The sequence below is a fragment of the Hevea brasiliensis genome, chromosome 1, assembly GCF_030052815.1.
Source record: "Hevea brasiliensis isolate MT/VB/25A 57/8 chromosome 1, ASM3005281v1, whole genome shotgun sequence".
Classification (NCBI taxonomy): domain Eukaryota; kingdom Viridiplantae; phylum Streptophyta; class Magnoliopsida; order Malpighiales; family Euphorbiaceae; genus Hevea; species Hevea brasiliensis.
In genome coordinates, this window is record NC_079493.1 from 109,525,091 (window position 1) to 109,585,584 (window position 60,494).

At 31.4% G+C, this 60,494-nt stretch overlaps 2 protein-coding genes, 1 long non-coding RNA gene and 1 pseudogene across 3 annotated transcripts; 3 read left to right on the forward strand and 1 right to left on the reverse strand.

The window, feature by feature from the left end:
• Nucleotides 1–14,993: 14,993 nt before the first annotated feature.
• LOC131179580 (uncharacterized) lies at nucleotides 14,994–16,343 on the forward strand. Its single transcript, XR_009148520.1, has 2 exons — nucleotides 14,994–15,218; nucleotides 16,026–16,343. It is a non-coding gene; the product is annotated as an uncharacterized LOC131179580 (long non-coding RNA).
• Nucleotides 16,344–18,996: 2,653 nt separating this feature from the next.
• Nucleotides 18,997–23,811, forward strand: LOC110649341 (polyprenol reductase 2-like; annotated as a pseudogene).
• A 548-nt stretch (nucleotides 23,812–24,359) lies between these two features.
• LOC110649340 (NADP-dependent D-sorbitol-6-phosphate dehydrogenase) lies at nucleotides 24,360–27,581 on the reverse strand. The gene is made up of 6 exons (XM_021803871.2): nucleotides 27,337–27,581; nucleotides 26,504–26,598; nucleotides 26,281–26,398; nucleotides 25,749–25,881; nucleotides 24,903–25,122; nucleotides 24,360–24,790 (listed from the first exon to the last, which is right to left on the reverse strand). Exons 1-6 carry the CDS (start codon nucleotides 27,467–27,469, stop codon nucleotides 24,560–24,562), a joined length of 930 nt encoding a protein of 309 aa, XP_021659563.2. The 5' UTR covers nucleotides 27,470–27,581; the 3' UTR covers nucleotides 24,360–24,559.
• A 5,973-nt stretch (nucleotides 27,582–33,554) lies between these two features.
• Nucleotides 33,555–39,143, forward strand: LOC110649180 (V-type proton ATPase 16 kDa proteolipid subunit). Its single transcript, XM_021803640.2, has 3 exons — nucleotides 33,555–33,761; nucleotides 34,326–34,611; nucleotides 38,676–39,143. The coding sequence occupies exons 1-3, from the start codon at nucleotides 33,683–33,685 to the stop codon at nucleotides 38,806–38,808; spliced, it is 498 nt and encodes a 165-aa protein (XP_021659332.1). The 5' UTR covers nucleotides 33,555–33,682; the 3' UTR covers nucleotides 38,809–39,143.
• The last annotated feature ends 21,351 nt before the right edge of the window (nucleotides 39,144–60,494 follow it).

Genomic DNA, 60,494 nt, shown 5'->3' on the forward strand with positions numbered 1-60,494 from the left:
AATGTAGGACTTCGACGATCCGATGCACTTTAAGTCGATCTCTCGATCACCCGGATTTTCTCTTCACCGTTGAACAATTTCGGTCCAATCATCTTTCTTTCACCCACGCCATCCCAACACAACGGGTTCTACATTTTCTGCCATACAAAGCTTCATATGGAGGCATCCCAATGCTTGATTGGTAGCCGTTGTTGTAAGCAAACTCAATCAAAGGCAAGTGTGTATCCCAACCGCTTCAAACTCAATCACACAAGCCCGTAGCATATCCTCCAAGATCCGACTACCCTCTCGATTGGCCATCCGTCTGGGTGGAATGCCGCATCAAGTTCAATCTAGTTCCTAGGGCTCTCTCAAGACTACCCTAATCTAGAAGTGAACCTAGGATCTCTGTCGACACGATGGATACCGCACTCCATGTAGTCTCACAATCTCATCAATGTACAACCTAGCCAATCTTTCTAAATCAGTAGTCCATCCGAATCGCGTAAAATGAGCAGATTTAGTCGACCACAACAATGACCCAAATCGCATCATGACTCTTCTGTGTCCTCAAGTCCCATCACAAAATCCATCGTTATTCTCTCCCATTTCCACTGCATCGTAGTGGATGTAACAACCCGATGGGTACTTGATGCTCGCTTTACTTGTCGACAAGTTAGGCATTCTGACACAAACTCGCCACATCTCTCTTCATACCCATCCACCAAGAATGCTCCTTTAGCCCCCTATACATTTTTGTGCCACTGTGGTGCATGGAAAGGAGACTCATGTGCTTCCTTCAAAATGATCGCCTCAAATCAACATCATTAGGAACACACATTCTCGCTCGGTGTAGCAAGAGACCATCATCTCTAATTGAGAATTACGTTTCTTGCCCGCCGACTTCTTCCATCGCCTTCGATACTTCGATCATTCTGAGCACCATTCTAACTGATCAACCAACACCGGCCAGACATGCCATGCAATTGCTGTTTGCCCATCATCATTAATCTCTAAACCGGCATGTAATGATCTCAACTCATGTACCAAAGACAAAGGAGTAACTTGTAGATTTGCCATAGTCTTACGACTTAAGGCGCCACCACAACATTAGCTTTCCTCGCCGATAGTCTATCGCATAATCATAGTCTTTATCAACTCTAACCATCTCCTCTGCCTCAAATTCAACTCTTCGGGTGCCCAAATACTTCAAACTCTTATGATCCGTGTAGATGTAGCACTTCTCCCCATACAAATAATGTCTCCATCTTAAGAGCAAACACAATGGTCGTAAGCTCCAAATCATGTGTCTGATAATTCCTCTCATGTGGTTTTAGTGGCGTGATGCATAGGCAATAACATTTCGATCTTGCATCAACACACAACTTAACCCATTGTGAGAAGCATCGCTATAAATCAGGTACTCTTTACCCGAGTAGGTAAAGTTAGGACTGAGCTTCACCAAACATCTCTTCAATTCATCAAAACTCACTGGCATTTATCCGTCCACCGAAATTTTACATCTTTTCTAAGCGGCTTGGTCAATGGAGATGCCAACATGGAAAATCCTTCACAAATCTACTAGAGTATCCAAATAAACCTAAAACTACGAATCTCTCGTGACATTTCGGTGGCCTCCAATTAAGGACACTTCAATCTTACTTGGATCTACCTTAATGCCCTCTTCGATACTACATGCCCCAAAAAGATATTTCTTTCACCAAAATTCACACTTCGACAATTTGGCATATAGTCGCTTTCTCTCAAAGTCCGCAGATAATCCGCAGATGTCTATCATGCTCTTCTCGCATTCCTCGAATAGACCAATATATCATCTATGAATACCACAACAAATCGTCGAGGTATGGTCTCAAAATAGTGTTCATCGATCCATAAAAGCAAATGAGCATTAGTTAACCCGAATGGCATGACCAAGAACTCATAATGGCCATAGCGGGTTCTCAAGGCGCTTTAGAAATACTTTGCTCTTGTACTTTCATTGATAATAACTCGATCTCGTGTCAATTTTGAGAACATACCGCACTTCAACCGATCAAACAAGTCATCAATGCGGGTAATGGATATCTATTTTTATTGTCACCTTATTCAATCGCCGATAATCAATGCATAACCGAGAGTGCCATCCTTCTTCTTTACAAACAATACGGGCGCTCCTAAGGTGACACACTAGGCGGATAAAGCCCTTGTCAAGCAACTCTTGCAATCGCACTTTCAACTCTTTCAATTCGCAGTGCCATTCTATATGGCGTTATGGAGATTGGGTCCACACTGCATAACATCAATTTCAAATCGCACCTCTCTTTCTCGAGGTAATCCCGCAATTCATCAGAAATACATCCGAAAGTCACATACCGTAGGGATGTCCCTTAGTGCCGACTCCCACCGGGTGTCTATCACATGTGCCAAGTATGCTTCACACTTTTTAATCATCCTTCCGGCTAGTGCAGCGAAATGATGTTTGATGGCGAAATGCCTCTCCCGTGTATTACCACATCACCGCATAAAGGGAGACCAAAAGTGACGTTCTTCGCCTACAAATAATCATAGCATGATGCTCGCTAACCAATCCATGCCCAAGATGATATCATACTCTCTAAAGGGCATTTCAATCAAGTCGACAGAAAACATGTCCTTGGATCACCAAAGGACGCTTCTATAGATTCTGTTGACTCGACCTCTTGTCCTAACTGACTAGTTACTAGCACTTCAAAACCCATTTGCACACATGGAACAAAGAAGTGAACAAACTATGCTAGCACTAACATATGAATGGGTTGAACCGGATCAAACAATACAAATACTTCTTGATCGAGATAGAGAATGTACCAATACCACATCGTAAGTCTCACCTCTTCTCAGTTTCATTGCGTAGATTCTCGTTGAAGCACTTCCTTGTCCCGATCGACCAATTGTGCCCTCGATCGCTCAAGCAAAGGCTCTCTACCGCCTCTTCCTCTCGCCAACCGATCAGGAACCTCGGGAGCAGGACTCAATAGATCCTCGGCAGAGTAGGAGCCGACCATATCTCTGAGCACTAGTACGCCTCTTGCTAAATGACCCTTTCCTCCGCAGTTAAAGCAGGCTCCAGTGGCGCATTAACACTCCCCCCCATGAATCTTGCCACAAGTCTCACAGGGTAGACTGTGAACCCTCGCTGATCACGGCACCTAGGGGTCTCTGTCCTAAAATCTGCCTCTACTAAATCTTTCCACCCCGACCCTGGGTCCACTAAACTTCTTTCTCTTCCAGAGGTAGCACCGTAACTCTGCTCAACCGATTTTTCCCCTTGTCTTTTTCTCGATTTCTCTTGTGAACCCTTCCTCACCGCCTTCGATTCTATCCTTTCTAATTCCAAGGCTTGTGAGATCAATTCAAAAATTCTGATGTCCAAACCCACAACTTGCATTCTCGCACTGCCTTAGCCCTGACTCAAACCTCTTGCATCTGTCTGGGTGGAGACTAAACTTCCAAAGATAGTGGCTTAGCCTTGAGAAATCTCTTTCATACTGCTACGCCTGGTTCCCTTGTTTCAAACTCAAAAATTCTTGCGCTTCGATCAACATATGCATCCGATGTATTTGTCTCAACTCTCTGATGAAGTCATCCTGTGTCAAGATCGTGGTTCAAATAAGCCGTGGGGATGGTCTTCCACCAATCAAACGCATCCCTTGCGAGCTGGCGACACGTAATATTCCAACTTCAGCTCATCTTGACAAGACAGCTTTCTTAAACACTGGCCCATTCTTTCAAGCCATTGCTTCGCCTCTAAAGGGTCCATCACTTTAAATTTCGCAGCTCCATACTTTAGCAATTTATCAAACTGTTCGCCGAGGCGTGGTTGTGCCACAGTGGTTGGGGTGGAGCTTGAGCAGCATACCTCAGCCATTTGTTGAAACATTGCCGCTTATTCACAGGCGAATCGTGGCAGAATTTGCGGCATTTGTGGGGCCGTGTCACGACCCATCGACATTCGTAAAGCCGGGCTTCCCTTGTGCCTCGCCTTCAACAGATCGCTCAATCGAGCGATCCCCTTCTTCCATTTCACTGAAGTTAGGTATCTCCGAACAAGTAACACAAGGAGATTTCTCCGTTAGTTCATATTCATGATGTAATGCAATCGTATGTAACAAATATGGACATTGAGCAAATTGTACTTAACAAAGAAAAGACACAAATTCACAATTGAAAACATAATTCAAAAACTTGCTCGATACCACTAAAACATGTCACACCTTACCCTCCAGAAGGCATAACATGATCCCGTAGAATACCTAATGAACTACCGAACTTCACCTACCGATAACTCATTAAGTACCCTACAAGGGATTTTAAAACAATTTTCTTATCTTTGACAAGTGGTGAGCATTTCAAATAAGTATTTAAAACATTTAGTTGAAATTAAAACTAATTAATATTTTTGGCCATTTTAGTTTTCCGCAAATTTTATAAAAATTTTGACAGAGTTTCCTCAGATTTTGAGAAAACAGCTTCTTCAATACCAGAAAAGCACTTCTAAAAGTTTTTCTCAACCACTACTTCAATTTCAAACTCAATCTCAATCAATTTCTCAAATTCACAAGTTCAATAATTTCTTCAAAATACTGTCCATCAATATCATTTATTCGTATTCCATTCAAGATAAACAATTTATATATTCATCATACTAAAATTTACATTCAGAAGTCCAAACTAAAATTTATTACAACTTTTATACAAACTTTGTACAAGCTCAAGACCCATGTACATGTCCATACATTTATGTGCAATATATACATCAAAAGAAATATTTACAGCTAGGGTATAAATTATATCCAAGACTTCAAGTCGATGACTTCACACACCTCAAAGAAATTTCACCACGCTTCCTCTAATCTCTATATCTCATGACAAAGAATAAAGCTATCACGAGTACTAAGACTCAGTGGTGCACAATATACTAAAATAATCTTTATGCAAAACTTAAAGCACATTCATTCAAAATTTGACTAAACATGAAAATTAAATACAATCATGCATTGTAAGATTTTACATGTAAACCAAGTTTATTTCAAAGTATCAAAACACATTTCACAAAACCCACGCTTAAATCATGCCATTCGAAACAAATAGAATCTCAATAGCCAGAGGCTAAGAGAAATCATGTCACAAGGCTAGCTAGCTCAAATATATGGATATCCATTCACATCCTCTTCTATTGGCACACCTCAACACTTCTCCAGAGAAGGAATCAAAATTCGAAACTAATTACCCCCACTAGTCGTGCTAGTGAGGTGTTCAAACATATGGTCATGATACTGTGGTTTTAAAACTTATCTTAACAATTTGCTAAATATTGTCATTTCAAATATACACAATAAATTTCACAATTTGAATCAAAACATCATAAATAAGGTCACAATACTTTCAACAATTCAAAGCAACAATAATATGCATATTTCATTCATTTAATAAATGAATTTTTTTAAAGCATAGTAATATTGTGCACAAACCTCAAACGAGTCGTCCTTTAGCCTCGACTCGGTTCCTCGGGTTCCTTCCCGATATTCTTTTCAACTGAAACACACAATTTTACAATGTTTCAGTACTAGAACTTAAAATAAATTCAAAATAAACTTAGCTTCACATTTACCTAACTCTAACGTGTTAAATTCGACGTTCTCGAAATTTTGTGTTTCGGGTTACTATTCACTGCACTATTCAAGTCAAATTATTGACTTTCTAAGGCTTAATAGGTATGGGAACTCCAACTTCACCCACATACCACATTTTGGTCACCAAACTTGTTGGTTTTCGTCATTTGTTTAAAGCTTAGGTCATTTTGGCAAAATTGCCAATTTTCGGTTTTGGTTTCCGAAGTTGCACTATTCCATTGATTGATCTACTGTTGGAATTTGATAAAACTTCCTTCATAGAAAATGTTCCTTATTGTCTTAAGTGTATTCTCATTTTTGGATCACCTCAATCGGAGTTTTGTAGCTCAAGTTATGGCCAAAATAAGTTTACTGTTCACGTGCAATCGCTCATACTGCAATTTAGGTGCTGTCAGATTTTTGGTTCAACTTTGGTCAATTGTTTGATCAAGTTAAGTTCATAATTTGGTCTCACTTTCTTCATATGAAATGTTGTACTATGTCTTAGGTTTCCATCGGTTCAAGAATCGCCTAAATCCGAGTTTTCTAGAGAGAGTTATAGCTATCCAAACATTGCTGCTCAACTAAAAATCTGCAGAATTTCAGTACAGAAATTTTAACTTTGCTCAATGATTTGAATGAGTTAATGGCATAATTTGGGTTGGTGTTCTTCATGAAAGTTTTAGGTCTATATCATATCTAATTGCTGGTAAAATTTCAGGTCAATTTGACCTACCTAGCTCAAGTTATGACCACACTGTTCATTTGGTCAGTTTAGTGCAGTGGCAGCCTGCTATCAACTCACTTTGGTCAATTGTTTCACCAAGTTTTGGTCAGTTTTTGGCAATGGTTCCTTAATGAAAATTGTGCTCTTTTATGTCTATTTTCATCTCCAATTGGTGGCATATCAATTGGACTTGTAAAATTTGAGTTTTGGTCCTTCAGTGGTTTGGTCATGCTGCCAGCAGATGACCATTGACCTACGAATTTGGTTTAATTTCCTACCATTCCCACACAATTCATTTGGTCATAATTGACCACTATTTCACTTCACAATAGGTCAAACATGCCATTTATGTATTTCTCCAAAATTTGCCTCAAACCCTAGGCCTCCAAACCCTAATTCATCTAATTATTGTAATTAATCACACTTAATTGTTTTAATGCTAATCATTCAACACCAATAAGCTCACATACACCTTTAAATTCACCAAGTTCATGCATACACATCCTCAAACCCTAGTTGACTAAAATTTAGGTTTGGTCCTTCAACAATTTATTTCATTGTATTTTTCCACAATTTCTAGTGTAATTCAACTACTTAATTATGAATTTAATCATACTATTAAAAAACTAACCACTAACCTCTTTTGTTGAATTTCTCCTTTTCAAATCTTCTTTCTTTCCTCCTCTTTTGTTGTCAAGATGCTTGTCAAAGTCCAAGAACAAGACTTACTTAAAGGAGTTAGGAGTTTATAAAATAAAATCAAGCTTTTGAAAGCTTGAAATGGGTGTTAATGGTGGAAAGGGAAATGAGAGAAATGAGGAGAAAGAGTGACGGAATGAAGTAATCAAAAAATTTTTTTCTTTTCTTTTATCTTTTTGGATGATGGATGACCCTTAAATGCTAATTAATTTTTTCTTTTTTTTAATTGTTTTATGTCATCACCTTTGACTTTTCTAACTTCTTTCCTTTTCTTTTTTTTTTCTATTTATTTTTCTATTAGTTCTTTAATTCTATTGTCGATTCCGAAATTTTCTTTTCTCCAATTTTATTTGACAGTTGTGTCAGGAGTCAGCTCTCGGGGTCAATTGACCAAATTGACCTCACGGCTCATCCCGTTTGCAAATAATCCAATATTTCTTCCGCCTCGACCTAATTATTTGACCGACTTAACAGCTTCTTTTTCGTGATTTTCTTTTCCACTGTGTTCATAAGGGTCCTAAGGACCGCACTTTTTACTGCTCAAATTTGAGTTTAAAATGACTTCGCGATGCTCTCGAGGAGGTCACTCATCACCGTGACTCTACTGCTTAACCTCTTATGTTATGTTTTTCTTATTTATAGTTAACTAATTAAACATTACTAATTATTTGTGTTTATGGCTTCTCAAATTGTCTTAAGTGTGGCCCTAATCCCATTAATTGTCCAGACCGACACCGGTCACCGGAACAGTGAAATATACCAGGCTATACCAATAGGGGTGTTACAGAATCGGATGAAAGGACTGGAGTAGGAGAGATCGGAAAAGAAGAGTCCGGTATATGAGATCGGAAAAACAGCATGTTAAAATGACCAGAAAGGAAGAGAGAGCGGAAAACAAAGAGAATAAGACGCCTACCGCTGTCATCATAATCAGAGCCGAGGTAGTTAAAGCGTTGCAAGTGAAATCTCAACCGCACGCCCCAGAATCGCCCGCATTACTGACAGGTGCCAGAATATATCATGACAGCGCTGTACCTTCCAATATCCACCATTGATCCGACTTGTAAGGACGAGCCCGAGGCCCTTGGATCGAAGAAGAAGACGACAAGACCAGCGCCTTTCACTCCTAGCCCTCGGATCACCCAGGACAAGAGAATTTGGGACCGTCAGATTAGAAGAGGAAAAGGACAAATATTCTGAAGGGGATCTCGGCCGTCTGTTCTGATTCTCTTTAATTCATGAGCCTCAGATCATGTTCTTTGAAATCCTGACCCTCCATCTCCCTCAAAATAGATCCTGACCGTTCAGGGGAAGCACCCGGTTCCTATAAATACCTGCATGAAAAACTGTTCAGGGGACGAAAAAAAGATGGCGGTGACTATAGTGGAAGAACTCTGAAACTTAATTCAGTTCGTTACTCTGCTATTTTTTTTAGCTTTCATAAGGAAAAACTTTTGGAACCAGTTTCCTAGAGTGTTTTCTTGAAAAAGGGATTCTTGAATACTGAAACTCTCTATTTTCAGTTCGTTCATTATCCTTTGGTGTTCTCATTTTCAGCTCTTTGTTTTCTTTATTTCCACTCCCATTGTTCAGGCTCACCCTCATTTAAACTCGGTTATTATTTCGACCCGATGGCATTTTAGCAAAGCATCTTTCGTTTCAAGGCGAACCTTAACCTTTCGGTTATCAATCTGCAGTCCTATTACGTTTTGGTCATTCCATACTTAGTTTAGTAGATTCGGCTCCCTATAGGTGAGTGCTCATATTGCCATTTCATTAATTGCTCGTTCTCATTTTACGTATTTCCTTTGTTCTTTTATGTACATAGTTTTCTCTAAGTTTATATTGCGTTAAAAAAAATACGAAGAAGGTTACTCTCGGGTTTACTTCTTTGTTGATCGGTCCATCCTTTTCGTTAATCTTTGCTATTTCCGAATATAAGTCTTCTAGTCTCGAGTAATGTATAAAAGGTCGGGTAAAATGTAGGTAACGGTATCTTAAGAGTCTCTTTAAAAATAATGAAAGGTCTGAGTAATAAGTCAGGAAAATAGTTAGGTCGAATCACGGGAATAACACAAAAGACAATCGGGTAAGACGTCATAAGGCAGGATAAAACTGAACTGTAGGTAAATAAATGGAATAAGCCGGGTATCAGAGGGTACTGGTAAAGCGACCACATAAAAAGATCGGGAAATTCAGTTTAGTGTCCCCGGTCTAGTCACAAAGTACTAATGAGTTAAAAGAAGCCTTATTCCGATCCCCGTCATCTTCGAATGCCAAAACCCTTAGTCTTAGGTTCTTACGAGGTGTAATTGAAATTAGACTTCGAGAGATCGGAAAAATCTTTATCCGACTCCCATTAAAATAAAAGAGATCGGAGGAGAGTTCTTATCCGGTTCTCAATCTAAAACTTTAACAAATATTCAAAAGAGATCGGAGGAGAGTTCTTATCCGGTTCTCAATCTAAAAATGTTTAAAAGAGATCGGAGGAGAGTTCCTATCCGGTTCTCAACCAAAATTTTAACAAATATTCAAAAGAGACCGGAGGAGAGTTCTTATCCGGTTCTCAATCTAAAATTTAAAACAAAATAATTTAAAAGAGGTCGGAGGAGAGTTCTTATCCGATCCTCAAATCTAAAACTTTAATAAATATTAAAGAGATCGGAGGAGAGTTCTTATCCGATTCTCACCTAGATTTTAACAAATAATTTAAAAGAGGTCGGAGGAGAGTTCTTATCCGATCCTCAAGCTTAAAAATTTGAATAAATATTAAAAGAGATTGGAGGAGAGTTCTTATCCAATTCCCAAAATTGAATTATAATAAAATAGCCCTTCAAACAAAACTAACATACAACAGCAACTCACTAAGGTTGTCTCATTTACTTATGTATCTGGGTAATCCGAATTAGTGAAAAATCGAATATTCCTTTTGTCAAAAGGATTAACATTTCCATTCAAGCCCTCCTAACTACCAATTCTAATTTAGAAAGAATGCGAAGTTAAATCTGCTTACCCTTATTGAGGGACAAGGTGGGGTGCCTAACACCTTCCCCACCCGTTTACGGACCCCGAACCTAGAATCTCTGTTTTGAAGTGGTTTCATTTTAATTTATTTTCACAAATGGTTTTCTTTAATTTCCCTCAAAATTAAAGTGGCGACTCCTCACTCTTTCCCACTTTGGTGAGGGTTCGTTCAGCCGACCGCAAAACACCTTGCGACACCGTGTGTACATCATGACAAGGCACACTCACCCCACTAATCGAAATCAATGAGGGAGGAAGCTAGCTAGATAATGAGAACTCATCCACACCCACCTCAGACTAGCAAGTCAAAGAGGGAGGAATATAATCACACTCACCCCATAAATGGAGGAGGAATATAGTAACATTGTCATGCCAAGTGTGAATCAAAATAATTCCAAATCACAATATTTAAATATTTCATACAAACCACAAATTATATTTTATCTCAAAATTTCTATTTGCAAAGTAGGCAACACAATAATTTCCAAAGCCAAAACAATAAAAATTTATTCATACCTCATTTCTCCAAATAAATTTGGTAGTAAAAGCAGTGAATATAAAAAGTATTGTGCACAAACACAATTTAAAACTATAATATTCAATTAAATTTTTAAGTAGAAAATGAGAAATCAAAATTATTGTGCACAAACCTCTGATATATGCCTCTTGGCCCTGACTCAGTGTTACTTACGCTTCTCAATATCCATTTCAACTAAAACACATAATTTAAAGTATTTCAGTACTCAATGAATTTGTTTCTAACAATAAAATCCAATATTTAAATTTTCTTGGTACTATTCCCTTCAATCCATTTCATTAGTTAACCTATAATGTTGACCCTTGATGCACTCTAAGTGAATTAGGTTTAATATTACCAATATGTCATATTTTACAGCCTTTTAGTGTTGGTACATATTATCAAATTCATTTTCAAGTATATTGCATTTTATTACAATTTGTCGAATTTCGGTATACTAATTTGACCTAGCCGGATGACTTAGTTCCCTCAGTTTTCGGGTTTCGGTCCAAACTACAAACTTGTAAGTCTATGTCTTATTGCACGCGGGGCAAAATTTCAAGTCATTCTGAGTTGTGTAGACCAAGATATGGTCAATTTACCAATGCTGGACAGAATGCACTAAAATGGTAGGCTTAGGTCATTTTTAGGTCACTTTTGGTTCGGCCAGTTTTGAGTAAGTTATGGTCAAAACACTAACTACTGCCCAAATGGTCAATTTTTAGGCTTTCAAGTCACTAATCCGGATTTGGTCATTTTTCAAGTTACCTTCTAGGCAGAATTTTGGTAAGCTTCCTTCATGAAAGTTGGCACATTTTGTGCCTAGTTTCACCTCCAATTGGTCTCATACCAATTGGAGTCACACACTTAAGGTTCTAAGCCAAAACACACACTGCCCTACTACACACTTCTCATCACTTACCAATTACATCTTCAACACTTACCAAACTACTTCCTTCATGCCAATTCTGGTTTGTACCTTACCGTTAACACATTTAACAATACATTTTGGTCATTTTGGACAGCTTGTAACCGTTCTCAATATGCACACTATAACACAGAATTTTCCAAAGTCCATTTATACGATTTAACCACATGAACATACCCCATTTACATATCTAATTCCAAACTATTATACATATATCCATGCTACCATCAATAACAACATCTTAAACAACCATAAACAAGTAAAAACAAGCTACATATACTGAATTTCCATGGCTGCCAAAATGTACATCTCCATTAAAACATCAAACTTTAAAAATTCTTCCATAAATCAATTACCCACAACCTTGGTTACACTTTTAATGAAACAAGAATTGAAAACACTCACTTACCACTTTTGAAGCTTGATCAAAACCTCACTAAACTTCTTAAAATTGCTATCAAACTCTTCCTTGCAAGGTAAGGATTAACTTTAAAGAAGAGACTTAGTGGAAAGGAGAGCTCCAAGTATGTTGCATGGAGCTTCACTCAACGGCCATGGAGGTTTTTCTCCTAAAGGTTTCGTCTGGTTTGATAAATGGAGAACATGAAGGAATATTCTTGCCCAAATCTACTTAATGGTCCACTTTAAAGATGTTAGTGGAGCACTAAAATCAATTATAAGGTTTGTTTATTCCAAGTTTCCAATTTTCCACATTTTCCTCCTATCTTTCGCTATTTAGATTATGTACTACCATTTTAATTTTTCATGACATTTTCCTAGTGTAATATCATGTATTTTTAATGGACATTTAGGTCAAAAGGTAACTCGGGATGTCAAATGACCATAATGCCCCTATTCGGGTTGCATTCCCGATTTTTCGGTAACACCTAATTTTGTCATTTTCTCGATTTCTCGTTTTTCTTTGTACTAATTAATTAATTTTTTTTTATATTTTTAAGGACATTTATACTTCAATAAGTCTTTAATTATGTCTCGAAACTAAATTCTGAGGGTTCTCTGCAGTCCTGGGGTCGGCTATTTTCTGCGCCGTAACTTCCCCGTGCGGTCACCCATCGCTGCAGTGCTGGCTCGTTTAACTTAGTTCCATTTTTTCTCTTTTATTTTTCTTGTATTTTCCTCTATTGTATTTCAATACCTTATATCTCCACACTAATATTTAAATATAATTCCTGGCATCCTAGCTGTCCGGACAGACACTGATCATCAAAACAGTAGAATGCACTACCGAACATAGGGGTGTTACAATCACCCTACCCGAACCCAAACCTGATTAATATTCTCGAAACTTGAATATGTCCCAAACCCAATTAAAATTTATTCTCAACTATTTGAACATGTTCCAATAATTATTATTACCGGAAAATACTCAAATTCATTTAATTTTATATATTTTAATTAAAAATCTATAAAAAAATTATTTTTATTAATAATTTATATTTCAAAATTTTAATAATTCCATAAAATATTCAATTTTATTTGATAAAAAAATAAAAAAATAAAAATTTATAAATATTATTATAAAAAATATATATTTTTTATATTTAATTAAATATTTATATAAATGGCTTTATGTAATATATACCTAACATGTAAAACTCGAACTCGACCGAAATTCATTACGGGTATTACATTTCAAACCCAAACTTGTCTCAAATTCGATTATGTATTATCCAAATCCATCCTATTAGGGTTCAATCGAATTGGTACCTGTAAAAGCCTGACCCGTTGCCATTCTTAACTGGAAATGAGAGAGAAAAATGGTGCAGGACCTGAAAGAATGGGGAAAGACAAAGGAAGACAAAGTCCTGTAAGGCTATTAAAGATATTTTTGTTATTTCACGTGTTCCTTTCTCTTTTGATCAAGCCCTCTCCCATTTGACTAATAGTTTCCCTAACTGAATGTTAACAGAAGGACTAAATAGTCCTATTTTGAATTAATATGGAGCATTTTAATATGCCTCTAAGAATTGTGGGGACCAACTAATGAATTTTGACAAGGGAAGTTATAGTAATTTACCCTTTTTTTAATATCTAAATTTGTTTTAAATCACTAAATTGGGTTGGATATCTTAAATTTTATAGGTACTCAATATATAAAATTTAAATTCAACACTAATATTATTAATCAAATTCAAATTCATGTCAAACCTAATTATATATTATTTAATTAAACTCGTTCTCATAGTATTTGATTGGATCAAGTACCCATAAATATCTAAATCATTTGTTATCCCTAAGAATAAGCACGGTTATATATATATATATATATATATATATATATAATACTATAGCCACCAAAACAATACACGAGGGTGAATAACAAATAATCGAGTAATGAGTAATGATGCCCAATTTGGATCCGAGCAACAATGTGTTGTTTGAACATTTGCCCTCGTCATTCAAATAAGTGATACTCTCCCAACATATCCCAGGACACTCGAATCACCTATAAAAGGATAAAAATCCCGAGATAGTCGCTATGGTCACAGTCCCAACACTTATGGGACTCCCAAAGTATACACCAAATAGACATAATCTCTTAATCCTAATAGAAATGTACACCAAAGCCTATATAAAGGTTATCGAGTATATACATGAATCTCTTAATTTTTCTTTCTCATTCATTTATAGTCCAGTTCTCATTACTAGCTCAAGCATCAGAGTGGTGGTTAACTAATCTACTCGATATTCTTTACCATCTTGCAGATCCAAAACTCATTAACCATATCTGCATAATAAGAGAACAATATCAATAAAGATGAAATTTATCTAATAACACAAAACAATTATATTATTAATTTTATAATAAATATGACTAATTATATGAAAAAAAAAATCATAATAAAAATAAATTATGAATGAATCAATTTTAAAAAAAATAAAAAAATTTTAAAAGATTTTTTATTTTAAGAATAGTAATTGAAAATAACAAATTTTTAATAAAATAAGTGTTCAATAATTTTCTTCATATAAAATATGCCTATTCTAATTATATTTATATAACCATAAAAGTTTTTATTTATTATTTTAAATTAATTTTATAGGTAGTGACGAAGAATAGAGAGAGAGATTCATAAAAATAAAATCAAAGTTTGCCTAAATATTGACTTACATGATCTATAAAATATAGTTGACTATAAATTCAATAAATCACTCACCCTTATTCAATTAAATTTGAGCCAAATTTCATTGACCATTAATGTACTTTGAAAGTAATTACAATAAAGTTATTAAATTTTAATTTTTTTTAAATAATTGAATTTTAATTTATTAAATAATAAAATCACTTTAATCAATTTCTGTCAATAACTCCAGTCACGTGACTAATCTACATAGCTTTTTTATTTGAAGAAAAAAATTCTCTCTCCTCTAGATAGATTTGACTAGAGGATTATATGTTTCTTTCTCCTCTACGTGACCCATGCCCATTCTCTCTTTTTTCGAAGATCTAAATAATTTCCTTCTTTTCTTTCTTTCTCTGTCGTTTTCTTCTTTCTTAAAGCTATGACCCATTTCCTCTCTTTCTTCCTTCACAATTGCTTTTTCTTCTTCTTCTTCTTGATATGTTGCAGCTTGCAATATTTTTTTTCCTTATTTTAAAAAGGAAGCCTACACAAACTAGATTCTTGATTTCTAAGATGTTAGAGCATGACCATCACGACTCCTGTGAAGGTGATCTTAGTTTCAAGACTACTAATTCTACCAATAGTTCAATGAGCAGCGAGAGTTGTATTAGCTACTTGTTTTATTTTCTCTTTTATTTGATGGGTTTTTTTCTTGGTTGTTGTGAATTCTGTAATTGGTTTTTTTTTTTTTTTTGAAGATTTCCAATTGTAGTTTTGTTTTGTGGGAAAACTTAATAGTTAATACGTTTTGATGTTTTCGTAAACTTTTAGAGATTGATTCTTTTTTTGAGAACTTGGAAGGAAAATTATAAGATGGAATTATTTGGTGGAATTTTCCCCACAAGTGAATTTCTTTAACAGGTTGTTTGAATTAATTTGATGTGCGTTTTGGTTGAGTTAATTAGTTGATATGTTTCGTAATGTTGTGCGATTGAACTTGTATTGCAGGGTTCGTCTGTAAATTATTACTCCTATTGAATCTCAATCGACCTTTAGACTCTTGACTTATTGTTGTATTGGTTTTCACTCTTTTGGTTCTGCTTCTTTAAATGAAGAAGTATTAGCTCTACTATTGATAAAAGCTGGAGTTGTATAAATGGAGTTGTTCAATCAAAGAATGTTAAAGATTTCCTTTTTAATGGTATTTTCTCTGGGTGATTTTTTTATTTTTTTATTGATAGTGTGACTTCTTTTTCTTCGATAATCCAATGCTGTGGCCTTTGAGTTGCAGTCCTGGAGATGTCAAGCAATAGATGTGATTTTCCTCTTCTTCTTTCTTTCTTTTTTTTTTTTTTTTTTTTGGTTTCTAATGTGTTTTTCTTTAATATGTTATGCCATGTAACGTACTTTGCAGAGGAGGAAGGGCAGGAGAATCTTACAGTGTTGAGAATGAGGGTAGCGGACGAGGAATCGAGTAGTATTACAACAATGTAAGTGGGTCTGGGTTGAGACCTTTGCCACCGAGCATACCGAAATTTTTACTGGGACGTGGGTTCGAAAGGAGAGAGGTTTGACCTCTCCATGTAAAAGAGATAATATAAGGGAGTGATTTTTTTTATTTATTTATTTTATTTAAGATGTCATATGGATTAGTCATGTCAGCACATAGCGGAAGCTATTGCAGAAAATTAGACAAAGTGATTTCATTGTTGAATAAATTAAAATTTAATTATTTCTAAGAAAAAAAAATTAAAATTTAATGATTTTATTGTAAATATTCTTAAAATTGAGTGATTATTAGTAAAATTAAGCCTCAATTTTTTTTTTTAAGTTTACCTATTAATTAAAGAGATTTTTTTTATTTTATTCTTATTATCATCGTTACTTATAAATATAGTCATATATATCATTTTGTTGATACAAAGTTATTTTTTTAACTGAACCTTTTGAATATATTTTGAAAAATTTAAAAATTATTAAAATTAATATTTAATCAGTTTAAATTATTATATTGAATTTAATTTAAAAAAAATGTAATTAGCATTTTTAAATTTATTGTTGTATCCCTTCTATCTTTCTTTATCATTATTATACACTTGGGTAATGCCATTTTATATATATATGTATATATTTTAATTTTTGAAGCACGTGCATTACATCGTACGTGCGTCAAAATAATTTAATTTTGTTATTAATAAAATAAATAAAATCTAATTGTAGTACAAATCCTTTGTGAATTTATTTGAAAATGTTTTTTTTTTTATAATTTAAGTCCAATTTTTGAAGTTGAGTGCGATTTTATTAAATTGATTAAAATTTAGATTAAAAATAATATTTTTATTAATTAAAAATACAAAAGTTAATAAAAGTTTTTAGAAAATCTTATTTCAAATTAAACGGTATTTATTCAAATCGGGTAGACCATTGAATAAGTATTAACTGTAATTATTTAATTTAAAATGCTAATTTTAATTTTTTTAATTAATTCTATGATTAAAAAATTGTTGATTTAAAAATTATTATATTTTATAGATTATATTTTTATAAATATTTATATATTAATTATATAACATTGAAAAATGTATTAATTTTTAGAATAATAATAATAATAATAATAATAATAATAAAATGTATTTAATTTATATAAATACAAATAAAATACAACATTTATTTAATTTATATTTTCATATGACATATATATTTTTTTATTTCTAAAATTGAAAATACATCCTTAAATATTCACATATAACATCTAAATTAAAAGAGAAAAATAATAAAATAATACTTTTAATATTATAAACTTAAATATTAGAGAGATTTAAAATTCTACTTAGTTTAAGATTGTTTATTGAGTTAAATTAAGATTGAATTTTGATATTTTTTACTCTTACTTTATTTAAGATGAGAGAGAGAGAGAGAGAGTTTTTAACTCTTGTTTTAATGATGATATTTTCAAATTAAAAACTGAAATTACATTGTTAAACATACACATATAGCATCTAAATTAAAAGAAAAAAATAATAATAAAACAATACATTAAATATTATAAAATTAATTATTAAAAATACATAAAGATAGTTGAAAATAGAAAAGATTTAAGATTTTACTTAATTTATGATTAATTATTCAATTAAATTAAGATTGAATTTTTAAAAAAAAAAATTTACTCTTACCTTGTTTAAGATTACGTATAGAATTTTTTTTTTTTTTTTAAACTCATGTTTTGATGATTATATTTTATGGCTTAATTAAATTAATTTTATAAATAACATGAAAAACTAAAAATTAAGTGATAAAAAGTAAAATAGAAAAAACCCTGATTATTTAATTTATAGCTTAATCTATAATCAATAATATTTTATTTTCTAGTTTTAATTAATTTAATACCAAATGTATTATTATTATTATTATTATTATTATTATTATTATTATTATTATTATTATTATTATTATTTGTTTGTTTGTTAAAGTGATAATATAGTTCTTTAAAAACAGTAAGATATTTTTATTTTTTTTAATTTTCATATAATATTTTCTCTTAATACGTTTTATTTTAAAATATATTTACATCATTTATCAATTTAATATGGAATTGCAGTTGAAAAAGGCTTTTTTTTTTCTATTTTAACGATTTTCTCATAATTTTTTCAGTTTAATTGTATTTGTGTGATATTAGAATTTGTGATATTGTAAATAATAAAAAATTTAAGGATATTTTTATCCATTTAAAAATTTACTCCATTTTTTATATATTATATTATAAATTATAGATCGATAAATTATAAATTAGAGATTAACTGTATTTTTTATTTTTTACTTTTTAATTTTTTTATTTTAATTATTTATTTTTTATAAAATTTTATATTTAATTAAAATTAAATATAAGTAAGATTAAAAATTTTAAATTAATTTAAATACTACAAAATATAATTATAATTAATTTAAAAAATAAAAGATACTTTTAGTAAAGTCAATGTTTCCTTCATACACGCACACGCATGTATAATATAGGAGGAATCAAATGTTATTTTGTTTAATTCTATTAATTAGTATAATTTAGGATAAATGAATCTTAATTATAAAATTATATACATAAATTAGATAAAATTCAATTGAATTCTACACTAAATTGTGTTATATCAAATAGTGAGTTTTTAGTTATAATTCATTCAAGGGAATTTATAATTTGATTCCTAAATTTTATCATATATTATATTTTATCTTTCAATTTAAAAAAATTAATTATTTAGCTTCTAAATTTTATATTATATTACACTTCAGTTATTAAATTTTAAAAAATTAATTAATTAATCATTTTAATTTTATATATAAAATAAATTAATCTTTGTAATTTTAATATTTACTATAATATCGGAAAAGATATGTTAAAATTATAGAGCCTAAAGTATGATATAATATAAAATTCAAGGACATAATTAATTTTTCTAAATTTAAAAATTAAAGTATAAAATAGTGCAAAACGTATGAATTAAAAAATTATTTTTTTAAAATTTAAGGATTAACATATAATACAGTACAAAACTCAGGGACCAAATTGTAAATTCCCTTCATTCAAAGATGAATTGGAGGATTGGAGTTACTTGAACCGAACGCTATACACAGGCCATTGTCATTCACTTGCTGCTTCTCTGCAGTAACTTAGTTTCGTTAATACCGAGTTCAATCAATGTCTGTTTTGATGGAAGGCTGGCGTTCTGGGACTTGTAAAACTCTGCTTTGATTTGGCTTTATGTCAAAAATGGACGTTGGTCTTGTGGATTTGTTAAGGGCTGCTTGGATAGCGAGGATTCTGCCTATAGTTATAGCTTCCTTGCCTTATTCTAGGCTGGGTTTATTTCATGGATTTCTTTTGGAGTTTGTAAAGAGAGGAAAGATCACGCAATCATCGCCTCACTTTGTAAGTTATGATTATCCTTTTGGTTTTTTTTTTCAAAAAAAAAAAATTTATTGTTATAACTCATTGCTTTTGAAATACTGAACTTTGGAAGATTGAAACCAAAAATTCTGTTGGATTTGGTTTGATGGAGCATTAAGTTTTTCTTCCATTCTATTGCTGCTGCAATGATAGGCTATGGCAATTCAAGGTCAAAGGAGGTGAAAGCTGTTTATATGCCCCACTTCTGTTGTTTTCTGAAGCTTTATATTTATATATATATATCTAGAAAAGTTCATTATCTAAGGTTTCTCAAACCAGGAATTGTATAAGATAATGAGTAGCCTAATTTATGAGCTTGATTCTTCGGGTTTGATGAGTACATTTGCAAATCAACAAACTAAAGAGGCATTAAATGTGGCTATTTTAGCTAAAAGTTAACTTTATAAGTGATGGATGGATTTCTTTTAAATGTTACATTGGCGTCTAGTTTTGAAATAAATACATAAATAACATTCCATCAATCAGCTATTGATATATCTAGGAAAAAATGACATTTTTTTGTATAAGAAATAGTTTGAAATATGATAAGGAAAAAAAAATATTATTGTTCTGTCAAAATATCATTGAGAATTGAGCTTTTAGATTTGTTTCAGTTTTTCATGGTTTTTGTTTGGACAGATATTAATGTAGGCATGTTGAATTTTTGATTGATGAAGATCCAAATGAAGAAGCATTGCAATTGCCTTGATTTTGTTGGTTTTAATTTCTAAATAGGATTCAAATAAAGAGACAGGACATTCAAATGAACACCAATTTAAGATCAATGTAGTTTGGTGATATTTTGTAGATTGTTGTTATTATGTGCTTGTCGTCTATATTCAAATTTTGCCACTCTGAAATATGGATAAAAAGTTGGCCATGTTCTATTTACTCATGTATTATTTAAACTAGTTTCAAAGTTTCATCAGCCTAGCACTTACCTAAATTCTGGAGCTTGTTAAATGGGAGAGATATTTGCCAGTGGAAATTTGAAATCAAGCTTTCTTTTTTATCAGATATCCTGCCATTTCCTAATGTAGTATATACTTCTACTGTGTAGCTATGATAGTTTCGTAATCTTTTACATGCCTTTTCCAGTGTGGAGGTTCATCATATAACTGTGATTATATTTTGACCTTGATATCTCTAGGCTTTCTAATTTACTCTATTTTCAACTGTAGAATTTCACTGTTCCTCAAAGATCCTTCTGTCATTTCTATGTGGTGGCTGTGGTCTGGACAACCCTCCTTCTTCTTACTATGTGGATGTATGCATATAGAAGGGCATCATTGGTGCATGAGCCATATTTTTACTCTAGTATGTTCAGCTACTTGGCAGGGGGTTCTAACATCTTTCCATTTCATAAGTTGCAATTCATTTCTACAGAGCATACATGCATCATTTGGCTTTCTGTGTTTTTGCTGTTAGTAATGGAAGTTCAAGTCTTGAGATGCCTTTTGGAGACAATATATGTATTTAAGTACAACCCCTCAGCTTGGATGCACATTTTTGGTTATCTTACTGGCTTGTAGAGAGTTTATTGAATACCTTCTAAATCTCTAATCTAGACATCTTGCAGCAGTCTTTCTCCTAATGCACATGTGCACACACTCACACAGAAAAGGAGGAAAAAAAAAAAAAGCTGTAATACTTATGTGAAATGAAAAATACTATATTCCTGTCGACCTCTTACATATGCTACACACCCCCATTTATGAATATTATAAACTATTTTTCTGTTTGATATTGAAGAACTTGTTATGCAATTTTTTTTTTTATTTTTTATCTTTACCATGAATTTGTTGTGCATGTGAACATGTTAGACATTCCAGTGATTCTTAGAATTCTTCGTGATGCCAGCTTCTACATAGCGGCACCCCTGTCACTCTGCAGCACTTGTGCATCTGAGGCATTTAAATTTAGCACAAATGAAGTTACTCAGTTCATTTTTAAAGGCAAGGACACAATGCAAGCCATTGAATTTGATTGGTGGGACTTTGTGAATCCGCTTATGAAGCTTGGATGATGCCAATGGATTGGCGCTACTATATTCTTTTGGGGTTGGATTCATCAGCTCCGTTGCCATGCAATTCTTGTGAGTACCACAATTTCATGATAACTTGCTCATTTAATGCAAATGTTTGGGTTGACACTGTTTTGTAATTATTTTTAGTAAAAAAGTTCTCATCTTTTTTACTTTTCCAACTAAATATATGTTCTATAACCAAAGAAAGATTCTGGACTTCTAGTGGATTTTTCTTGCATAGACTGTATACACCACCCCTCTTATAGGTAGGGCTTTATCCATGTGAGCAGTGATGCTTATATATCCAACAAAGGTAAGAATTTTCCCATTGGCCATGAGTTAATTATGAATTAAAAAAAGGCTCTTGTGGTCTTCATTCTTCTCCTTGCCCGCAGAAAATAACTTATATATTTAGGTTTACTTTCACCTATGGTCATTAACCTTATAGCTAATTCAACACAATTACTAAACTAATTAATATATGCAAAATCACTTTATTTTTCTTTTGTTTCAATAAGGTCACTGTTGCTAGTTTTTGGTAGAATTTGAAATAAGATTTTGCCTTTTCATCTAGTTCTATGATTGAAACTAGGCTAAAGGACATTATTTGTTTTTCCTTACTTGGTCAACACATGAAAAACAAAGTTGGGTAATCTCTAAAAAATTTAATAGCAGTGACCTTAATTGAAATTCTGTGATTTTGTCAATACAAATGGAAGTTTAGTGAATTTATTTAAATTTATCAACAAGTTTAGTAAATATGGGTAATATTAAGCCAAGTGATTTTAATTTAACTCTTTGAGAAAAGCCGTCTTCAAAGATGAAAGATTTTGAATTATAGAAGCATGTCTCTAACAGGTTGGTCATTGCAAGGTCAATTATCCAAAAGGAAGATTTTGGATGGAAAATCAAATTCCTGTGAAGTTATTATGTCTTGTTATAGTTTTATTTTTTGGAAAGTTATTATGTCTTTTTTTAGTTATGGAGATTAAAGACTACGAATGAATGAATGGGTCTCTTAGTCATCACATGAATTTGCATCTTAATATGTTCAGTAATTTTTTCATTTTTGAGATGAAACATAGTCACATCTTGAAAATGGTACAATTTATTTCTCTTGATGAATTGTGGCACTAGTTTCTCTCACAGCCTTTTCATTTTTCAATTGACTTTGATGCTCTAACTGGATAGCCAAAATGATAAGCTAGAAGAGATTGAAGAAGATAGAGGGTCAATAATATATGCACACATGACACATGCACATTTACAATGTAGGTCCTTGACATTTCTTTATTCTCTTTTTTCTTGATGATCGCCATGTATTAAGAATAGACATCTGTCTTATGGACTTGAATCAGACAAAATAGAGGGTGAAATCGTTTTGTTAGGCTCCTCATCCTTGTTCATCTATCTCTGTTGATTTCATATAAGTGAAACAAGGGAAATGAAACTGCTGCAAATTCAATTAGCCTATTCAAAATCTTCACACTCACTATCCCGTTGTTGATTAGGGCTCACTAAGGGAACATGGAAGAAGAAATGATGAATATGTTATCCCTTATGGTGATTGGTTTGACATTGTTTCATCTCCACACTATCTGGCTGAGATAGTAAGTCTTTGTCTCTCACGCAAGGACATTTACTAACTTACTCTCTGTGATTGTAAGTGGTTGAAAAGCCTAAGGCTGACTTTTTATGCTTTTCCCCGCTTTATGGAAATGGTGCACAGATATATGCTGGTATGGTGTTTGTTAGTGGAGCAGACCTTACCATTTGGTTCCTTTTTGCATCTGTGGTATTATTCCTTGTTCCTATTATTTGGAAAATACTTCTTTTTATTGTTCTTTTCTTCAGTCATCATACAAGACCTAAATATTTATGTGTTGGGTGGTGGCAGGTGGCAAATCTAGTATTTGCAGCAGCAGAAACACACAGATGGTATCTTCGTAAATTTGACAATTATCCAAGCAGCCGTCTTGCTATTATTCCATTTATTTATTAATGCATGTATGTGGGCGTATATGTAATTAGATGCTTGAGTGCGGCTACCATCATGTGATCCAGACATTGGCTACCGCAACTTCTAGACATTTGCTGGGAAAAATTTTCATAGAAAAGCAGATTAGTTTCAGTTGTAATTTTTCATTGGATCACTTGATAAAATAGGATTTTGATGAAAATTAAGGATAGATTCTTCATAGAAGAAAAATGGTGAATAAATGTGGAGTTTTTCTCTCATTTGGTTAGATTGCATGATGAAATAATATGAAATTTACACTTCTTCCTTCATTTTTGCAGTTTTTTCTTTATTATTATTTGCTGTTGATTTTTTTTGAGAAAAATGGCTACCACTTGGGGGTGTGTATTAATGGTAAAGATATAAAACTTTACTACACGGGTACTATTCTATTTCTTGATATGATGTTGTAGCTTTCTTCTCTCTCCTTTCTCATCATTTTCTTCTGTTTTCTTGCTTGCTCTTCTATCCCTTTCTCTAAACTTTGCAGTCTCTTTTTCTTTATCAATAGCTTGAGTACTCCCGTGCAAGCACATATCCTGGATGGGCCAGTTGTGTCAGGATATTTTTGTTCAGTACTTGGGAGTTTCATTATGAAGCTAACACTGTGTCAGGTTGATTTAGATTCAATGAGGTTTGGTTTTCTACTTTTCTTTAATTAGTCTGCAACTAAGTAGGCGATATTCAAGAAGTGTTTACTTCCCTAATTAATCACTTGCTTTTCTAATTTCTACATTCTTCATTTCATCACGAAAAAAGAAAGTTGATCTGTCAAAACTAGAGAAGTGCTTCCTGGAATTGAATCTCTAGTGTTTTTTTTTTTTTTTTCGGTAGTTTTACAAAGACGCTTGAGAATGTTGTCAATTGTAACACAGCAGATGCAATTGAGCAATCGGTACAAATGAGAAATGTCTTGTTTGGTCTTATTCTCTGCAGAAACATTTCAAAAAGATAGAACCACGGACATGCTTAAGCAAACAGATTTATTCCCCAAAACTTGGCAGGCTGGTTGGTCCGGTAGCTCTTGTCCACACTTTTGATCAGGTCCATGTCCTCTTTGCTCAACTCGAAGTCAAATACTTCAAAATTCTCCTTCAGTCTCTCAATTTTTGATGACTTGGGGATGACCACTGTGTTTCGCTGGACGCCCCATCGCAGAACAATTTGAGCCACAGTTTTCTTGTATTTCTCGGCCAAACCCTTACACGAGGAAAATGAGAGATCAACGATTCATGATAAAAGAATGCTGCTAAAGACAATTTGGTCTCAGGCATAAAAACTGATCAAAATGAACTTTAGACAGTAAACTTACTTTGAGAACAGGATCATCCAGACATGATACAGAACCAAACCATTCAGTATTAGCTGCAGCACCTCCAAGAGGCGTGTGAGCCGTAACGCAGAGTCCATGCTTCTGACAAAACTTGACAAGAGAATCACGCTGGAAGTATGGGTGTGTTTCTATTTGATTCACGGCAGGCTTCACTTTTGAGTAGGCTAAGCAATCTCTAGTAAGAAAGATGTCATAGTTGCTGCAAATAAACTTCTTATCAGAACACAATTCCAAACCTAAAAATTGATCTTGATATGCAGGTTACTGAAAAGTCAAATATAACTAAAGTTAACAGCCTCTACACCTGTTTTTGGTATTAAATCCACTAGCTGGGGAAGGAAGGAGTGTAGCGATTCAAATAATTAAATATTTGATATCACACCATATACATTCTCTAAGTATTCATAGTGATGTAATTCAATTTAAAAAGAAAAAATAATCCCGTATAATGCAATGCAAAACAATAGGATACTGCTTTGGCAATTTGTTTGCATCATTCCGGAAAAGAAAAGTAACAAGACAGGAAAAAAGAAAGGAAGAAAAAGTATTATCCATGACTATGATATCATATTATCACCAATTTTCACTTCAGGTTCAGGATGACAAATATCCAAGGTAGTTGGACTCTCATGAACCTATTGGAGTCCTTTTGTGGAATGTTGACTCTTTGTTAAAAGCACATAATTATCAAGGAAAATGTGGTTCTGCAGAGCCCATAAAAGATGTGTTTCCAACAGCCACAGCTACAAGAATTGTCATCTTCATTATCTAAGTTTCCAAGATACCTAAAGAAGCAACTTCAGAAATTTTATGCACTCAATGCACCTGATTCCAATGCTACGGACTAAACCCATGGAAACTAAATCTTCCATAGCATGCCAGGTAGTTTCCAACGATACAGTTGTGTTTATATCCAGCACTCCATCCTCGTCTAAGGCACTGTCAGTTGTACCCACTCCTGCATGAGGATGCAAATACAGCAAAATTTTTCAGAATGAGAAATTATTTTCAGGGTCAACATGTAAATTAAAGAAACAGGAGATTTTTGCTCTAGTGCCAATTCCCTAAATGCTGTTGGAAACTGTAAATCAGATATAAAAGCAACAGAAGCTAAGCAGCCAGTGTAGGTCTGACTCCATTTATTATGTAGTGAAGACAACAAACCATTCTTGTTATAATTAGGAGTTTAGAACAATATGCTACAAAAACTTCAAAAAATTTTCATGTATATTCCCCGACAAATTTTCTCCATATCCAGCCAAACATGCCATACAACATAAGGTTCAGACACCAAATTGACAAGTCCAGATTAAAATACAGATAAACACATAATAATGAGAAGAGTAAGCAAAAGCACCAGTATGCTTTGTGGCAATGGGGAAGTGAACAAGATAGAGATCCAGATAATCAAGCTGAAGCTTTTTTAAACTATCTTTGCAGGCCTCAATAACATGTCCATGGTCTGAATTCCACAGCTGAGTAAACAGGTGCAAACGAGAGAAAACTGCCATTGTCAGTACAATATGGAATGTCTACTTGTTAATAAACTAAAAAGTGGGCGAAAATGTGTATGAACCAACCTTGGTTGTAATGAAAAGGTCCTCCCTCTTGACAAGCCCAGTCCGAAAAGCTTCAGCAAGTGCTTCCCCTACTTCTGCTTCATTCTGGTAATCAGCTGCAAGCAAACATCAAATCATCAAATATCATTTGCTGAAACCACATAGAGACATTGCCCAAACAGACCAGGAATAAACATCTAATCTTATGCATTAAGTTTTTCCTGTGGAACTATCCATCCATCCATCCCATTTGCTCCCTCATAGTTTTCAAGATGATAAAAGACAACTGGAGCAAAATTTTCTGAAACAGAAACAAAATTCCATTGAATCTTATGTTTAATCAGTCTAAAAGTAGGAAACTCAGAATTCATCAGTGGAGCATTAACAAATTGAGCAACCAACATGCGCGTACATAGGAAGAAACTATTACCAAGAATGGGTTCCATTTAAAATCCCAATTTAAATGAAACAAAAAAAAAAAAGAAAAAGATTTTGAAATAGACTTATTACTGAAGCAAATTGCCCATATTTCCAGGCAGTTGAGCTTCAAACCCTGCTTCCCCCACAAAAAGGGACAGCAAATAGATGATTGATCTACTAAGTACAAAGAAAAGATAGACCATATATTTATGGATCACCAAGTAGATTTTTGCATAATTACAAAAAGGATGGGAAATTATTTGATATGTTTTGGGAGGTATCTCTGCTCTTAGTATCTAGCAGCACCAACTAAATGAGTACCCATTTGCATTCTATGAAACAAAGAACTAAAAATCTTACTGTATTTGAAGTTAAGATTATAATCAGACACAAACCCACAATCAAAAACTAAAAAGTAGAGCAGAGAAAAGTACCAGCACAGTCAAAATGGCGATAACCAATCTTGATGGCATTAATGATGAGGTCTGTAATCTCTTTCCCTTCCATACGCCATACACCCAGACCGATTATGGGTATTTTGAATCCGCTGTTGAGTGTGATAGCCATTTTTATCAACTCCTAAACTCTGCTCTCTACTCTGTAACTATTCTAGTTGCTGGCTGCTCAAACAGATGGCTCCTGATTGGGAATATATGATTGATTGGGGGAGATTCATTGGTTGCGTCTATCTTAAAATACTGTAATAAAAAAACAAAATTTTATATAATTATTAATGATAATGTATATTTCGAGGATATTAATTAAAATTTTCTATTGTACTGATAATATTTTTTTTTTAAATTACATTTATATAATTTTAAAATTTCATATTTTTTTTTTCTGTGAAGGCAAAAAGTGAGTTTTGAAGGTTTTTTTTTTTATTAAGATTTTGAAGAGTTATTAATTTGATGGATTAAAAAAAAAATTTAAAATTATATGTTATAGAATAAAAAAAATTCTTTTAACTATAAACTTATGTTTTTAAAATTTGAAAAAAAAAATCTCTTATTATTTTATAAAACCTCATTTGTTTTGAGTAAAAAATGTTGCCGGCCAAGACCTAAAGATGTTCTTCTAAACAGTAGAGAAGCCCACTAAAGCTCTCCAAAGCCCACATATTCACATTTCTAATCTACCTTGTTCTAAATTAGATTTGGCCACGATTTGATTTAGGCTCAAAGGGTCTATAATTAATCCAATCAATACAATTAGCATAAACATAAAAACAAAAAATAGGAAAAATTATAGAAAATTATTACTTGATTTTACTCATTTTCACTTCAGGGTCTGTAATTTACTTTGATAAATTGATACTTTAAAGTTTCGCTTTGTTAACAAATTATGGCTTTCCGTAATTTTCAATCAAAACTCATTGATGTGTCATTAAATATTTAATTAAAAATTTTTAATTATATCCCTTCTTCCCCTCCTATTTTTTTGAAAGCTTTTCTGTACCTTTTGACCGGATTGAATCTTCCTATATTTGCAACTCTTCCAAGCTCTCATTTAACTTAAGAGCAGTAGCTATAAGCCATGACTTACCATATATGCAACTCTTCCAAGCTCTCATGTTAGGAATTGATGTTTGGTAATTTTGGATTGGCCAAGAAAGATGATAGAGGGGTAGGAGAGAGAGGTAGAGGATAAAGAGGAAAAGAGATAAATTTTTATTGTGATAAAGCCATGGCTCTTGTGTATATGCTACAATCTTCTTCTTTTTCTAGGCATAATTTCAAGCATTTCACCATTGGCTCTTAAAATTACAAAAGCTCACCTTTTACTAAGAAGCATTCAATCAAGAGATATCAAAGATTACTAAGAAGCATTATTTTTTTGGGCTAAAGGGAATTAGGTGTTTGGATTTTTTTAGGTGTTAAAGCATTATGGTTATAATTTTTTTTCATGTTTTTTTGAGTCTTGATGAACTGATTTATGGAATTGTAATATAAGCTAATTTCCTGTTAATAAATTTCAAATTATAATCTTTTTTAAACTACTAATAAATTTCAAGTTGAGATTTTTGAGTGTTTTATGAACTAATTTGTGGATTGTGATTTTATTTCATTGCTGATTTTGGTTTATCAGATGGAGAGAGGAGAGAGATAATGCACAGAGAGAGAGAGAGAGAGAGAGAGAGAGAGAGAGAGAGAGAGAGAGGACAGAGAAAGGAAAGAGATGACAGAGAGTGAGAGAGAGACTGTTCATGGCAAAAAAGAGAAAATTTTTTATTGTTAAAATGCCAACATGGCACGTTCATATAAGTCTGTGGCTGAAGATTCCATTGAAAATGCCTTAGGGATTTTGGTTTGGGTTATGTTAAATTGAAGATGGAGGATTTAGTTGAGGAATATTAATGAAACAACCCTCAAAATGAGAGACGATGAGTAAAATTTAGCCAATATTTTATCGTAAAGTTAGTTAAACAAGATTGAGAGCTTTATATAATATTAATTTTTTAAAGATAAAAGGGTAATATAATATAAATTAATTAAGTTTTCAAGAATTTAAACGTGTCATGTATTATATGTGTTTTATTAACCAATTGAATTAAATAAGTCATAAACAAATTACAAGTCATCACTTAATAAATAAATTAACCTGTTTAAACAAATTGACCCGTTTAAATCTATTTATATTCAACTCAAATTTATTTAATTTCATATTTAAACATGTTGATATCAAAAATTACCAACCCTATTGTTACCTATTGAAGTTCTCTTGCCGTTTACAGGCTTTTGATGGAAAACATCATCAATATTAAAAGAAGAGTAAATTATTATTTAGTTCCTAAATTTTGTCATTATTAATATTTTAGTTTTTGTATTTTGAAAATTAAATTATTTAGTCACTCAGTCTTGTTTCTATCACAAACTTAGGTTCTTCCATCCATTTTTTCATTAATATTTGAAGATAAATTACTATTAATCTTTAGATATTATAATTATTTACAATTTCATCCCTTAATTTTGCAATTAGTTACAATTTCATCCATTAGATTTATCTCTTCCCTCTCTTTGTGTCCCTCTTCCTCTCCCTAAAGGAAGAGACGAAGAGATAAAACTAAGGGATGAACTTGTAAATAATTACAAAATTAAGGGATGAAACTATAAATAATTATAATATCTAGAGATCAAATAGAAATTTATCTTAAAATACTAATGGCAAAATGAACGGAAGGACTTAAGTGCGTGATGGAAGTAAAATTGAGGAATTAAATATTTTAATTTTCAAAATATAAGAACTCAAATGTTGATAATGACAAAACTAACGGATTAAATGGTAAATTTTCTTAAAAAAGGAAAAAAAAGCTTGAATATGTAATTTTATCCCTAAACTTTATCTAAAAAATCGCAAGGCGCCTTAAACTTTCAAATGTCTCATGACATACCTCAATTTTTATAAAATGAAATTAAGATATCTTTCGGATCCCAAAATTGAGAGTGTGAATTCCAATCACGCTAAAATGGAAAAGTTAATGATAAAAAATAAAATATAATAAAAAAATAATTGGGTTATAAAATTACCCTAAACACTACAAGTTTTCCCAAAATCCCTAAATTCCCAAATACAAACTCATGGCCTTTCATTTCAATTTCAAACAAAATCTTGGAGAAATTAATACTATTGATACTCATTTTGATTCATTTGCTACGTAAAGGGAAGGATTTTTTGTGAGCATTAAAGACCTAACTCTTGGTAGATTGAATTATTGGGGTAAGTTTATTAGTTTTATTGAATTCATTTAATGTTATTGGCTTTTACTAGAGGTGTGCAATTAGTTGATTCGATTTCGAACTAAACCAAACTAAAAAAACCAAAAAATCAAAGTGCCAAAAAATAGAAATTGAACTGATTCAAAATTATAGAAGAACCAAATCAAAATGAACAGAAAATTTTTGGCTCAGTTTGGTTTGTCAGTTTGAACAAAACTGCCCAGCGCGCAAGCAAACAGAAATATCAACAAATCATCATTTATCAAACCATAAACAAATGAATCCAAGCATTTTCAAAAAAAAAAAAAAAAAAAAATCCAAGCAAAATCTAAAAAATCAGCAGCAAATTTCTACAAAACAAATCCTTGAACTCAAACCCCTAAAGAGTAAAGAAAAACAAATCCCCTAAAGAGTAAAGAAAAACAAATCCCTACATTACCAAATACCTAACAAAATTTAACAAATGTCAACAACAAATATCCCTAGAGAAGACCAAATCGATGGTGATTTGTTTAGGTTGGTGTCAATGGACAACTTCCACAAATAAACATGGTGATTTGTTTCATGGTGACCTACAAACTTAGGCGCCCCTGGACAACTTCTTCATGCACCTAGAGCTTTGATGCAGGAGTAGCATGAAAATGATCAATAAGTTGTAGACGTAGATGATCGTGGAGAAGGGACAATAGAGAAGTACAAGGGCAAGGGCAGCAGAAAGAAATGAAAAAAAAAAAAAAAGGATGAAGAATAAGAAGAAAGGAGGGTAGAGGAAGGGAGCAGGCTAGGCGACATGACGTGCTGGCACAACAGAAAGCAATTAAAGAAGAAGGAGGAGTTGGAAGGGAAAGGAAGGTAGCAGGCTTTGGGTAGCATTAGCATGGGGCATTGGCACTTCGGCAAGGGCAGTAGAAAAGGGCCTTAAATACCTAGAGTTATTCTTATATGGGTAAAATGGTGTAGCATTTGTAAGGGAGAAACTTTAGTTTGGTTAATTCGTTTTTCTTATTGAATTAATTGAACTGAACAGAAAAATTGAATAACTTTAAAAATGGAAATCAAAACTGAATGAATAAATTAAATAATCAAAAAACTAAATTAAATCGGTTTGATTCAGTTTTAACCGTTCTATGCTTCCCTCTAGCTTTTATTGTATTATATTACATAGTGAAATCTTCACCTAAACCCAAATAGGCGAACAAGCTGAGCAAGGCACGATGAAGGAGAACTCAGTCACACTGTTGTCTTTCGACTGGTGCTTTAATGAAGATAGCAAATGTGGGTCTCGTGACTGATAGAAAACCAATGATGAAGGAGCTATGGACTAAACATGTTGGTGCTACGTGGAGCGCACTATGGGTATAGGATTTGTGCTTGGTTGATGATGTGAGAGTGATTTACGATTTAAGAATGTAGGTGTGTGACTTGAGTATCGTGAATCAAACAAGGAAAGGAGGCTACGTATGAAGATGGGTCAGTTGTGGGGCAAGGAAAACAAATAAAAAAATGGGCTTGAGTGTGAGAAGTAAATTACCGTGTCATTTTGGAGAGTGTTGAGGGAAACTTTTAAAAGCAGATCATAATTTTTTTTTTTTTAATTTCATGTCATCATGTTGTGAGCCTGTCACTCTCATGTGTTCGTTTATAATGTGAGAGTGATTTCTAATTTAGGAATGTGGGTGTGTGAGTTGACCGTCGTGAATCAAACTAGGAAAGGAGGTTATGTATGAAGATAGGTCCGTCATACGGCAAGGCAAGCAGATAAAGAAACGGATTTGAGTGTGAGAGGTACATTACTGTATCGTTTTGGAGAGCGTTGAGGGAAACTTTTAAAAGCAGATCATAAATTTTCTTTTCTTTTTTTTTTTAATTCCACGTCATCGTGTTATGAACTATCGCTCTCATGTGCGTGTTTATACACGTGGTCTACCGACTAAAATCTAAAAAATGTCTTAATTACACTTTACAGTAATTGAAGCATCATAGGATGTTTGAAAAAGTTCAAGGTGCCATGAGAAATTTGACTAATTTTTATTAGTCATCTCTCAACTTTTGGAATTGTTACACTTTGTCCTCCATCTTTAGTTTGTTAATATAAAATCCATCAACTTTAAAATTTGTTACACTATAATCCCTCAACTTTAAAAGTTATTAAATTGTCACCCTTCATTTTTAGTTTGTTATAATAAAATCCATCAACTTCGGATTTTGTTACACTTTAATCTCTCATGCTAGAAACCCCTCATATCTGTCATCAATCTTATACACAGTGCCACATTGTAAAATAAAAAAGAAAAAAAAAATACCACATATGAAATTTATATCACTCTTTTTCTTTTCTCTCTCTCTCTCTAATCCTCCTCATACTCTCTCTTATCACTCTCCCTCTCTATCTTTTATCTCGATGGAAAACAAAAAGTAAATTACTATCTATTCCCTCCCTTTTAAAACCGAAAACAAAAAATTTCGAGAATAATTTTTTAGGGTTCATTTTCTAGTCAAATTTTTTTATTTGTTTCTTAGTCCTCCAACATGCTTTCTTGTTGCTTTTCGAATTTGTTATGAACAATTCTCAATTTAAAAAGTTGAAGGGCTGAAGTGTAATAAATTTTAAAATTGAGAGATTTTAGTGTAACAAATTTTGAAGTTGAGAGATTTTACGATAACAAATTAAAAATGGAGGATGAAAGTATAATCATTTTAAAAGTACAGACTTCACAAATTCTAGAGTCGCGAGATTTTATGATAATAAACTAAAAATAGAGATATGTAACAAATTCAAAAGTTGAGGGACGACTAATAAAAATTAGCATGAGAAATTGAAGAGTGAAATGATATGTTTGAGAAAAAAAAAAAAAGGAAAGAAATAAAGTTTCGGCAGCCACTAAGCCCAAGCCCATTTCTGAAAAGCCGAATCCGAACCTAAAAATAACCCAACCATTGTCTTCTACAATTTCCTTTCACGACCAAAAGAAAATAACCCGAGAGATATCAAGGAGACATCGAAACTACAGACCCTCTCTGCGATCTCTGATTTAAACGACATTGTTCTTATATCCGTTAAACAACCATGTCTTCTGGTTTCAGTGGCGATGAAACTGCACCTTTCTTTGGCTTCCTTGGCGCCGCTGCCGCTCTCGTCTTCTCCTGTAACCATAATTCTATAATTTGCCTTTGCTTATTCTCTCTCTCTCTCTCTCTCTCTTTGTTTTTGAATTATATATATAATTTTAGATCTTACTGTGTGATTCTTTTTATTTTAACTTCTACGTGTTTGGTTTCCGATAATCTGATGGAAAATGAAGTTATTTAGGTTTCTGATTGTTCGATCGATCTGATGCAATCATATGCTTACGTAATCTCATCTTATTTATGATTCGTTGTTTCTTAATCTTAATTCCAAGTTTTGTCTTCGATTGGGAGTGTTATTGATGTTGCTGTAGATCTTTGATTATATTGCTTATTGGTATTGTCAGAGTTCATTGTTGTTGCCTATTGTATAAGCTCGCTTAGTTTGGGATCCATTGCTTGTTTCTCAATTACTTATGGAAGACAAGGGACACAGATCATTGAGATTCAAATTGAACACTGTTTTATTTGCAAAGATTAATTTGCGAAACATTGTATTCAAGTGCTTTAAAATAGCAAAATAAAAAGAAGTTTCACTCTCTTTGATATGAATATTAAAGTTTTAAGTTTAATTTGGTGTTTAGGTATGGGAGCGGCATATGGAACAGCTAAGAGTGGTGTTGGTGTGGCATCGATGGGAGTGATGAGGCCTGAACTTGTGATGAAGTCAATTGTGCCAGTTGTTATGGCTGGTGTGTTGGGTATATATGGGTTGATTATTGCAGTTATTATCAGTACTGGAATTAACCCTAAGGCCAAGTCGTATTACCTGTTTGATGGGTATGCACATCTTTCATCTGGTCTTGCTTGTGGCCTTGCTGGGCTTTCTGCTGGAATGGCCATTGGAATTGTTGGTGATGCTGGTGTCAGGTATATCTTCTGTCTTTTTTATATACAGATATGTGGGGAATAATTCTGCCGTTAACTGATTGATTTCTGTCATGAATTTGTATTGTTAATTTGCCTCAACCAACACTGATTTTTTCTTTCATTATTTGAAAAGCTATTTTGTGGCTTGTTCCAAACTTTGCACTTGTTAATCTAATGTGTTATACCAGATAAATGAAAATTCTAACTACTCCTGGTATACTGTAGAATAGTGCTCTTTGCATTCACATATGTGTAGTACCCTCCATAAATCAGGGGAGGTGGATTCCACATTTATGTGGGTGAAGTAGTATTACTTTGGGTGTATTCAATAATTTCCCAGAATACATGAACATGATGGTTCAACTATGCCTGCTCTCTAGTGTAAAAGCGTATAATAGAAATATGCTTCTCAACTATAATTGAATGATTGGTAGCGGTGTAGTAGCATTTGGATTTCGACACACATCAAGATGGGGTTTTACCATTGATTCCAGCTATCTGATGTGTGATTATCATAGGTTATATAAGACAATTTGTTAAGAGTATTTGCCTTGGCCTTTGGAATGTTATCTTGATGTCCTTAAAAAACAAAGTAAAGCCAAAAACAGGGTTTGTTATCTGTGGCCAATTGGTCTTGGCTTAGGTACTATTTTTTCTTTCTTTTTTTTTTTTTTCAAGTGAAACAAAAATCAGTTCAACTTCCAAACTAGTGTCACCCTTTTTCATCCACCATAGCATACCCAATAACCAGTTTGTTTTATTACCAAATAAAAAATAAAAAAAAAAAACCTGCCTTGAATATGAAATGAGATGGTTACATTCTATGTAGCTGTAATTGACCAGTGTTGTCAAAAGCGCTAGGCACTCTTAAGGTGAGAAGGTCCTCCATTGCCCGAGGCGCTTGCCCGAGCGAAGTGAGGCACTAATTTATTATAAAATAATAAATAATTAAATATACAATGTAAAAAAGTCTAACATATTACAAAATCAATAAATTGTCAAATTTCTTATTTGTATTTCATAATATATTACATGTTTTATGCTTTAAGATCAAAAGCATTCCTCTAATAACACAAATTGTTAAAGCAAAAACCATAAACCACGTAATATAATTTAAAATTCTAGATGCATTCTTCAATTTCATTCATTATTTCATGCAAATTCAAAATCCTAATTCTCTGGTTATCATGTATCCAAAGGTGAAAACAAATCAGGTTAGCTTTTCTCTTTCTCAACTTTTCTTTCTTTTTTTTTTATTTTTAATTTCTTTGCTTTTTCTCGCCTTAGGGTGCCTGGGGACGCCGTACATATAAGAAACAATATTGTATACCATATAAACATGTAGACTAAGTTGTTTTAATAGACATTTTTTTGTATGCATCATCAAATTTCCTTTATTTATTTTGATCGTGTTAACATTTACTTGCAATTCCATTCCACATCTATGTTAGGGTTAATATGTAGTGATGTAGAGCCGCAAACAACAATTGAAGGGACAAAGAAATGAACTCTCAAATTTTATTAATTTTCAATTGCCAATATCAATAATAATAAGCTTTGCTAAAGTACCTAGATGACATATTTATTACTAGTACTAGAATTAAGAATCCCAAAATGAGAAAATAGTGAATCAACACTAATTAGAAATACTAACCAGGTCAAACTTCCTAAATAAAATATTGCATAAATATTTCCCTAAAATAGGTAGACCTAAAGCCTATGGTAGAAGGCTTTACATTATTCCCCCTTGGTTGAAAGAACTCGACTCCGGAGAGTTGAACTGCAAATAAAAACATAAGAGAGGAGGAGTTTGAATGCTTGAAATTCCTTTTCAGTAAACTAGATAGTATCGGAATATTCGACCATGCCGCTTTACTAGAAATTTGCAAAAACCATATTGAGGGGAATTAGCAAACTCATCATCTAGCACAGTTTCAATGACTTCTTTTTGATGAGGAAGAGATGACAACTTTGACACATGTTGACCTGCAGAAACACTAAAAGACAACATATGAGGTTCAAAAGTGCCTTTCTAAGGTCATAAATCTCCATATTGAAAACATTACTAATATGCGTATGATTAGGTAAGTAAAGTAAATATGCACTAGATCAAGGTTTTTGCAAAATGGAGAATGGGTCAATGGTGTGAGCCTATAATTTCTTAAGGAAATTTTTTCGGATATCATTTAGAATGAACACGAACCATGACATAATTAATCACGCATAGAAGTAGCAAGTTGGTAATTTTCATTACTTAAAGCAAATTTTTTACTAATCTGGACCTGCAAATTATGAATATGTTGGGCAAAAGATTCAATAGGATATGAAATGCAAGTATGTGGAGAAAAAGGAACAATGTCAACTAGGTGTGAGGAGAATAGCTATGAACTATCTTAAAGGGGCTTGTACCTGTTGAACAATTGACAAAATTATATAGGCAAACTTAGCAACTGAAAGAATCAAATCCTAATTACCTTGTTTCTCCCCTACAAAGGCACCGAAGAAAATCATCCAAACTATGATTTACAACTTCAATTTGACTATCTATTTGAGGGTGACAAATTGAAGAAAACTTTAAGGTGGTTCTAAACAATTTTCGAAGTGCCTTCCAAAATTAACTAACAAACTTAACATCCCTATTAGTCACAAAAGAAGAAGGTAAACCATGCAATTTGACACATTCATTGTAAAACAATGCAGCTACATGTGAAGCATCATTGGTCTTATTATATGGAATAAAATGGGCCATCTTAAAAAATCTATCTACTATTATTAAAATAGAATCATGTCCTTCAGCTGTTTTAGGTAGCCCGAAAACAAAATCCATACTCCTATCATTTCAAGGGGTACGTGGAATAGGAAGAGAAGTATACGCAAATGATGCATGACCTTCTAGAGGTTTTAAGTCTACCTATTTTAGGAAGAATTTTACTAAGTATTGTTTAATTTTGGAAGTTTGAGTTGGTTTAGTATTCCTAATTAGTGATGGTTAATATTTTCTTATTTTAGGATTTCTAATCCTAGTACTAGTAGGACTATTTATTATGCTATAAATACCTATATCATCTAGGTATTTTAGTAGAGCTTATTATTATTGATATTGATAATTGCAAATTAATAGAACTTGAGAGTTTATTTCTTTGTCCCTTTTATTGTTCTTTGTGGTTCTATATCAATTTGGTGATCACCATAAAGAACAATCTAAGGGACAAAGAAGTAAACTCTCAAGTTGTATTAATTTTTTTGACAAAAAAAAGGTTCTATTAATTTGCAATTATCAATATCATCAATAAATAATAAGCTCTACTAAAATACCTAGATGATATAGGTATTTATAGTATAATAAATAGTCCCACTAGTACTACGATTAGAAATCCTAAAATAAGAAAATACTAAACCAACACTAAGAATACTAAATGGAGTCAAACTTCTTAAATAAAATACTTCCTAAATTTATTCCATACCTAAAATCCCTTGTAGAATGTCCTGCAACATGTAGTTAGCTTGCTTCAAAAAGTTCAATTGTGTTTTAAACGAGCTTTTATACGTAGAAATTATCCACTATTATCTATATAGATGGATGGTTTCATCCTTTCGATTGTTGTAGCAACTTTTTTCTGGATGTGCAAGTTGTTGTAGATTATGTTGATTCTCTTATAGTTTCTCCGCATACATGGCTAGGTACACTGTTCATATGGTTTAACTTAGGTTCCCTTATAATAATTTGAAAAAAAGGAAAAAAAAAGGCTGAAAACAAAGAAACAAGGACTATTATTTACTGGAGCAGTATCATAATGTTTAATTTAGGAGTAATTATTAATTTAACCTAAAATAGATATTGCAGTTGTGCCAAGCATGTAGCAAGGAATAGTATATGATTGTGTGAATTGTTTAGATTTGTAATGTTCATTTGTATTGAAAAATTTTAATTTCTAATGTAATATAATTTTTGAAGAGTTTGAAAATGCCTTTTGTGGAACATTTGATCATGGTTCAGGGCATTGCCTAAGCCAAACTTCTATATTTTGTGCTTCATACTGATTTTTTTTCCCCCTACTTGGCAGAGCTAATGCCCAACAACCAAAGCTTTTTGTTGGAATGATTCTCATCCTCATTTTTGCTGAAGCATTGGCATTATATGGACTCATCGTTGGCATTATCTTATCCTCTCGAGCTGGTCAGTCTAGGGCAGATTAAGCAGGGATATTAGTACCTAGTGTTATTCTTTTATGGCTTAGTGGTGTGACTGCAGCAGAAAAGATTTAATGATTGTTCACTGATTATTGATAGTGAGGAACCACTTGCAATGTTCTGAAATTACGGAAGTGTCTGTGTTGCCAGGCACTTAGTGGTTTCTTTGTGCTGTTTGCAGAAGTAGGATTGAGTCTCTCTTCAGAATAAAAGCTGGTGAAGCTGTAGTATGTTCGCTTTTTATATTTTTTTAATGTATCAATGTATTCTGTGGAACCATAAACTGTTATTGAAAACTTTAATTTCAGGTCTAATCTATGTATGGCACTGTTATTTATTAAGCTTTGACGTTCATGTATCATATTTTTGGTTTGAGGTACATTGAGAATGGCATATTTATATCTTTCGTGCGTTGGAAAAACGCCACCTCCTGCAGTACTCCATTTTCAGTAGTTGCAATCCACAGGCCTTGAGGTTTGCACATTGTAGCCCAACAGGCCATTGTACTATGCATCAGCCATTCTCCTCGGCTACCATGTGAACAAAGTTGTCCAGACGAGAAACTCAAAAATATCCCATTATATTCGAGCTATAAATGATGCTAGATACTATGATTATCAAAATGTCCAAAATCAGAAACCAGGAGATAGCAAAAGCAAAAAATTTTAAGGCAAATGGGAATGCTGACTCCCCCTGTAAAAGTGCTCCATTGTAATAACCCGTACAGTTGGTGTATATATAATATATCCTCATATGGGTACCATTCCTCTCAGACTTTTTGCTTGGCCCAGAATACGCTCTTGATTTGTGAAAAATGATCTACTTACCTTAATAAGGTCTTGGTTTTTTGATAAATGAATTGAGGTTAAAACCTTAGCACAACAACTGTCATTTCCTTTTGTTTCCACCATGCCTATTGTTGGGTTATTATCTCGGTTTTGTTAGTCAAGACTTGTTTGGTTCAATGGATGCGATTTGCTATTAGTGATGAAATATTAATAGTTGATGACTGGTGTCTAAAGTGTTAAAAATTGATAGCTAAAAAGGAAAATTTTCAATGTCATAATTATAATTTTGATTCATTAATTATTAACCTTTAAAAAATTAATCTAAATTGTGTTTATTTAATTTTTTAAGTTAGTAGTTAAAAGATTAAAAACTGAAAACTGACTCTCAACTCCTTAGTCTAATAGACGTTACTTTGACTTGGCTTGACTTTCCAACTTTTTTATTTTTAACTTGTAAAAAATTGAGAGCTCTTAGGATACGACGGTCATAGCTCTCTTAGACTCAATGCCCGTGGTCACTGGTTATTCGTCCTTGATTTTACCAAGCCCCATAAGAAGGAATCAACCACTGAATCTGAAGTGACAACAAATGAGACGAATCATTAGACAACTCACTCCTTCTCTCATTGCATTTATAAGTAGATATAATATTTAATAGTTATACTAGTGCGGGGAGTTAAACTGGGATTGGACAAGACTATCCCACTAAGTTAATCACTAAGCTACCATACTTGATGGTACTTGACTTGCTAACTTAAATCCAAACTGCTCATTCAAAGTGATCAATAACTTGTTTCAACCTGTTTGAAAATAAAAATAATTTATACTTAAATGACTTTTAAAATTGAGAGTTAACCCGATAATTCATATGACTCGATATGAAACTAAACCATTTGAGTTGACTTAGTCGACTTAAATTTTGATTCAAAATGTTGATTTTTTTTTATTTTTTTTTATTTTTTTATTTTTTTTTTAGTTTTAGATATAGCAGCCGAACTCAAATTGTCAAGATTAAAACTTTAATATGCTAGACCCAATTCGTTTATCACCACTAATTAACACTTGGTTATTGATTTTGGATTATTTACTTAATTGTAGATTGTAATTGATTATAATGTAAACGAAATCTAATTTTTAGTTTACAGTTATATAAATCATTTTAAAACAAAAAAAATAAATAAACTATGGTATCGACAAATACATTTATATGACATTGTTTATGTTGCACACATGCACACAAGGACAATATATATATATATATATATATATATATATATCATCTTGTTTTGATCTTTCATATATTGTAAATATTCAAATATTTAATATTTAAAAAAATATTTTATTAATATATAAATTATTTATAATAAAAAATTATAAAATATTAATTATATGTAAGACGTGAATAAAAATATACTAAATATTTATATTGAACATTCTTTTATTAAATACTATTTGATATATTTGACATATCAAGTAAGTATCGAGCAAGTACACCTATTCACTAAGTATACCATTTTTATAATTTAAATACCTCTAATGATTGCTTAACAATTTTCCCTTTTGTTTATTGTATTTTCTTACCCTCAAACGTGCAGCACAATATATATATATATATATATATATATATTTCTTATCTAAATTCGATATATCATATATCTAAAATATAAGATATATAATAAGATTTATCTATTAAATATATGAATTTTATATATGTATATTATGTATGTGTGTCTTGAATGTATATATGTAGAAAGGTTAAATACATAAATTCATTCTTAAATTTTGCCCAAAATATCTCGTAGCACCTTAAATTTTTAAAATATTTCATGACACATCTCAATTCCTGTAAAACGGGATTAAGATATTTTTTATATCCTAGTCAACAGATTAGATTATCATATCAGCGTGATTTTAGTTCACACTCTTTAGTTTGAGGGTTTTAAGAATATCCTAATTTTATTTTATAAGAGTTAAGAAGTGTCGTAAGAAATTTTAAAAGTTTAAGGTGTTATGAGATTTTTTTAGTAAAATTCACATGTGAATGACGTATTTGATTTATATATAAATATGTATGCAAGACACACATATATAAAATTTATATATTTAATAAATAAATTTTACTATATATTTTATACTTTAAATTTATAATAAATTAAATTTAAATGAGAAGTGTAAATCACTTTAAAGGGGAAAATATTATATTTTTTTTACCTTTATTTCCTCTAAGTTAGGTATACAAAGGATGATCCAATGGCTTTTGTATTTCCTTTATCTATCTAAGTGGCTGACAAATGTTGGAACAGTAACCAATTCCCCTTTAAAGAAAACCAACCATTTATTATTGTTTTCCAAGTTGCTGCAGTCACCAACTTGCTTCATCATTTAACCACCTTTATTATTATTATTATAGCATCTTAAGCCAATTGAAGAATACATAGGTTAATTAATTATATAAATATAATAATTAAATAAAGAAGATAAATTATAATAACACCTCACCATAAAAATGGAGAGCAATATCTTTCATGAACTACTTTGAGAGAGAGTAGGTTACCAGAACAAAAATTAGGTCATGTTTTTGGAAGCTTATGTTTTTGTTTACAGTTCATCCACATTGCTTTGCAATTTTCTTTTTTTTTTTTAATTTAAAATCATAAATTAATATCATGAATCTTATTTCATATATGATTCTATTAAAAACAAATATATCTTCATATTAAAATTATAAAAAAAAATCTAACAAGAAAAATCCTTTGCTACTGTGTCATAGTTTACTTGTCAAGAAATATCTTCGTTGTGAATTTCAGAGCCACTCATTAAAATAGAGCCAAATTTATTTAGAACATACTCAAATATTGTGCAACCACCTGCAATATTCACCTAGTTAAGTCTATGTTAATGCCAAATTTCAAGTACGTTACTCTAACTAAGCTCTTTACATCAATGATTGACTCGAGCATTAGAGTTATTCTCTAAGAGTGAGCTAAAAGCCATCAACTTCACTCTTTGTTTTTTTACAAGTTTCACATATCGCACACGGATTTTTTTTTATTTAGATAAAAGACATAAATATATAAATCTCATCTATTAAATAGGTGAATATTGAATCTATAATAAATTAGATCTAGATAAAACTTTCTCTATTACACTCGGACTAATCAAAAGAACTCACTGCAACATCAGTTACCAAACTTATGAGTCTTTAAGACTTAATGGCTAACTAATATTGTCATGCATGATCTCTCTCGTACGTATTTCCAAACAAAATAAAGTTAGTTTTGGTTATGCAAAAGTTGAGTTACACTTGACTTGGTTAATTTGTAGCATCTTCAAGAATGCTGGTGGATGACAATTTTTCAAGAAAAAAAAAACTAGAGTTGATACGAATCATTGCCGTGCCCATGCTGCGCACTATTGCACCATTGTTTTACTATTTTTATACAGTAGTGTATCGTTTTACTATTTCTCTCTATGAGCAAGTTTCATTGAATTAGTTTGTGTTGCAACCAATATAACCATAATTAGTAGAAAAGTAACCATAATTAGCAGAAAAGGGAACTTTCTATCAACAAAAGCAAGAAGTGTCAGTATCACCATCTCCATCTTTGGTCATCATGCAATAGGCTTCTATCATGTTTTTTAAAAAAGTAAAATAATGCATTTCATATCCATTGATGGGATTCTATTTTTTAAAAGAGCATTGATACATTTTTAAGTATTTAAGAAAATAATATTTTTTTGAGAGAGATTTTAATTGATAAAAAAAAAACTGAGATAAATTTTTTAAATATATATGTATATAGATAAAATACTTATGGCCAACAATAAAGTTGAATGGATAACATTCCTTTGAATACATAGCAGTCTAAGTGCCCATTCTTAGGTCATATGGTGAGACCATATGGATAGTGGTGTTGCTTTATTATGGATGGGGATGATGTCCCAATATCATGAGATCAAGCCTATGTCATTACTCACTACATAGATAAGCCTTTTTTTTTTTTAATATTATGGGCCTGTCTCTTATTTTTATTGAAATTACTATCAAGAAAAAATATTTTTTAAAATATGTAATATATTAATAGAAGGGTTTTAAAAATTAATTTAAAATTAAATTTGATATTTTATATTTATAATTAAGAATTACAAAACAATAAAATAATTTCTTTTAATAATTTTTAGTTCAGTGAGCTAACATTTTATTTAAATTCTTTCGATTAATGGCATTTAAATTATTATGCTATAAGAAATTACAGTTGTGCTTTTACTAATAGTTTAAACTTTTAGCATAATAATAAATGCACAATTTTATAAATACTTTTTTTAATATTTTTTTAATTTACAATCTCAATGTCAAAATAGGAATATATATATACATATGAAAGGTTGAACCATGGGAAAGTAGTGATATTAAATTATTTTTTGGATGAATATATTGTCCATGAGAATGCCTTTTCTTTTTCTTTTGATTTTATAATCATAAGCTAATCCATCAAATAAGAATAGTTTAATTCTTTGATTTTTTTTAACTAATGCAATTGGTGTAAAAGCTTGTGGTTGGGAAATTTAAGGCCCAAATTCCAAATGCCAAAATAACCCATAAGCCATCTAACCTATGGCCTAAAGTCATTATGGAAAAAAGGCTTTTCTAAAAATTAAAGAAAACTTCAAAAAGTATTTCAAATAAATGGGATATTCTGGGTTTGCCAAAAGCTTTAAAGAGGCCAATGTTGTGACAATGATGATCTCATTGCATTATACACACAAACACACACATATATAAATATATAATTTAAAAAAAAAAAATTAATTTCTTCTCTACTTGGCCAACACTAAAAGTAAAAATATATTTTTTTTACTATAAAAAAAATAAAAATATTTATTTTTTTAAACGTGCAACTATTAAATAAAATAATTTATTTAGAAAATCATTCTGTTTTATCTAGGTTATTTCTAAACAAAAAATTTTAATTATTTATATTTATATATTTTTTTATAAAAAAATTATGCTACATTAATTTTATGATTCTTATTAATGAATTATTAAATTCAAAAACATATATATATATATATATATATATATATATATATATATATATATATATATATATATATATATATATATATATATATATATATATATAAAATTGTTACCATTCAAATGGAATCTTAAATTTAATCCAATTATTTTAATGATTTGAATGAACCTAATCCAAAATGTTCCTACTCTCTCGACAAAATTGATCACGTGATATGCTCTAAGTCTTAATTAATTAATAATAATACTATTTGTTCATTCTCCCTAATATAACCACATGTACTGCCGACAGTTTTCCAAACTTCAGCCTTAAATTTATCCATCAGCAACAATTTCATCCACTAAAACTTATACATAGCTAGCACTTTCTCCAGCTTATAGTTCAGAAGGGTTGCAAGCCCTAGTAACTAACTCGTTTTAACTCCTGTCTCTACTCTGATCGTCCTTTAATACATAACATCAGGTACACACTTACCATCATTTTCTTTTAAGAAAAATGTGTATAGACTGGTGCCTATCAGGTTTTTAAATACTAGGTCATCTCAACATTATTTCCCTTGCTTATGTAGACTTTCAGAGCCGAAAGTACAATATAAACTTGAAGAGAAAGAGAAATCTTCTCCTACTGACATCAGCACACTATTCATATATCATGATCTTCTCCCTGAAATTTCATCATCTCTTTCTATAAGATATCAATTACAACAATCCTTCTCTTGTACCACCGATTTGCCTAACATATCATCTTAAGATTTTCTATCTCCACTTGTACTCCATTTCTACCTTTTTATACCTACCTTAACTCTTTTGCATCCCTATATTTTACTATATTAAGAAGATACCTCTCACTAATAAACTCTTTCAAAATGGATTCCAATCATGCTTACTGCCATAACTCTCATCTTTGTGCTTCTCAGTGACTTGTGACTGTCACTCATACATACAGTTCATGCTCTATCTCTTACTGTCATTCTATCACTTATTTTCATTCATGTTTCCTTATGAAAGGACCCTATTGGTCATACTAAAACTGTTCATCTAACCCTTAATTACAGACCTTATAATTACTATCTCACCATCTCTACTTGTGACCTAAGCCTATAAGCCATTTTCCACCATCTTTTTTACTCGTTATGCCTATTTGAGCCATTAGGTTTACTTTGATTTAACTCACTACTTATTAATTCACTCATTCGCCTGATAAGACAGTTCAAGACACCATTGCATATCCTATAACTTTTACTTGCTTTGTTTGCATTCCTCAACTAACTTTCCTCACACTGTTAGAAATTTAAATGGACTTTATCCCATTGCTACCTACTCCATTCTGGGAATAGGAATAGACAGAGTTTGATCCCTATCCTGTAACTATGAACTCCATGTTTTGGCTCCTGATATTGCCCAAATTATGACCTACTCTAAGTCTTGCACTTTTAGATTCCATATCTTGGTAACTATCCTCACTCATATAATCTCATTCTGGGCTTTCTAATATTGCTTTTCAGTTCATCCTATTTACCTTGCTAAGGATAGCACTTTATGTACTTTATATCTCACTTTGATCTTCCTAATCTTGTCCTATTCTTGGCTATTCGATTTGCTCTTTAGTTCATCTCTTTTACGTTACCAAAAATAGAGCCTTGATTACCTTATTTCCTAGCTCCATTCTTCTTTTTGACCTAACAGCTACATTAGATAATTGTACCTTTTAGTGTTTCTGCTAGGTCATCTTCACCTTTGTACTACTCAGAATTAGTCTTTCGACCACTCTGATTAGCACTTTCACTAGCATTAGTTTACTTCTCTGTTACATCTAAACCAATTATTTTATCCTTCTCTTTTGCACTTTCTCTATATATATTTACATATTTCATGATTTATCTATTCTAACTTTTGTACTTATTCTTTCCTTTACTCAAAGCATACTTTTGTCATATGAAATAAGAAGTTAAGGACAAACTCAAGGAGTAGTAACTATGCATTCATTATGTGATCTCCATTTCTGTCCTTTAGTCCACATGCCATCCCCCACTACCTCAAGGAGGAGATCTGCAAGGATACTACTTCCCAATATCCACTCAATTAGCAAAAACTTAAGATACTAGGTACCATCACCTGTCATTCTATTCACAAAACTTTCATCCACCGTGATTCGATCACTTATGGTTCTTACAGTGAAACTTGTACCCTCTCTAGGATACCAGAACCAATAATTCTTTTCCATACTTTATAGTCCCATTTGGGACACTATTCTGTAGGTCACCATCAACAGTAGTAAATTTTTGTCTCTCCTGAAAGGATAAAATCATACTTTATATAACAACTGACTGTCGCCGAGGTACTGCATCTGCCACTTTGCCACAACCATGTCTGGTTGTGTGCTATCTTATCATACTACAAACCCCTTAAACCGCATTTCATAGACTATAAACATCATTCGTAGCATTTGATGTCCTTTTAGGAAAGCAAAATCGTACTCTGTACCTTGTTTACTGTACAAAGAAGATGCTATTTTTACTTAACCTTTAGGCACAATATTCTATTATAATACCAATTCTGTTCAAAACCCTTTCTCGGAGACTAGATGATTTCACTCTATAAGTGTTACCCATCACTTATGACTATACTGAAACCTCTAATCTTACGATAACTCCTGATGTAACTCTCACCCAGGCTAGGGTAATCGAGTCATTGACTTTAGTTACTGCCCACTATAACTTTTGATGTTCTAGCTCAAAGGTTTTAAACTGCAAACTAGGAGTTTCAACTATTTTGCAGAAATAAAACTCTATTCTAGCATAATTGTACCAAAACAGAGACTGTCTGCAAACATCCTCGTCATGAGCACCACGGGGAAGCATGCAGCTCTACACAATAATCCCATGTCGGTACTATAATCTGCAGCTTACAGCACAAACATCGAGAATATTGCATAGTTACTATAATACGTCCTCGACAGACTAGATCTCTTAATCTTTTATCTCTCTTGAATCTACTGATATCATAAACATATTCTGACTGGGTTATCCGCTGACGACTGCCAACAGTAGTATCCTCACCATTATCTAGGGCAACGGTACTATCAAAACTCACCTTTATGTACTCATGGCTAGCTCCAGATAAGCACACCACTTAGACCCATACTGACAGAAACATAGCATTTCTTGGAATACGTATTTTCATGGTAGACCTCAGCACCCTTGCTAACTCTATTTCACATCTCCATATGTTTCATAAAAATCAATACACTAATTGAAGCACTCTTACATTACCTGAGGTATAACGCAGAATCTAGAAATAAGGATTTACAGAAGAAGACGAAACAAAATCCTATACTCCGCATGTGACTCATAACTAAACTCTTCTCTAACTTTAGACCTATGTTTCCCATGAATCTGGAGCCTAAGTTCTGATACCATAATTATCACGACTCGATCTCATGGGCCAGACCGGCACTAGGACTTGGACCGGCATAAAGCCCTCATAGCCCGTAGTAAGCTTTAGTATTCTCAAATCCATAACTGGGGTCCAAAATTGAGGCCCAACATGTAAATAAAATAAAATATTTTTATTTGGGTCAATCCAACCCAATACCCATAAAAAACTAAAGTAAGGGGAGCCCCGCTCAACCCTGATACTATCATTTATAAATTGTTTAAATATCATATAAATTTTCATTTATTAACCTCAAGAATTTAAATTAACACAATTCCTATCAGGGTCCATACTACTGCTGACACATGCAGAGTTGTAGATTTCAAATTTAGAAAATAATAAAACAATTAAATAACTGATGTTAAACTTGCGAGGAAGAAAGCAAATTACTCTGAAAAAGAACTACTCCTGTAGCCTGAAAAATAGGGTAAACAGGAGTAAGCATTCGACTCATAGAGTAAGATATTTATTTCACATATAATTTCTATAATTATCTAATTCTAATGCATCCTTAGAAATGAAATGCATCATTTTCATACAAGTCAAACAAATCATATTAAGTCACATCAAGGATAATCTGGTGCACTCACGCACCTGTGTCAAGTCCACACTCACGCGTACATATATGGGGAGCTGATTCCCCTACCCAGCTCTCTTAATCTAAGACCTGCCAGCGAGATCAACTCGAGCTGGACTTTCGCTTAATAATCCATATGCGAGAGCCAACGAGATCAACTCAAGCCATGCTTACCTCGACTTATCCATAATAAGGATTGGGTCCCAGCGAATTAAGCTCCAGCAGCGTCTACTGGTCCTACCCATATCCATATACTCCACATACACACCAACTCACACACACAGGTTCAAATTATCAAAACACAGCAACCAAAGTAGTATCATCAAGTATAAATGTAAAGTAAGGCATGCCTAATATTTAACTATATAAATAGAAATATAAGTGATGCATGAGCATGCCAGAAATATAATAATATTGAAATTATAAATAAAATAAATATTTACTCACAACACTTTTACAAACTACTGCGGTAGTTGGGCGAAGGAAGAAGGCTATCTCGGCTTACCTAAATAATATATCAAAATTTATTAATAAACAACTTGAAACAAAGCTATAGAGAATCAAAAGACAGCCCTAAGGTTTTGCCAAAAATCCGACAGAGTTCTTCCTATACCTAGGACCTACACCTTCTGTAAAAAAGTTCAAATAACAATTCCAATTTCTAAATTTCCCGCAATCACAACTCATCAATAACATATGACCCTTTCAACTCAGGCAAATCTCACATAATCTAACAATTCAATTATAAGGCTTAAAATAGATATTTTGCAAAAGTCATTCTAACTAGCTCTAAAAATTCTAAATTTTGTTCCGCAATCCTTATTAATATTATAGAGCTAATGCAAAAAGAAATGTAATTTTTTAGCTACCCATGAATATTTTATGAAATTTTATTCTAAACTCAGCACTTTAAAATTGAAAAAACTCGGAGTTCGGGTTACATATGCTAATTCTGACGCTTGAAACGCGTTCGAGGCGTCTGAAAATTATGAAGTAGCCTATAACTTTGACCAGTTTTCAAAGTGATTCCGACAGCTTATCTGCTCGGCTCAAAATTACATATCTGGGCAACGGTCGAATTGCCACGAAATAAAAGTGTCTATGTAAAGCCTGCAATAATAGGGGATTAGACTAAAATATTATTTACATATTAAATAATTATTTAAAAATTAGGAGTGTTACAATTGTCGTGCATGATCTGTAACACCCCGAAATTTTAATTTTTATGAGTATTTTGGTATTTTAATTTTATTTAAATTTTAGGAATTTTTTTGAGATTTTTCGGATTTTAAAAATCGGGTTCGATTTTCCGAAAATATAAACTTTGATGATTTTTTAAAAATTAATTTAAAGACCACGTGGCAAAACTAAAAATATATTTGGAGTCTACGTATTTTTCTGAGTTTTCTGAATTTTTCGAATTTTTGACCTCGTTTTTGGTCCCGAGGCGAGTAAAATTCAAAATTTTGTATCTCCGACCGAATCGACCGGATCGGACCGGTCGAATCGACCGCCCTTTTCCTTCTTCTTCCTTTTTCTTTCCTCGCGTCCCTCTCCCTTTTCTCTCTCGCTTTCTCCTCCTCCCCTGCCGTCGGCCAGCCGCCTCCCCTGCGTCCTCCTCGCCGGCCGCCCCACTGTCCCAGCCAATGGCACGCCCGAACGCCAAAAATGCGCGCGATCTCCCTTCCTCGCGCGCGCGGCGCTTCGACTTCCCCGGCCAAATCCGGCCGATCCGGCCACCAATTGGACCGGATCTTGTGTCCAAAATCATCTACTTGGCGAGAGCTTTCCATAGACACCAAGAACGCCGAAATCCATCGAGCGGATTGTTCGATTTTTGCTCGGGAAGATTTTAGCCCATTTCGACTTTTAGGCTAGATTTCTCAAAAACTGTGAATCCCACGAGAAAACCGAGGCCACCAGCACGCTCCATTCGTCGAGAGCTTCGCAACGACATAAAATTCAAATTTTTCCGACACCGTTTTTCGGTGGGTCCCACGGAACTTCGCAGTGTTTTTCCAAGCATTTAATGAGCTTAGAAAATTCTGAAAAATTTATGTACTAACCCCCGTGTTATGGGCTTCGTGTAGGTATCCTCGATTCGCGGAAATTAGACAGTTGACCGGGTCCGCAAATTTCGGGCCAGACAGACCCGTTACCGGAAAAGTCTCCGAATTGGACCGAGGTTTTGGCTAGCCCCCCATTTTCAGACGTCCCGAGCGCGTTCCCGAAGTCGGAATCGGCAAAGGTAAACCCGAACCTTGTTTTTTCGTAATTTTCTAGTGCTTAAATAGGATTAAAAATCCATAAAATATTCGTGGTAGCTTAGAAAATTACGATTCCTTTTGCAATAGCTTAGTAATATTGCTAAGGACCGCGGGGCAAAGTTTTATAATTTTTAGAGCTTGTTTGGGCAGTTTTTGTAAAAATGATCAATAATAAGGACTAAATTGAAATTTTGCGTATTGTGATGGATGATTGATTTGATGGGCCCAGGAGGGGCTGTGTGATATGATTGAACTGTTGATATATGGATTGTGAATATAGAAGTGCGTTTTTTTGCCCTTTTGCAGGTTGGGTAGGTCCTAGGTATAGGGGAGACTCTGCCGGATTTTCGGCACGACTTAGGACGTACTTGATCTTTTTCTTTGTTTGTATTGAGTCAAATTTATTAAATAGATGTAATGTAATTGTCAGGTGAGCCGGGACAGCCTTCTTCCTCCGCCCAGCCGCCACAGTAATTTGTCGTCAAGTTTGTGAGTAAAATATTAATTTTAATTGTAATTTCGATATTATTATATGTTCAGCATGCCCATGCATCACTTATATGCATATATTTATGTAGTTAAACTCTAGGCACGAATTATGTTGCATTCATAACTGTTAATGTGCCATGAATGTTGTTGTGGTAATTTGGAGCAGTGTGCGTGCGTTGGCGTGCGTGTGATGTGGTGTGGACTATGGATAGGGCCAGGCGATCCACGGCTTGAGTAATTGGGGACCCGATCCTTCGAGGGGTAGTCACGGCTTGAGTAATTCATGGGACCCTCGATTTGGTTATTAAGTGGAAGTCCGAGCTTGAGTAATTCACGGCACGAAGTTGGATTTAAGAGAGCTGTATAGGGGATCAGCTCCCATATGTTATGATTGATACTACAGGGTGTGTGAGTGCTCCAAATTACCTTTTTGATGCTATGATGTGAATTTATCGCTGATGTTGCATTTCATTCCACAGGTTGCATGAGTTTTAGATAGTTATAGAGATTATGGTTAAAATTGATATTTTACTCTCTGAGTCGAACGCTCACTCCTGTTCAAAAATTTTTACAGGCCACAGGAGGATATTTTGTTCTGGGTTAACCTGCTTTTCTACTTCGCAGGTTGTTTATTAATATTTGTGTAATTTCAATTACTCCTAGAATTTCCGCATGTGTTAGCAATAATTATTTGAATTTGGTCTGTAATATTATATTCATGTTGGACCTGTAAACTTAATATTTTAAGTCTGTTTTGATGGATTGGATGAGGGAGCTGAGCTCCCATTTATTATTATGTTGATAAGTATGTGGAGGGTGAGCTGAGCTCCCCAATGGACTGTTTATTGTGTTTACAGGTCGGGTGAGTCGAAAACTCCCCGTTGGAAAGTCCATTTTATGGCCGGACTCTGTCCGTTTGTTTTCTTGAAATTGGGCCCAAATGGGCCTTAGAATTGGGTAAATGAACAGTTAGGCTTACTACGGGCCTCAGGGGCTTTAGGCTGGCCCAGGTCCTAGTGCCGGTCCGGCCCATAGGTTGGGTCGTTCCGCAATCCTTATTAATATTATAGAGCTAATGCAAAAAGAAATATAATTTTTTAGCTACCCATGAATATTTTATGAAATTTTATTCTAAACTCAGCACTTTAAAATTGAAAAAACTCGGAGTTCGGGTTACATATGCTAATTCTGACGCTTAAAACGAGTTCGAGGCGTCTGAAAATTATGAAGTAGCCTATAACTTTGACCAGTTTTCAAAGTGATTCCGGCAGCTTATCTGCTCGGCTCAAAATTACATATCTGGGCAACGGTCGAGTTGCCACGAAATAAAAGTGTCTACGTAAAGCCTGCAATAATAGGGGATTAGACTAAAATATTTATATTTACATATTAAATAATTATTTAAAAATTAGGAGTGTTACAATTGTCGTGCATGATCTATCTCGTACGTACTTCCAAATAAATAAAGTTACTTTTGATTATGAAAAAGTCGAGTTACGCTTAATTAATTTTTAGCATCTTCAAGAATGTTTGTGGATGATAATTTTTCAAGAAAAACAAAAGTAGAGTTGATACGAATCATTGCCATGCCCATGCTGAACACTATTGCACCATTGTTTTACCATTTTATGTAGAGGTGCATAGTTTCAATTTCAATTTGAAATTTATTTAAGAATCGAAATTAAATTAAAATTTTCATATAGTTTTAATTTTATTTTTTAATATTTTTATTTCAATTTAATTTAATTTTTCAGTAATTTTAATTTTAATTTGATTCAATTTAAATTTTAATTATTAAAATAATTTTATATAATTATTGTGTAAGAAATCATACTTAAATTATAATTTAATATTTTAAAATTAATTATTATATAATATATTATATATTTAATTATAAAGTAGATATGTGATTAAGAATTAAACATATTATATAATATATTAATACCCTGATTTTTAATTTTATTTAATTATTTTTTCCTATATGATTCCTTTACCTCTCTCTCTATATAAGCAAGTTTTATTTAATTAGTTTGTGTTGCAACCAATACAACCATAATTAGTAGAAAAGGGAACTTTCTATCAACAAAACCAAGAAGTGCCAGTATCACCATCTCCATCTTTGGTCATCATGCAATAGGCTTCTATAGATAACATTCTTTTTTAAGTTGAGTTAGGTTATGCAATTTTATTGGTCCTAATTTATTTCCAATTTATAATCATACAAATCATGATTAAAAATTAAAAAAAAAATTGAATGGGTAATGATTTATATATTTAGAGCAATGTTATATGTATTTTTTTTTGTTAATTTCTTTATGTAAATATATAATTAGAAATTACTTAAATAATTATGTTATATGCTTCTTAATTTGTATGGAATATTTAAACAATTTTAACTTTATTAATAATTTAACTATACCAAAAAATTATAAATAATGTATATGTCTTTATTGCATTTATAATTTGTTACTTAAGCTCCGTTTATTTCATGAAAAATATTTACATTCAGAAAAATTAGTCAACAAAAATTATTTTTCTTATCAAAGAGAAAATTAAGTCATTTTTAAGAAAAATAATTTTCTTATTTTAAAAAAGAAAGTTATTTTTCATTTTATAGATTTAGATAATTTTATCAAAATATGAAAAATACTTATATATATACAAAATAAACACATACCATTAATTTAACATTATAACTAAATAATGAAAATTTTTTTCATGAGTCATATAAAATATTTTTCATATATAAATTATTTTATGAGAAATAAACAAAGCGTTAATTTAAAAAAAGAAATAAAATAATGCATTTCATATCCACTGATAGGATTATATTTTTTAAAAGAGCATCGCTATTCATATCATATATATTTTTTTTAAAGAGCATTTGATATGAGCATTGATACATTTTTAAGAATTTAAGAAAATAATTTTTTTTGAGAGAGATTGTAATTGATAAAAAAAACTGAGATAAATTTTTATAATATATATGTGTATAGATAAAATACTTATGGCCAAAAATAAAGTTGAATGGATAACATTCCTTTGAATGCATGGCAGTCTAATTGCCCATTCTTAGGTCACATGGTGAGGCCATATGGATAGTAGTGTTGCTTTATTATGGATGGGAATGATGTCCCAATATCATGAGATCAAGCCTATGTCATTACTCACTACATATATAAGCCTTTTTTTTTTTTAATATTATGGGCCTGTCTCTTATTTTTATTGAAATTACTATCAAGAAAAAATATTTTTTAAAATATGTAATATATTAATAGAAGGGTTTTAAAAATTAATTTAAAATTAATTTTGATATGTTATATTTATAATTAAGAATTACAAAACAATAAAATAATTTTTTTTAATAATTTTTAGATCAGTGAGCTAACATTTTATTTAGATTCTTCCGATTAATGACATTTAAATTATTACCCTATAAGAAATTGTACTTGTATTTTTACTAATAATTTAAACTTTTAACATAATAATAAATGTATAATTTTATAAATTTAAGGCTTGTGGTTAGGAAATTTAAGGCCCAAACAATAAGCAAGCTTTGTGAATTCCAAATGCCAAAATAACCCATAAGCCATCCAAGTGTGACCTATGGCCTAAAGTCATTATGGAAAAAAGGCTTTTCTAAAAATTAAAGAAAAGTTCAAAATGTATTTCAAACAAATGGGCTATTCTGGGTTTGCCAAAAGCTTTAAAGAGACCAATGTTGATATATTATTTTTATTTTTTTTTTTTTAAAAAAAGTTAATTTCTTCTCCACTTGGCCAACACTACACACTAAAAGTAAAAATATACACATTAAAAATAAAAATATCTTTTCTTTTACTATAAAAAAATAAAAATATTTATTATTTTAAACGTGCAACTATTATATAAAATAATTTATTCAGAAAATCATTCTGTTTTATTCAGATTATTTCTAAACATAAATTTTTAATTAATTATTTATGTTTATATTCTTTTTTCTTATAAAAAAATTATGTTATATTAATTTTATGATTCTTATGTTTATAAAAAAAACGTTTAAGTTGTAATCAAAACATTAATATATTGTTGGAGTTAAAAGTCAAAATTCAACCATTGATTTATAAGTCAAACACATGGTCCTCCATTATTGACCTAATAATGATTAATTCTGTTGTATTAATAATAAATAAAATAAATAAATAAATAACAAATAGATTCCACAATGAATTGAATTCGGCGCTTTTTCTTTTTTTTTAAATCTGAATATTCTTAACTTTTTACCTTTTTTAATTTTATCATATATTAATATTTTTTTAATAATAAATTAAAAAAATATTATTAAAATCTGAATCTATCATCTGAATTTATTTTTTAATAATAAATTAATTCAAGTTTAACATTATATATTGCTACTTGACATATATTTATTTTAATCTTGGAAATGTGTAAATAATTCTGAAAATTTTATATTAATTTTGAATTTTGATAAAAAAAATAAAACTAAATTAAAATAGTAACATAAATTTAATTAGGTTGATTTTTTTTATTTTAATTCGACTAAATTCGAGTATCAACTTTGGTTGAGGATCGAGAGTCGTGCACTGCCCTAGCTTCGATGTCCAAAAATCACGGGTCTGTTACAGTCTCTAATGACAAACATGTGAATCTAGCACCGCAATTGCAGAATTGCAGTGAAACTGAGAAAATATTTTTTATTATTTTTATTTAAATTGAATAGAAAAAAGAAATTATAGAAAAAAAAAATATTTTATTTTATAATTTTATTTTTAAAATTTAAGAGTAAAATTATATTTTTATTATTTATAAAATAATTTTTCTTTTAATATTTTTTCTCTTAATTCAAATAAAAAAATAATTTTTATTTTCTCTTTTTTATTTTCCACCCTCCCCCCTAAAAAATTCTCAACTTTACGTGGTCCTATCGACGTAACTGTCTGTGGACAGCTAAAAACTATTTTACAGATCCTCCAGTAGCCGTTGGACATATTCACGTGGGCTTCATATTCAGAGGACACGCCCATATGGGACCCATCGGAATCATTGACTCCGGAAGAACCGCTTGTCTGGTCCCAAGTCGCAGCAGCAACCAAAGAAGATTGGTTGTTTGACTTCTTCAGACCTATCAGAGGCTGCCACTGCAGAAAGCGCCGTTTCCTGCCTTCCACAAAGAACAATATCACATTCCCTTATCTTGTTGTGCTTGAAACACGGTTTATTGTCAAAAGACTAAAATACCCCTTTATCACTATTTTTTTTTAAATTTTCTTAATTAAGGAGTTTATGGGGTCAGAAATAGGGGTGTGTAGTTTTTGGTTTAAATCGAAAAATTGAATCGAATCGATTAATTCGGTTTAATCGGTTCGATTTTAAAATTTAATCAGTTTGGTTCGATTTATAATTTTGATAATTTCGAATTAATCGGTTTGGTTCAGTTATTTTCATAAAAAAATTAAAAAATTGAACCGAACCGAAATTATTAATATATATAGGAAATAAAAAAATCTAATCAAATTGAATCGAACCGAACCGAAATCAAAGAAAATCGAACCGAACCTTAAGATTTTTGAGTTTTGATTTCTAATTTTTTTGTTTTTATGTTTTTATTATTTATATTTAATGTTAAAAATATGAAATTTTATAAATTTCGGTTTGATCGGTTTAAAATCGAACCGAACCGATATTTATCGGTTCAATTCGGTTCGGTTTTCTCTTATCAATCGGTTCAGTTCGGTTTTTAAAATTTTTTATTTTTAATTTTCGGTTTTATCGGTTCAGAACCTAACCGACCGTTTGCACACCCCTAGTCTGAAATGAATCCCAAAATGTTTAATTTTCATTTATATTTATAGAAAAAGTTTAGTTTTAAATTAATAAAAAATTTTAATTTAAACTTAATTCAATTAAAAATAAAAATTTATGTGTTAAATTTATTAATTTCTTGATTTACATTATAAATTAAAAAGTTCAATTTCTTAATTTTCAAATTATATTTTTTGATTTAAAATAAAAAAAATAAGAAGATCAATTTTTTCATTTTCTTTATTTTTGAGTTAAATTGAATTTAAAGTGAAATTTTTGAACTAGTTTAAATTAAAAATTAAAAATGACTAAAATAAATTTTTTTCCATAAGTGTAATAATGAAATTGAGATTTAAATCGAAATAAACCTTATGAAAAACATTTGATATTTTGTAATTAAGCATTTGAAATTTTGAATATAATTTCTAAATAAAAATTTTAATTAAATTCGATCGACTCTGTTAATATATACGGATGAAAAATATCATGTGATTAATAAATAATAATAATAATAATAATAATAAGGTTTACATAAGCAATGACATATTTAGTGACTGCACATTCAAATTTTTACAAACAATGGTCAGAAAACAGAGCCTTTGATGATCCTTAATTCAAATTTGCGCCAATTTTATTTTACAAGCAAGATAAGAAGACATGATTGATTAGTCGCTGGATGCCTAACAGGGACGAAAAATTGTTCGTGTTTGAAATGTTGAAACAAATAATAATGGCAAATGCGATCAAGAAAGGGTTCAAAAAATGTGCCTTTGCCTACGAAAACTACAAGTCTACAACGTGGGCTGATTCATCACCTTCAAGAAAAACAAAAAGTTGTCTTTCATGGGTGGAAAACACATGAACGTATTTGGAAGCACATGGGATGAGATTGTTACCTTGGGCAGCTACGATTAGGGTTGGATCTGGAATTGAATTATAATTGATTTGGTTAAATTTAGAATCGAAACCGATTAATGGGTCAGGTTTGAATTAGATTGAAATCACTTTAAAAGAAGAGTCGTCTTAATCTCTCTTTTCTTAAAACATAAACCGTATCAGACCAAAATTGAAGTTCGACCCAATTTGAAATATTTTCTATTTAAAAAAATTCAAATGTTAAATTGTATCAAATTCAAATCGAGCTGAATTAAAATTGTCTCCAAATTGGAATAGTGGAAATTGAAACCGTTATTAAACTGATTCATGCAATCTGATTCATAACCTTTCAAATCACAACCTAAAATCAGAATGTAATTGAAATTAGTTTGTATGATATCTTATGTTTTTAACGGTATATGATATAATTTTGTGTTTGATAAATGATATATAAAAATATATACCATTTAATTTAAAATTTTAAAATAAGTTTATTAATGAATTATTTATATCATTTTTATGAATTATTTATATTAATGAATTATTTATGTATACCCTTTTGTTTGCATGGCAGAGATAACTGTTTCAACATTTAATTTTTTTAATATTAAAAAAATTAATATAATTTAAATTAATTTATTATGAGCGAAATTAAATTAATAAATTATTAGGAAAACATAGACATATTTAAATTGTAAAATAATAAATGTAAATTATTATTTTAAATATAATATATATTCTATGCTAATAATAGAATTTTAAATTTATGAGTTGTTTTACATATTTGGGTTTCATTTCATTATTTTTAAATTTTCAACAATATTTATATTACATGATTTTTTTATTAAATATTAAATAATAAATACAATTTTATATTATATGAATATATTTTCATTTATTAGACTATAATGTTTTAACTTTTTAATTTTTAGTAATGATATTTTTCAGTTTCAAACTAAGTATGTATGTATGAAATACCGTTAAATCATCTTTTTAACTCATTAAAATATTTTAAAAATTAAGGTTTAAATTTTTAGTAATTTAAAAATTGGGGCTGATTTGCAATGATTCTAATCCATTGCTAATAATAATGAATTTTTCAATTGAATTTTTATTTTATTATAAGTTTAGAATAAAATTATATGAAGTAATACTTTAGCAATGCAATCAAGATAATGTTGTTATTCGGAATAGATTTACATTCATTGCTAAAATTTATTATAAATTGATATCGTGAAAATATTTGAATATAAATTTAGCAATGAATTTCTTAATCCATTGCTATTATCAATGGATTTATAAATTTATTGCTAATTTTACAATAAAATTATAAAATGTATTTCTAATAATAATGAATTTATTAGTCGGTTGTTATTTTTATAAAATTAAAAAAATAATTTTATAAATTTTATTAACGATCATTAAAATTGTTTTATCAATTTAGCAATAGACTCTAAAATTAATAAATTTTAAAATTTATTACTAATTTTATAGAGAAAAAAATCGTCATTAAAAATTAAAAAGTGTATATAATTATAATTAGTAATGAAGTCCGAAATCTATTGCTAATTAGTAATAAATTTTTGGAATTCATTGATATTTTATGGGGAAAAATTTTTACAATTAAAATTTTAGAAATGTATATAATTATAATTAGTAATAAATTCTTAAAAATAAATTTTGGAATTCATTACTATTTTTTAAAAGGAAAAGTAAATTTTAATTTTTAAATTTAGCAATTGATTTAAATTCGTATATATATTTCTTTATATATTTCATTTTCTTTCTTCATATTATTTATTTATTTATTTTCTTTTGTCCATTCCAATCATTCTTCTCTCTTTTTCTATTTTCTTTCTAATTCCATATATTTTTTTTGTTTCTTTTCTTTTATTCTTTTCACTTTATATTGATTTCTATAATCAAAATTTTCCCTTTTATTTCATTTTTTCCATTTCTCTATTTTTTTTAATCTTCATTCATTTTCTAACCAAATCTCTAATTATTTTTCTTCCTTTTCTTTTATTTTCTTCCTTTTTATTTTATTTTTTATCATTAATTTCTTCCATTTTTTTCCTCTAATTCTCTCATCATTTTCTTACTTTTCCTTTCATCTTTTTTCATTTTCTTTTATTATTTTATTCTATTATTTCTCTCATTTTCTCACTTTTTCTATTATTTTCTTTATTTTTATTATTTACCTTTTATTTTCTATTTTCATTAATATAATTTCCCCCAATTCATTTTTTCATCATAATTTTTAAATAATACTTTTTACTCTCAATATAATTTATCTATAATAACTATTAATAAAAATTTATGTATTAGTTAAAATTTATAAATCAATTATATAATATTAAAATTTTAATTTTAATTTTAAAATTCAATATTAAATTAAAAATTTATAATATTAAATAGCA

Bases quoted from the DNA above. Each gene is read 5' to 3' on its own strand.
- LOC110649340 (XM_021803871.2), bottom strand. From the start codon at position 27,469: ATGGCTATCACACTCAACAGCGGATTCAAAATACCCATAATCGGTCTG. The intron at 26,599-27,336 runs GTACTTTTCTCT...GTTTGCTTGCAG, and splicing joins TCGCCATTTTGACTGTGCTG to CTGATTACCAGAATGAAGCA. The intron at 24,791-24,902 runs GTAAGTTTACTG...TCCTCGTGTAAG, and splicing joins TGGATGATCCTGTTCTCAAA to GGTTTGGCCGAGAAATACAA.
- LOC110649180 (XM_021803640.2), top strand. From the start codon at position 33,683: ATGTCTTCTGGTTTCAGTGGCGATGAAACTGCACCTTTCTTTGGCTTC. The intron at 33,762-34,325 runs GTAACCATAATT...TTTGGTGTTTAG, and splicing joins TGCCGCTCTCGTCTTCTCCT to GTATGGGAGCGGCATATGGA. The intron at 34,612-38,675 runs GTATATCTTCTG...CCTACTTGGCAG, and splicing joins GTTGGTGATGCTGGTGTCAG to AGCTAATGCCCAACAACCAA.